This window comes from Juglans microcarpa x Juglans regia, chromosome 8S, assembly GCF_004785595.1.
Source record: "Juglans microcarpa x Juglans regia isolate MS1-56 chromosome 8S, Jm3101_v1.0, whole genome shotgun sequence".
Taxonomy (NCBI): domain Eukaryota; kingdom Viridiplantae; phylum Streptophyta; class Magnoliopsida; order Fagales; family Juglandaceae; genus Juglans; species Juglans microcarpa x Juglans regia.
Window position 1 is genome coordinate 8502891 of NC_054609.1, and position 72089 is coordinate 8574979.

The 72089-nt window shown below is 35.5% G+C and overlaps 4 protein-coding genes and 1 long non-coding RNA gene across 10 annotated transcripts; 4 read left to right on the plus strand and 1 right to left on the minus strand.

The window, feature by feature from the left end:
- Positions 1–1901: 1901 nt before the first annotated feature.
- Positions 1902–3055, plus strand: LOC121244622 (protein RADIALIS-like 6). The gene is made up of 2 exons (XM_041142780.1): positions 1902–2254; positions 2938–3055. Exon 1 carries the CDS (start codon positions 1982–1984, stop codon positions 2243–2245), a length of 264 nt encoding a protein of 87 aa, XP_040998714.1. The 5' UTR covers positions 1902–1981; the 3' UTR covers positions 2246–2254; positions 2938–3055.
- An 18949-nt stretch (positions 3056–22004) lies between these two features.
- On the plus strand, positions 22005–30242 carry LOC121244726 (7-methyl-GTP pyrophosphatase). 6 transcript variants are annotated; one of them, XM_041142918.1, is made up of 10 exons: positions 22005–22194; positions 22753–22824; positions 22898–22972; positions 23458–23541; positions 24288–24365; positions 25222–25291; positions 25409–25500; positions 28994–29035; positions 29134–29214; positions 29965–30242. In XM_041142918.1, the coding sequence occupies exons 1-10, from the start codon at positions 22168–22170 to the stop codon at positions 30034–30036; spliced, it is 693 nt and encodes a 230-aa protein (XP_040998852.1). In that variant the 5' UTR covers positions 22005–22167; the 3' UTR covers positions 30037–30242. The 6 variants fall into 6 exon arrangements, with proteins under 6 accessions (XP_040998852.1, XP_040998851.1, XP_040998854.1 ...); XM_041142917.1 differs by having other exon boundaries at positions 22008–22194; positions 22741–22824; XM_041142920.1 differs by lacking the exon at positions 24288–24365 and having other exon boundaries at positions 22008–22194; positions 22741–22824.
- A 10832-nt stretch (positions 30243–41074) lies between these two features.
- On the plus strand, positions 41075–46768 carry LOC121244374 (DNA-3-methyladenine glycosylase 1-like). The gene is made up of 2 exons (XM_041142429.1): positions 41075–42472; positions 46428–46768. The coding sequence occupies exons 1-2, from the start codon at positions 41358–41360 to the stop codon at positions 46447–46449; spliced, it is 1137 nt and encodes a 378-aa protein (XP_040998363.1). The 5' UTR covers positions 41075–41357; the 3' UTR covers positions 46450–46768.
- Positions 42479–44848, plus strand: LOC121244376. Its single transcript, XR_005936408.1, has 2 exons — positions 42479–43531; positions 44417–44848. It is a non-coding gene; the product is annotated as an uncharacterized LOC121244376 (long non-coding RNA).
- Positions 46769–59054: 12286 nt separating the features above from the next.
- On the minus strand, positions 59055–60647 carry LOC121244194. The gene has a single exon (XM_041142217.1). It carries the CDS (start codon positions 60645–60647, stop codon positions 59055–59057), a length of 1593 nt encoding a protein of 530 aa, XP_040998151.1.
- Between the last annotated feature and the right edge of the window lie 11442 nt (positions 60648–72089).

Below are 72089 nucleotides of genomic sequence, written 5' to 3' on the forward strand. Positions count from 1 at the left end.
TTCTCAAACATTACTCAAACACAAATATTTTCAAACTAATCATTACAACTTTTTTAAACTTTTAAATAAAAAATAAAAAGAAATTCAATATTTTCTAATTCCTAAAAAAAATAATATTAAAAAACTATATTATAACAATATTTTAATTTTATAATATTTTTTTATTCAACTTTTCTCTCTCTTTTTTCAAAACTCCATAAAACATTAATTCAAACTATCTCATTATTATTCATAAACTATATCACTACTATTTATAAAATTTTCATCTCATCTCACTCTCCAAGCTTGTAACCAGACCAAACCAATCACACTCCTAAGTCTTATTAATCCTCATTAAATTGGCTACTGATCAATGAGCAATAACTTTCCTGAGTTTAAGCAAGTCCTGTTAAATTAATTTCTTGAATTTAATATATATGGCTTCGTTTGAAAAGTAAACTCATCTCAACTCATCATTACAACTTTTTCAAATCCCAATACAAAATATAATAAACAATTTAACTTTTTTAAATCCCAAAATAATAATAATAGTAATAAATAATATTCTAACAATATTTTATTATCTCAACTCAGTTTAACATCCAAATGCACTCTAAATCTTATATTTGATTTTTATATCTCTTAATTTTTTATACTTTTGTTTTTTTTTTTTTTCTTGTCCACAATTCATAATTGACACTGGCCAATGCTCTTAAATAGCTCGTCTTAAGGAGTGCATTGCAAATTGTCAACGATTTTTTAATAGATTTTTCTTATATTTTCTCATTTAAATTTTATGGTAACTACATTAATTTTATTCATTTTATTTTCCTGTTTTATTTCAAGAAATTAAATTAGAATATAATATTCACATTAGATTATTTCACTTTTAAAGTTTGTAACTATCTGGGTGAAACATAATTTACAAAAAAGCCTCACATTTACTGGATAGCTGATTACACAATATGCAATTGTGCTATTTAAAGACTTTTAAATATATTACCCTACTTTTTATACATTATTAAGCAAAATACAAAACTAGTTTCTAGTTTACATATATATCAAACCTATTTTTTATAATTCATATATAGATAATTTTCATAGTTCAACCTCTTCTCATATTGCGACATATATATGAAAAGTTTAGATGTAAAATTACGGGTATTCATGGAAGAATGCAAGTTTAATTTATTCTTTATTTCTTATTTTTTACACATTTTTTTTTATCAACTTGTTAAATGTGTTCTTTATTCTAGACCTAAAAGTATCCGCCCCTCTCCAAACTTATAATCTTGTTTTCGTCCATGGTGGGAATCTATCCAAAAACCAATATTAGATTACCATGGAAAGCGAAAGGCAAAAAACCCACGTATATATTCAAGTTTAATTTAAGCCTGTCCCAAACCCATCAAATTACATGCAAGGAGAAAGGGAAACCCGGAATTAGCAGAAAGCTTGCAGCTGTAACAAAGGAAAAAAAGAAAAAGAAAAAAGACAAAGGAATGCTATGACCTTGCTTAATTTAGTAAGGTAATTTAAAAATCTGCCTCAAACCGGAAACCATGCATCATGCATGTATCATGTTAATTTTGATCTACATGTCCCCTAGTTTTGCTTGGAAAGTAACTGCTGAACAAGAACAAAGAAAAACAAAAAAAATTAAAAAATAATTTGCAAAAATGTTTATTAATATACCAAATTCAACATTATTTAATGCGAAAGCATGCAGCATGCATTAATAACTAACATAATAATAAAAAAAATAAAAAAAAAAATTGGTGTTTTAATTTTGTTATAATATTTATAGTGAGTCTCACAATAATGCATGATTACACGCTGATTAGCATAACCCTTAATTTCCTCTATGATCAGTCTCTCCCCTCCACTATAAAAGGGATAGCGAAGGCTTTCTCTTTGCTCATACACACCATCTTGATATCCCTTCCTGCCTACTCAGTTCTTTCTTTGTATTTAGAAGTACTACTGATCATCTAGCTCTGAAATGGCTGCAGGACAGACATGGACAGCAAAGCAAAACAAGCTGTTTGAGAATGCTTTGGCCATATATGACAAGGACACCCCAGACAGATGGCAAAATCTAGCCAGAGCTGTAGGTGGAAAATCCGTGGAGGAAGTGAAGAGACATTACCAGGATCTTGTTGAAGATCTCAGGCAGATTGAGACTGGCCATGTCCCACTGCCCAATTACAGATCCAGGACTGGAGGGAACAACATCAAAAGTCACAGTACTCATCCGCATGGATGAAGAAGAAAGGTATATACATACATACATATATATACATATATATATATATATATATATATATATATATATATAATCCCATACCACTTTGGTCACCCGTTTTGCTCTTTAGTTAAGTATATATATACATGTTGATAATTACTGTCTGAAAATGAAAGCATTTTTTTAAAAGTTTTTTTTTTGTTTATGATAATGGCTCCATATCTCTTAATTAGCCTACACGGATCTAGATTTCTTGAAGTTTTTGTATGCACTTGAGGAGCTAAAATGAGAGATATTAGACAAATGTAGTAGGTCCTACAACATTCATTGAGTTTTTAATGCTATTCGAGAAATTCACGTAGATAGCAATAATTATGGTAAGATTCACTTCATGATATGTCTATTGTATATCTTTTTTACTTAAGATCTTAAAGTTTGGGCGAAGACTTGAGAAGATATTTTCTCCTGTGATTATGTCTAATATATTCACTACTTTCACATTATCTTTCATACATCAGTTGCGGATCATTCATGTTAAGATATAATAGAAATATTAAAATCTATATTTTCTCATGATTAATTCAGACTTTTAGCATAAATGATAGTTTTATATGGTATTAGAGCAGAGGTTATGAGTTTGATTCTTGAATCTACACTCTGAATGATCTGTATTTATTAAATTTTATAGTTTCCTTTTTCTCACTTTATCGCAGGCTGAAGGGGCTCCAATGAAGCCCTGAATAAAAGAAGCTATCCCTCAATAGAAGAAGCTATCTACAATATGCAAAAAATGGGACTACGTTACGTTTCAACAACTTCCTATGCAGTTATAATAATAATAAAAAAAAAAAAACTCATATATTATATGGAGATGCATTATATATATACAGTAGCTTATTTGTAATGAAAATGACTATTTGTGATAAGAATAGACTCATTTTTACAAGAAATAGTATAACTAGTAACAAATAAACTGTTTTCTTGTAGCTATTAGTAATCTAAGAATAAGATGTGATTAGATATCTAGTTTGTCTGTTTCTACAATGTTACATATTAATTTGCTTCATTTGCATGTATAAAGTACGTACGTACGTACAATGTAAAGTGAATTACTATATATATGCTATGAATTACAATATATGCTATTATGTAAAGTGAATTGCATTCCCTAGATTTGCTTTGCTTATTTTTTAATTTAATAATCGAGTCTCTGTTTAGACAGAGAGTCTTGTCTCTTGAACGTTTATTTGTAGAGAATATCAGCTAGCAATAGTGAAGACCAGACCAGTCACAAAAAGAAATAATGCACTGATTGCGCTCCATATGCATTATTTTAGTATATGATGTCATATTTGATATGGGGACATTTCAGAATGTGGATGGTCATGGATGTAAGTTTCTCTAATAAATGAATGATGACAGTTTCACTTCAAAAAAAAAAAATTAAGAATCGTGATATATATAGAGATGATTTTATACGATGAAAAAAAACGTACGGAGGGTAATTAGTAATATGTATATTATTGTTCATTGCTACAGAGTCTCAAAATATATGTCAATGTTTCAAAAATGAATTGAAAGCTCTTTTCATTATAATTTGACCCGAAAAATCTGCATAATATCCTTTTCCAAAATTAACTAATAAAATTTCAGTTATCAAAACAAAAAATTATCTGATTAAATTGTGGTAATATCTTTTTAATCACCATTATAATTCTCTCGTGATCACAGCCTAATGTGACATTAAATAATTACTAGGTTAGTAATATAAATACGGAAAATGATATTTGGTCTTTTGAGTTTCCCTCTTCAAAGTTACCATTCTTTCATTTCATTTTATTTTTATTTTTTTAATGATTAAAAAAGTGACTATTAATAGTGAAATAGGGTTTTTTTTTTACTTTTAAAAAATATGTAAAGATGTTTAAAAATATTTAAAAGAAAAAAAATACAATTTTATTGAGACAAACTCATGAGACTGAATAGCAGCAGCCTACCTATAAAGATATGTGTACGCACTCATGCACCAACGAGAATCATTTTTTTTTTTTTATTTCCCTCTAAAGAAAAAAAGGGCAGCCCCACCATGCATGCATGCATGATGTATACTCTGCGTTAATCTTGCAATTTATTTTTTTTTATAAGACAATAAAACAAATAAAAAATAAGGATCCCTATTGCTTGGGGATCTGTTTTAGCAGCGTCTTCTGACCTCAATCCTTGTAAACGAAGAATCAATATACATATATAGATCAATAAAGTAAATCCATTTCGTGATTTTATTCATAAAACCAAAGAAATATAATTTCCAGATTATGAAAAATTACTCCAAAATTTTACGCTGAATATTACTTGGAAGTTGGAACTAATTAAATGATGTCTTATCTAGCTAGCTGTTATATATATATATATATATATATATATATATATATATATATATATATTATCAAAACAACGGAAATAAGGAATAGCTAAAACTGACTGAAGAAGAAGAGAAGAAAGGGAATGGAAGAATCAGAGTAAATTGTACAATAATTAAATTATGCAAGCACAAAATAAATAGGCGGTTAAACCAGCCATATGCATGAATGAGTATGCAAAATTAATTGTAATAAACATATAAGCTTTATTAAAATTAACAAGTTTAAAATATTACAGGCACAAGGTAGTGCAGATTTGCACTTACAGAAATCAGGGTATATAAGGAGACTCAAGATTAGAGAGAGATGATCAGAAGTGTTTCTTTTGAGTGTGAGTTCTAATTTTTGAGTTCTACCTTAGCTCAGGGTAAGGTTCTCCTTTTATAACATAAGGAGTTCCTGTTTACAATCATTAAAGTAAAATATTAAATCAATCCGTGGGTGAACAGTAGGAACTGTTTAAGCACGGGGCTCAGGGTGTCATTATTGTGTCTTTCCAGTTGTCTTTGTCGGTTGCTTTTGGCACAAAATGACAAAATATCATTCGGTCGTCTGGTTATCTTCCAGCTGTCTTTGGAGGTGGCTGCTTTGGATACTAGGCGACAATTATCTCAAAGTAGACTTTGGTTAGTCTTCTTTGAACTCAAGTAGTAGTCAATCATCTTCCAGCTTTGGAATGCCTTCTGAATCATGACCAAATATGTTACTGTATGAAGCCTCTGAGGATGCTTCTGAATCGTCTTCAGAATTATTACTCTCAGACTTAGACAGTTGTTGCTCAAGCAATTTTATTAAATCTTTTTTACCAAGTCTGTTGAGGATATTATCTTTGGCAGACTTAGAAGATTTCTTTGAGGATGAGCTGGTGGTTTTTCCTCTTGCTGAAGCAGTTGGTGAACTAGGAGCCTGAATCATTAAGGGATATTCAGGAACAGGTGTACCAGATTTGATTGCTGGAAATTCCTTCTTGTCTTGCAAATTAGGGGTGACTTGAGGGAAATCTTTAATCATCTGGTTGATTACTTTTTCAGTATATCCAAACTTATCCCACCACTTTGTGAAGTAGGCTCGATCAATTATATTAGTATTTTTCTCATAAGTCCATTTGAAGATCCACGGTAGTTTGTAGTTCTTGCAAAAATGGAGCTCATAAGGAAACATGACTGAATGCCGGTTTAATTTTGTACCAGTAACTTGTTGGTAGAATGTAAAAGCTCTGGCGAGCTGCTCAGGAAAATTGTCTAGAATTAAACCAAATTGGTCCCACTATTGGAGAAACCAGTAATGGAAAGTTCCTTTGAATCTTGTATCAAAATTGATGAACCAGGAATAACTCATATCAGGTACCTGAAAAAACATGAAGCGTCTCCAGGCAGTTATATAATCATAGTAATTATAACTCAGTGCAGATTCTGAGAGTCTTTTGAGAGTCCATGAGTTTGTTCCCCATTCAGCCTCTGTAATGACTCGGAGGATGTAAGCACTGTGATAAATTAATTTGGCGGAATCATTCTTATCATAAATGAGTTTTATGATAAGAGAGTTAGTGAGAATCAAGATACTGGAATAATACTGAAAATTTTTGGATAAATCTTTAGGTATCCAGTGGAAATTGGGGGGAAAATAAGAAGAGGCTATTTTGAACGGATCTGTTAGATTAGAACGGTTAGGTTCTATATGAAACAGATGGGTTCGGTTAGGTTCTATATGAAACAGATGGGTTATAAATGACTTCTTCAGATATTCAGATCTTCTAACGATCAATTTTCTGAAGAAAATGATCTTGATTTACTTGAAAGAATTTTCAAGATATTATTTTAAAACCTGAAATAGCCAGATTTTTTTCAAAAAGACCAAAACCAATGAGTTTCACGAATAATTGGTATTCCAGGCATACTCCTCCTGATTTACAGTTTGAAGAAAAAGTTTTTCAAAACTAATCTTCTTACTCTGCCGACAAGGTTTACGAATTGAATATTGATGGTTTCTCTGAATAAGAAATCATGAATACCATGAGTAAAATGTCTCTTGTAGTAAATGGTGAACAATATTAGACAACCTGATATTGTTAAGATTTTAACACAAGGTTTTTCTGGTGTTTTGAAAAACTGGTGAGATAAACACTTAACCAAAGATGCCAAGGAAACCATTCAGAACGCTATCAAGTGTAATGATGAAGGGTTACCTATTTTTGATGAATCCATTGGGACTGCCCAGTCTGATGGAGTTAATACTTTGATTTACATTATTTTAAAATATTTTATTGGAACACCATCTGATATAACTAGTCGCATTAGTGACCAGTTGAATAATTTTAAATGTCATTAGATATCTGATTATAGATGGTATCAAGATATTTTTATTTCCAAAATAATGCTTCGGGATGATAGCCAGAAGCCTTACTGGAAGAAAAAATTTATTGATGGGTTACCTCGCTTGTTCGCTTACAAAGTGAAGGATGAACTTACTATTGCTGGGTCTCTTAATTATGATGCATACACCTATAGTGATATCTGTGCAGTAATCAAGAAATTTGGTATTAGTATGTGTAATGATCAAAGAATACTTCGTGAGCATATGAGAAATAGCAAGAAAGCCAAATACGAAATAGGAACATTTTGTGAACAATTTGGACTTCCTGCTATAGCTCCCTCTAAAAGAAGGCATAAGTTTTCTAAACCTCATGGTGGTATTAGGAGAAAACCCCGTGATGAATTTTACAAAAAGACTTATAAAAAACTATTTTCTAAGCCATTTTCTAAGAAAAAGAAATCTAAGGATCTTTCTTAAGGAAAATGTTTTATTTGTGGCAATCCAGGACATTTTGCAGATAAATGCCCTCAGAAAGCAAAAAAAGATAAAAAAAAAATTAAAAAAGAAGCTTAATCAGTTGAATATTGATAATAATGATAAAGAAGAACTATTTCAACTCCTAGAAATAGCTTCGTCTTCATCATCTTATACCCTTGAGTTCAGTTCTAGTGATTCAGAAAATCACTCAGAAACTGAATCTCCAGATTCTACTGGTCCTAAGCTAAGTTGCAATTGTAATGATACTTATTGCCAGACAAAGGGTAAGACAATTCATGTCTTGTTTAAATCTGAAGAACAAGAAAACCTAATGCTAACCTTGATTTCTCAAATAACAAATCCTGAGTTTAAGGAAGAATATCTTCTTAAGTTAAGAAAGACTATGGCTCGCCAAGAACCAGAGTCTTCTAAACAAAGGATTAGTTTTCAAGAAACCCTGGAGAGATTTCAAAAGAAAAAACCCAATGAAATTTCTACAAATGATTTACAACACGAAATAAATCTTGTTGAAAAAGAAATCGTTGAACTTAGATCTGAGGTTAACAACCTTAAATCTGAAAATGAGATTTTAAAACAAGAATTTTTGGTGTTTAAAATTGATAAACAACTTGATCAGGATATTCCTTCTGACAATGAGCAAATAAACGATTTTGGTTCAAGCCAACATGAGTTAGCTGCTGATAATCAGATTTGTTTGATCCATCATACCATTCCCCCAAAATGGTTTTCCAGGGTCACCATTGTGGTTGCCCATGATTTTCAATTTTCTGTTGTTGCTATGATTGATTCCGGATCAGACCTGAATTGTATTCAGGAATGACTCATTCCTAGCAAATATTTTGAAAAATCCTCTGAGAAATTATTTTCTGCAAATGGATCTCAGATGAAAATCACATATGAGCTTGTTGGCTTATGTTTGTCAAAACAATGTTTGTTTTAAAATCCCTTCTGTTTTAGTCAAAAACATGTCTAACAATGTGATTTTAGGCATTCCATTTATTTCTGCTTTATATCTATTTTTTACTGAAAAAGATGGTATTACTACCGACCCTTTTGGTCAAAAAGTCAAATTTAAATTTGCATCTCGACAAGAGATTGATCAAGATAAAGGTTTGAAATCTTTACTCTTTGCAAAAGAAAAACATCTGAATTTTCTCCAACAAGAAATCAGATACAAAAATATTTCTGAACAATTATCTTCGCCAATTTTAATTTCAAAAATAGTTGATTTTAACAAGCGTCTTGTCTTTGATGTTTGTTCTGATTTACCAAATGTTTTTTGGCATAGGAAGAAACACATCGTTTCTCTTCCCTATATCAACAATTTTGATGAAAGCACTATTTCCACTAAAGCCAGACCCATTCAGATGAATAATCAGACTTTAGAATTTTGCAAAAAGGAAATTGCAGGTCTTAAGAAAAAATGCATAATTAGAGATAGCAAGTCCCTTTGGTCTTGTCCAGCTTTTTATGTCAGGAAAAATGCTGAACTAGAGAGAGGTACCCCTCGTCTAGTCATTAATTACAAACCCTTGAACAAAGTCTTGCAGTGGATTAGGTACCTTATTCCTAACAAAAATGACTTAATTCATAGGTTGAGTGATGTTGTAGTCTTTTCCAAATTTGATCTCAAATCTGGATTTTGGCAAATCCAGATAGCTGAGTCAGACCGGTATAAGACAGCCTTTGTTACCCCCTTCGGTCATTTAGAATGGAATGTGATGCCATTCGGTCTAAAAAATGCCTATAGTGAGTTCCAAAATATCATGAACGATATTTTCAACTTGTTCATTGCTTTTACCATCGTCTATATAGATGATGTCCTTATTTTTTTTAAATCTATTGATGAACACTGGAAACATTTGAACTCGTTTCTGGACATCATTAGAATCAATGGTCTTGTCGTTTCTGTGAAAAAGATCAAACTATTTCAAACCAAGATCAGATTTCTTGGTTATGATATTTCTGAAGGTAAAATCAGGCCCATCCAAAGAGCCATTGATTTTGCCGACAAATTTCCTGATGTCATCACTAACAAAAAACAATTGCAGAGATTTTTAGGATCTCTCAATTATGTTGCTGATTTTTACAAGATTATGAGGAAACACTGTCGTCCTTTGTTCAAACGACTTCTTTCCAATCCTCCTCATTGGACAAAAATTCATACTAATCTGGTAAGGAAAATCAAAGCACATGTCAAAACTCTTCCGTACCTTGGTATCCCTACTACTGATTCATTCAAAATTGTTGAAACAGATGCCTCAAACATCAGTTATGGTGGCATCCTGAAACAATCTATTTCACCAGATTCTCCTGAACAAATTGTTCGCTTCCATTCCGGAACCTGGAATCCTGCACAAGAAAAATATAGTACTATTAAAAAAGAAATTTTATCTATAGTACTATGCATTTCTAAATTTCAATCTGATTTGTTAAACAAGAAGTTTTTACTTCGAATTGATTGCATAAGTGCTAAATTTGTTTTAGAACAAGATGTTGAAAACATTGCATCAAAACATATTTTTGCACGATAGTAAGATATTTTAAGTGTTTTTTATTTTGATATTGAATTCATCAAAGGCACTAATAATTCTATCCCTGATTTTCTTACCAGAGAGTTCTTGCAGACACCCAACCATGAGCGTGAGCAAGAAGAAAGGAAAAGAAAAACAGAGAGCGAACCCCCACCTCCAATACCCAGTATAAAACGCATCAAGAATGAGTCTGGATCCACCCCTGTGACCAGTGCCTCATCAACAGCACTGGATATTGCCAATAGGTTCACACCTCTTGGTAAAATTGTGCAACCGACGACCTTCGCGTCTACGGTTTCTACATCTTTTGATCTATATGCGAAAGCAGTGGCATCAAAAATACCTGCTTTAATTACTCCTCAGTTTTTCCTCCCAAAAGGAAAATCTGAATATCTGAAAAAGCCATTTATAACTCATCTGTTTCATATAGAACCTAACCGAACCCATTTGTTTCATATAGAAACTAACCGTTCTAATCTAACAGATCCATTCAAAATAGCCTCTTCTTATGTTCCCCCCAATTTTCACTGGATACCTGAAGATTTATCCAAAAATCTCCAGTATTATTCCAGTATCTTGATTCTCACCAACTTTCTTATCATAAAACTCATTTATGATAAGAATGATTCTACCAAATTAATTTATCACAGTGCTTATATCCTCCGAGTCATTACAGAGGCAGAATGGGGAACAAACTCATGGACTCCCAAAAGACTCTCAGAATCTGCACTAAGTTATAATTACTGTGATTATATAACTGCCTGGAGACACTTCATGTTTTTTTAGGTACCTGATATGAGTTATTCCTGGTTCATCAATTTTGATACAAGATTCAAATGAACTTTCCCTTACTGGTTTCTCCAATGGTGGGACCAATTTGGTTTAATTCCAGACAATCTTCCTGAGCAGCTCGCCAAAGCATTTACATTCTACCAACAAGTTACTGGTACAAAATTAAACCGGCATTCAGTCATGTTTCCTTATGAGCTCCATTTTTGCAAGAACTACAAACTACCGTGGATATTCAAATGAACTTATGAGAAAAATGCTAATATAATTGATCGAGCCTACTTCACAAAGTGGTGGGATAGGTTTGAATATACTGAAAGAGTAATCAACCAGATGATTAAAGATTTCCCTCAAGTCGCCCCTAATTTGCAAGACAAGAAGAAATTTCCAGCAATCAAATCTGGTACACCTGTTCCTGAATACCCCTTAATGATTCAGGCTCCTAGTTCATCAACTGCTTCAGCAAGAGGAAAAGCCACCAGCTCATCCTCAAAGAAATCTTCTAAGTCTGCCAAAGATAATATCCTCAACAGACTTGGTAAAAAAGATTTAATAAAATTGCTTGAGCAACAACTGTCTAAGTCTGAGAGTAATAATTCTGAAGACGATTCAGAAGCATCCTCAGATGCTTCATACAGTAACATATTTGGTCATGATTCAGAAGGCATTCCAAAACTGGAAGATGATTGACTACTACTTGAGTTCAAAGAAGACTAACCAAAGTCTACTTTGAGATAATTGTTGCCTAGTATCCAAAGCAGCCGCCTCTGAAGACAGCTGGAAGATAACCAGACGACCGAATGATATTTTGTCATTTTGTGCCAAAAGTACTCGACAAAGACAACTGGAAAGACACAATAATGACACCCTGAGCCCCGTGCTTAAACAGTTCCTACTGTTCACCCACGGATTGATTTACTATTTTACTTTAATGATTGTAAACAGGAACTCCATATGTTATAAAAGGAGAACCTTACCCTGAACTAAGGTAGAACTCAAAAATTAGAACTCACACTCGAGAGAAACACTTATGATCATCTCTCTCTAATCTTGAGTCTCCTTATATATCTTGATTTCTGTAAGTGTAAATCTGTACTACCTTGTGCCTGTAATACTTTAAGCTTGTTAATTTTAATAAAGCTTATATGTTTATTACAATTAATTTTGCATACTCATTCATGCATATGGCTGGTTTAACTGCTTATTCATTTTGTGCTTGCATAATTTAATTATTGTGCAATTTACTCTGATTCTTCCATTCCTTTCATTCTCTTCTTCTTTAGTCAGTTTCGGCTATTCCTTCTTTCCGCTGTTTTGTGGCTATTCCTTATTTCCGTTGTTTTGGTAATATATATATATATATATATATATATATATATATATATATATAGGGGAGCTGGGATTTTCTTTTTCTCTGTATTGCTATTGAAAGTACCATTAGGAATGAGAATAGAGTAATGTTAGATTCAGTAAAGGTTTGTGCAAGTATCGCTCACTCCTTTTAAAAAAGAGTGAAGTCTACAATTAAAAAACTAATTTTTTTTAAGTGGATCTTATATTTACTCACTTTTTTCAAAAGGATCGAGTGTACGGCATTTGCACACTCTATGACTGCAAATATAATTTCTCACGAGAAAAATGTTATTCCATTAATAGTCATTTTAATGGAGACTAAAAGGAAGAAAAGTAAGCTGGAGTTCTTGAAGAGAAGATTAGGATATGATTGCTGTTTTACAGTGGAGCCAGTGGGTAGAAGTGGAGGCATGCTATTACTTTGGAATAGAGAGATGAATATGGAAATTTACAATTACTCTCAAAGGCATATAAATGCTTGAGTAGTAGATGATGCTGCAGGTTTGAAATGGCTTTTTACATGATTCTATGGTCATCAGAGGTAGGGAAAAGGAGAGAAGTATGGGATATGTTAGTATCATTTAGACCCCCAAATGATGTTGGTTGGTGTGTTGAGGGGATTTTAATGAAATAATGTCGCTTGATGAAAAACTTGGAGGTAGACCTAGGGGGAATCTCAGATGGAGGCATTTAGGGAAGCACTAGAGAAGGGTGATCTTCATGATATGGGATGTTGGGGGGACAAATTTACATGGTGTAACTTTCATGGGAATGACACATTGACTAGAGAAAGATTAGATAGGGTGGTAGCTAACCAAATATGGGCTGAAAAATCCTTTGAGATCGGTTAAGGATCTAGTTGCTATGACATCAGACCACAAGCCTTTGTTGATGACTACTACACATGACAGATATGGCATGACCAAGAGGAAGAACATGGTTAAATATGATAATGGATGGGGTATGTAGGAGGAGTGTCAAAATTTGATAAAAGACAGGGTGGCAAACAAACGGAAGAATGGATAATTCTATGGTAATAGTGCAATATGGGCTGGCGAAGTGCATAAATGTACTGTCTACCTGGAGGAGAACACAGTTTTAGAATAGACATAAGATACTAATTGAAAAAAAACATATGCTTAAACAGTTACAAAAGAGTGAGAGAAAGGTGGACTGGGAAGCAGTGAAAAGAGTTCAGAAGGAAGTTAATGTTATGCTTGAGCAAGAGGACATGAAGTGGAGACAAAGAGCAAAAAAGCGCTGGTATAGTATGGGAGATCGTAATACCAAATACTTTCATACTTGTGCAAACCAAAAGAGAATGAAGAATTTTATTCATAGAGTTAAAGATTTAAATGGACTAATGAAGACAAATCAGTAGGAGATAGCACAAGCTTTCCAACAATATTTCCAATTAATATATTCATCAACCTCCCCTTCACAGGATGGTCTTACAACTTGACTGAATTCAGTGTTATTGAAGAGATGAATGATGCTTTGTGTAAGGATATTACAAGGGAAGAAGTCCATAGTGCACTGCACCATATGTCATAATTGAAGTCGCTTGGACTTGATGGGTTTGGAGCTGGTTTCTTCCAAAACCATTGGGAAATAGTAGGGGAAGAGGTATGTAAAAATGTTGGTATTTTTTCAAGTATGAATATGTTCCTCATGATGTAAATCATACTCACATTGCCTTAATTCCTCAAGTGAGTAGTCCTAACTCTATTTATGATTATCAACCTATAAGTCTTTATAATATTTTCTACAAAAACATTTCAAAAGTACTTGTTAATAGGCTTAAAAAGGTCCTGCCAGAGATCATATCCAACAACCAGAGTGATTTTATACCAGGGAGGTTAATTTTAGACAATATCATGGCAGCTTATGAAATGTTGCATACAATAAAGAACAAACATAGAGCAGGATTAGGTTGCATGGTTTTGAAGTTAGATATGTCAAAGGCTTATGACAGATTAGAGTGGGACTATTTGAATGCAATTATGGAAAAGTTGAGATTTGATACTAAGTGGAGAAGATTAGTGATGAGTTGTGTCTCTTCAGTTACATATTCTGTCCTTGTTAATGGCCACCCGAGTGATTGCTTTTATCCAACTAGAGGAATCAGACAAGGAGATCCTCTTTCACCATATCTATTTATTATTTGTGCAGAATGGCTGAGTTCTTTACTAAAGCAAGCAAAGAGTAGAGGAGAGTTAAAAAGGGTGTCAGTGGCTAGGGATGGTCCATGTATAAATCACTTGTTATTTGCTGATGATAGTGTTATTTTTTGTAGAGCTCAGAAGGAGGAATGGCTAAGACTTCGGGCCATTTTGCAAATGTATGAAAGGGCCTCAGATCAATCTCTTAATAAACAAAAGATCACCATTTATTTTAGCTCTAATACAAAAGCTACCTTAAGGAAATTAATCACTGATGTAGTGGGTGTGGAGGAAAAGGGAGGATATGACAAGTACTTGGGACTGCCAGCTCTGGTTGGTAAATCCAAGTATCAAACTTTTTGAGGCATAAAAAACAGGATATGGAAAAAAATCCAAAGCTAGACCAATAATTTCTTCTAAAGTTGGAAAAGAGGTATTAATCAAGGCAGTATTACAAATAATACCTACATACACCATGAGTATATTCAAATTGCCAAGGAAGTTGTGTCAAGATATGGCAGCCATCATTGCTAAGTTCTAGTAGGGAAACAAAAATAGAGAAAGAGGAATTCATTGGAGAAAGTGGAGTCAGTTGGAGAAATCTAAATTTGGGGGAGGACTAGGCTTTTGAGATATTGAGTACTTCAATACAGCTTTATTGACAAAATAGTAATGGAAGTTACTGCAATATCCCAACTCATTGGTAGCTAGGGTGTTCAAAAGCAAGTATTTTAAGCACTCTAGCATATTGGAAGCAAAGAGAGGGCAGTCATCTTCATTTATATGGAAGAGTATGTGCTCTACAGTGGGTCTGCTAAGGGAGGGATTGATATGGAGAGTTAGGGATGTAAAGAACATTAAAATATGGCAACATAGGTGGATTCCAAAGGAGTCCTCTTTCAAAATTCAATCCCCTATTAAGGTTTTGGAGCCTACAGCTATTGTTAGCAAGCTAGGTTTTGTATAAAACAAAGGATTGGAATGTGACTCTTATGTCTGAGATTTTTGAGAAGAATGAGATGGATATGATTTGTAACATGCCTATTAGTAGAGTGGGGGAGAAGATAAGCAAGCCTGGATTTATAGCAAGCCTGTAACAATTAAGAGTGCCTATCATTTGACACAAACTCTTAAGAAGAATATTGAAGGAGAGTCTTCAAGAGCTAAAGTGGAAGATGGTGTACGGAAGCAGATCTGGGAGCTAGAGGTGCAGGGGTCAATAAGATGTTTCTTATGGAAATCTCACGACAATATTTTACCTACTAGACAAAATTTATTTAGAAGACAGGTGGTTGATACACCATCATGTCCCATATGTCTGGCAAAAGATGATTCAGTAATGCATGCTATTTGGAGCTGTTCTTCTACTCAAGATGTGTGGGCAAAAAAAGGAAGCCTTCTTCATAAAAGCTCAAGTGGAGAATATGAATTTAGGTAGTTATGGAGGTCTTTAAGCAGAAGATGTAATAAATAATAGCTAGTAGGGTCGATCATGAAAGGGATTTGGTTCAGAAGGAACAAATTTCTCTTTGAATCAGAATTTGCTAGTCCAAGATTGGTTGTAGAAACTACAATAACCAGTGTGGAAGTTTTCAAGGAGGCTCAGTTACAAGAGGGAAGTACAGGCATGATTCGATCTATTGTAGTAATGAAACAGTGGCTACCTCCAGATAGAGGGAAGGTTAAGGTGAATTTTGATGCAGTTGTCTAACAATGTAAGTCAAAAAAGTTGGATTGGGATGGTAATAAGAGAATGGAATGGGCAGGTAATGGCAACAACATGCTTCCAAAAATCAATTGTGGATTAACCAATTATTGCTAAGTGTATGGCTTTGTGGAAGGCAGTTGAGTTTTGTTCTAATATGGGTTCTGGACAAGCAATATTCGAAAGAGATGCTCTCATGGTAATCAAGGCAGCTCAAAGTAGTGATCTGTGTTTGGCTTGGTATGGGCAAATAATTGAAGATCTGAAGATAGTGTTCAGGAATTCATTTGGGTGGAGCTTGAGGTTCACATACAGGGAAGGGAATACTGTTGCACATCAGCTAGCCAAGTTAGCATTACAAAAGCAAAGGGATTGTAAGGGGAATTTTCCCCTTCGAAAATGCCCACAAAGTCTTGGCCCAGAAGTCCAGCCCAAGGGGTTTCTTATTCGAGCAAGGAACGAAATTTCAACCAGGGAAAGACGCAGTCTAGTCGACAGGATAGCTTGACCTGACACAATTGCGGCTGCCCTCAGGATCATAATGTGCACAGGTTACATGGCAAACACGAAGGACCCTCGATTGCATCAGACCATCAACGACTCATATAAATCGGATTGGGGGTCAGGGCACTACTACACATTAATGGCACTGCTAATTAAGTCACATGCCACAATTATGAAGCTGACACAAATCCACGCCACATTAAAGAGAGTTTGACAGCAAATTCAAAAAAGGGAAATATGGACCTTGCCCCTCCCAGGCATAGTATAAATAGCTGATCTCATGTACGAGAAAATCTCTCTGATCCCTAGACTTTCTTACTTATTTATTACACTCCAAGTGCAGTTACTAACTTTGGCATCGGAGGTTCCCTGGCCCCAATGCCGCCCTCTCAAAGCCGCGTTATACTCTTCTCTGTGCAGGTGTGACGCCCTCAACCTCCACTTGGGATGGAACAAAGACTTAGAGCATTGGGACATACAACACAAGGTTACATTCCCTCGTACATGACAGTTAATATGCAATGCAATCCTTGTATGAAACTAGCAGTATGTAATAATCGCAGTGAAAATCAAAAGGTGTAAGTATAAAATATGCCAGAATAACTAAAAAATCCTAATTTCATTAGAAATCATTAAGTTCAAAATACCAACGTAGTATATACTTAGTACAACTAAGAGTTAAAGTCAAATTATTTTCTTCATGCAATCTAAAGCATGAAGGACTTGGGATATAAACATCCGAATTAAATCCAGTCTCCTCTCAAGGTCCTGCTCCTCCTCAATTAGTTAGATTCAGCACTTCATCTAACTCGATCTCCTCAAGACCTAGCACAACTTCTATCGAATGATAGTGGTCCCATAAGGGGTGAGATTTATTCAAAATCTCAGTAAGTTAAACAACTAATGTGCAAAAAGATAAATTAAGCATGAAGAATGATAAATATTTAATGCATGAAATGCAGAAAGAAAAATCAGTATGCATGTTTCCCATCCAGATTCTTCAACATTTTAGAAAAATGGAGACACAAGTTTTCCTTCGATAAACATTTTGCCATCATTTTTGAAAACATAAATTCATCATAACTTTCATCATTAACCTCATCATTATTACCAATTCGTAATTATAATGTGCGATAACGTCACAATTCTCCATATGCACTGTGAGTACCTGCCAGTGACTATAGTACAACTCACATTGAAACTACGTTATCTATAAACTCATTCTCAATACATTGGTAATATACCTATTCGAAGCCTGTTGACTGTTTTTCGTCAACTCAGGAGTTACCACTCTATTACTAAACACTCCAAAGTGGACAGAGAAGTTCCACTAGGATAATCTCTCATCCTAGCCTTTGGGATCGTGACAAAAATTATTTTCATGCTATACTTAAAAAATATTTTTCATAATATGTGCATATGTGGCACGCTTTCATGTAAAAATTATGTTTATAGATGCAATATGCAAAAATTGTGCAAAATATCACATATCATATAAGTATGCACTCAATGTATCATATAACATGATATTTTATGCTCAAAATGATAATTGAAATATGAATGAAACATTTATCAATAATTCATAAATAATCTATTAATGTGTAAGCGAGAGGCCAATTTACAAACTTTCGGAGAAATTCAAAAATAACATCATAGTTGCGTAAATCATGTGTATACTAAGTTAATGTTAATATTCTATGGTTGAGGTTCAAAATCAAAGGTTTCAAAAACTAAGTATTTACAAAAATAGCCCTAGGCTTTCAAAAGTTGTAATTTAAGCCCTAAATTTTCGTTAATTGCAAACGAACTCCAAATTTAATTAAGTTTCATGGACTTCATATTTTTGGCATTATAAAACCATCTATTCCCTTGGATTTTCAAAACTCAAAGTGGAACATTTCCAAATAGTCCCAACTCGTGGCATGCATCCTAGTTGATTTCTAAATGTGTTTTTAACTATTGATCCCTATGAATGCTTGCATATGGGATTTTCTTTAATCACAAATGATCACTAACATCTTTAATGACATAATTAAGGCTAATTATTGGAAAATTAAGTTCATCACAATACTTAATCATGGCTAAAATATCTTTAATCTCTACTTTATTCAAAATCGATTTGTACTTGATGATCAAGACAAGATAGATTTAAAACCTATCATGGCATGATTTTAATCACAATTAAAACCTTCCATAATCATTATAAGACATTAATAAATTATATCAAATCATGTTTAAGACATGTCATAGCTAAATTTTCACTTAAAAATATTTAAACATCCAAACCATCCTTTAAATGACCCGATTTTGAACTAAGCATGATAACCTTCTCAAAACTCAATCAAATTCAGTACCAACACTTGCAAACAAAGCTTGATATGCTAACTAAGATTAAAAGTAAGAAAAATTAAAAAGTTCATGGCCTTCCAAGTACTCTAGGCATCCTTGCTCAGAAACACTCAAAAACCCACCAAAACTCACTCGGTTTCACTCTATTGCTCACTAAGAGAGAGAAATACTCTCAAGACTCAAGAGGAAGCTTGGAGCTGAGGTGTAGAGGAAATGAGGAAGTGAGGGAGGTATTTATAGGGTTCAAGAGGGGAGGGGGCATTGGCCTTGGTGATTGGTGGTTGGGTGAAGTGGGAGATGCACAAGTCTGAAATTTTTCCAGCTTGCTTCCAAGGCTTTGAGTCATCTTGTGCAGGAGGAATAATGGCCTGAAACTACCATGATTTCCTCCCTATTGTAGCCATCATGGTCCTGTGGAGGTTCCCAAGTCGTGGGGCATGGTTCAGGTGACAAGAACTCACTCAAACCACCCTTGCAAATCGAAGGTATAGGTGGTTTTAATTGACAAATTTTTGGACTTCGGTTTTGTATGATTTTGGGTGGGAAAAACTGAGTCAAACTTTTCATGATGGTTATGGGACCTCTTGGTGATTGAGTGGTGAAGGAGGTGGCGTGCAGTGGTGGCTCAACCATGGCAAATGGTTGGTTAAATTCTAATCCAATCGGTTCCTACACAAACTAGACCAAGGTGCACTTGGTTTGGTCATTTGAGTTCATTTGTGTAACCAATTTCGTCCAATGCTCAAATTGGGTTTAAAGGGGTCTCATGAGGTGTTTAAGAACCATATTACCATTGTGATCAATCCACAAAAATATTGGACCAAAGGGCAAAATAGTCCAAGTATACAAATGACAATACACAAAGTCGAATAATGCAAGGTTTGGGTTTGATATGTCATTTTCCTTGATGACATGTGGAGATATTTATCTAGGATATTAGTAAGGTCTAAGTATGATGTAATGAAGTAATAATTCAAGAAAATCCGAATTGATAGGTTTAAGAAAAGAATAAACAAAATTAAGCTTCAAAGTATGGCTTAAGGTTCACTAACCTCAAGTATAATAGTTAATGGTCTTAACCATTTTTCAAAACTTAATTTGGGTACTTAGGGTATGATTTGGATTTAAGAAAACCAATAATATGGTGTATTGGACTTTTGGTCTTGAATGGTGAAATAACCCAAACATGGTTTTGGGCCTTGTGGGCTTTAAAAAGGGCCAAGTGTGTGGGTTCATGTTTTATGGGCTCTTTGGCTTGAATGAGAGTGGCGTCATTTCCAGGTTTTTAGGGTTGAAAAGAAGGGTAGTGATAGGCTTACTATCTATCTACTACTTATTTACTACTTATAGTGTTTTTATTTTTTTATCATTTTATTTTAAGTATTTTTTTAACATCCTTAATCATTAAGAAAAATTAAAAAAAAATATATAAACTTACTACTAGTCACTTCTTTAACCACTAAGTAAAATTAAAAAATTAAAAAAAAAATCAAATACAAAAAAAATAGTAAATAAGTAGTAAGAGGGTAGTAACCCTATCATTTTCCTGAAAAGAAACCTCAAGATCTATTGAGATGAGTTTGAAAAAGTTTGACTTGATCTAATTGGGCCATGGGTCCATTCCACACTAGGTTTGGCCCAAGGATCTTATACCTTCCTTAAACTCGGGCCAATGCTAGCTACTAAGTCTTGAATTTGCTATGGGCTTGGTTCAAGGCTTTTTAGGCTAGGCCCATAAATGCTCTAAGGTTCAAAAAAGCTTTACCAAAATCACTAATAGGCTTGTTTCCCTAATCCTTAGCTTAATAGTATTGAGTGTCAAGATTAAGGCTAACCTCACTATCAACCTTAATGTAAGCAATAACCCAAAATAAAAATCTAATCTAAAATGTTTAAGGGGTTAATCCCTAGGGTTAATTAGGTGGGGTGTTACAGCAGGACTCGTTGTAGAAGATCTGAGTTGTTGGAGCTTGACTTAAGTGTGTGCGAAATACGACGTTAATAGTGATCAATGTTGGATTGAAGAGATCCTAATCTTATTGATAGTTTTGTTTTAAATGACAGATTATGTAACATTTATTGATTAATGGCAGATATACTTTTCTTTAAAAAAAAACAAATAGATATGATAATTTGATATTACGTGATTAACATTTGAAAAGCATGTACAAATAATAAGATCAGCATTTTGGTATTTATGCATGTGAAGAAATATTGCCATGTCAAGCTTTTTTTTTTTTTTTGTTGACTTAAATTATACATTTTAATTAACGTCAAGTTATGATTAAAGTTTGTCTTAAGTGAGTTATAAATAAAAAAGTTAATGTAAAAAAAAAGTTCGTCTTAAGAGAGAGTTTACAATATCCACTGCATATGCTCTTTACGAGTGGGTCCGCCAATAATGAGAAAAATTATGAGAAGTGTTATAATTATAAATAGATTTTATAAAAAGAATTTATAAATTAATAAGATTTTATATAATATGTTATATTTATTCTATAATAAAAATAATTTTATAATCTAATATATCAAATCAAATCAAGTTAACTTCTAAATTTACTTTTATTAAATTCTTTAGTAGCTAAAATATTTTTCAAAACTTTTAATACCTAATCTACAAACTATGCGTATCGCTAGCAAAAAATATATATATTTTTTATTTTGTTTTAAATATTTTTTTCACATTATTAATTATTAATAAATATATAATTTTATTAATAATCAGTTCTTTAATCATTTAATAAAAAAATTAAAAAATATAATAAAGTGTATGAATAGAAAGATTGAGAGGCAAAATCATGGGTTCATTTAATATTTTCTTTTTAAAAAATTATTAGTAATTTTATAATTTAACTTATTAAATTAAATTATATTAATTTATAAATTTATTTTTTATAAAAATCTTTGGTGGCTAAATCACTCCTAAAAATAGTATTAATATTGAATGTCAAATTTCAGGTTTGAATTATATCAAATTCACTTTGGTTATACAGTTTAGATGAGATAAAATGATATGTTTTGTTGAAAATTGAATAAAATATTATTTTTATTTTAAAATTTTAAAAAAATTAAATTATTTGTTATATTTTATTTAAAATTTTTAAAAAATTATAATAATATAAATGAAATGAAACGAAAAGAATCAATTTTCCTGCCAGACTTATTATCGAATCGGAGGATTGCATGCCCTAATTTATTGATCGCGAGGCAAACACGCCCATCTTACGCTTCAAAATTTTTAATATTCGCTGCATCCGTACTATCTGCGTCCCCCTCTTACATCTGTTCTTACATCTGTTCGATCTTCAGGACGGAGATGGAAGCGAATACTTCTCCGTTCAAGGTAAGCCTCCTCGACAAAACTCAAACAACTCGGTTCTTGGAAGTAGGAATGGCTTTTTATGCGTGTAGTATGTGTAAGGTAACTCGAGTAATGGAGAGGCAGAAGTGGGTAATTATCACTTTTCTTCTTCTCCATTTTTCTCGTTAGCCAAACGGGCTTGTATTAGACCATTAGATTTTCTGCTAGTGCAAGGGGACCCGCATTATGTGTGCAGAGGTCTTTACTTGTAACGGGTGCGACTTGGTTTGAATTTCAGATATGCTTTTATTTTGAATGGTAATAGATAATAATCAAGTGAAAACACCTGAAGTTTGGATTTTTAAGGACTAGTGAACTTCGAATTGAACGAAGGTTTCAACACTCCATCAAAATTCTCTTTAATTGCTCGGTAGAGCGGGAAACGAAATGAGAAACTCAATTCTGAAATCTTCTGTTCATTTCTTGTATACAATACATTGTGTGCCTGAAGTCATCTGAAATGTGAGGTGCAGATGAAATATGACCATTGAAATGAATAATTTTTCCAAATTGCTTGACTTGACATAGGCTGTTGTGCAGATAATTTTGGGATCATCTTCAATAGCACGTCGAACAATATTAGCTGAGATGGGATACGAGTTTACAATTATGGTATTTTTTACTCTCAGCTATCTACTATTTTTTTTGTTCTGATTTCCACAAAATTAACCTTTTAGTTACTTAGACTGCAGATATTGATGAAAAATGCATACGAAAGGATAAGCCAGAAGACTTGGTTATGGCTCTCGCTGAGGCAAAGGTTGTGTTCTCTTTTCCAAATATTGAACTGCAAAGGAAAATGTCATAAATTCTGCTTTTGGCTGCTGTGTACAATCTTAGTTATAAAGATATTCCTTATTAAAAAAAAAAGTTGTAAAGATACTCATTCTTTTGCTAAGTAGCCAAAGCGGTTGTAAGGCTAATGGATTCATGCAGAAACAATGTGGATATTAAAGCTCCACTTACCATGCTTAATTTATTTCTCAATCCCTCTGTCCACAAGTGATCTCATTCAGCAGGACAAGCTGGAGCATGCTAAACTAGCTGCTTAATTTACAGACCACTCTCATAATTCATGATTATTAAAGGGATTTAGATCTAGCTTATTTTATATTTCCCTTTTTTAGTCATTAATTCTCCCTCTTTGCACGTGTATTTATTGTCATAAGTTCCATTTGTGTCAAAAGTGAAGTGTGGGGTTTGGCTTAGGTATTTTTCATTAATCGAGTGTGAACTGCATCTCAGGCTGATGCTATCATATCAAAACTACAAACTATCAATCATCAAGAGAAGGATGTTGAACAAACAATCTTGATTGCGGCTGACACAGTATGTCTTGCTTTGGTTTTCTTTTTGACGCCGTCCCTGTTTCAGAAACACCCATATGGGATCTTGTATTACCTAGTGCCATTTATGGACCGAGGATACACTGACTTTGAAAATAGAAAGTATAGTAGTATATGTTTCAAAGTGGTTCGCTTGCACTTCTTTGCTGTGCACGTTTGTAATGCCATATACTCCATGTTATTGATCAAGGAAGATGGGACAGTTCTGGTTATTTTATTCCACTGACACTGAATTAAAATTTTCCTTGCTAGATGCAGATCAGAATATGACAAATGCAGACCTGGGTATTGGATTTTTAGTTATTCTGGTTTTTTGCATTGAATATTTGAGCACTTGGGTTTAATTAATCTTTTGTATGAATTCAAATTTACTAACTTATCGTGATTAAATTATTGGTTTGAATAAAAAATAATGCTGTTGGCCTTTATGCCTGTATTTTGTCTTATTTAGGAATATTTTATCACTCTCACTATACTTTGGGGTAAATATAAGATATTCACCACCTGATAGCAATTATAATGCTTTGATGTTCAACTGTTGCATCTGTGGAGTTCTTTTTTGTTCTGATAATGCACTTGCCTGTCTTCCCGCCCTCTTGGCTGCTGTAACATGAATAGTTTAATGTTAAAAAAAAGTTATGGTCATTGCATATATGAAGGTTACGAGTTTTGGGTCGAAGCTGACCTGTGACCAGGTATTTAACATAGCTGATGGTAACTTCTTCTCAGGCAGAAGCCATCTTACAAAGGCCCATTGGTGACTACATAAAGGATGCTGAGCCAACACTGTTAATTACTTGTGACCAAGTACAAACCTAGTCCTTTGACATTTTTTATTCCTAATTTACTTAATGCATATGTGTTGCCTTTTGAAACTTGGTAAGAAATCTCCACATCATGTAATATGGTATGTTGGGTTGCCTTATTACTTGCCCCTCTTCCCTCTCCCTGGAGAGCGATTATTATAAGCCTCTTAATGCCATGTTCAGAAGATGATTTGGAGTCAATTGTATCAATAAGTCAACTATCAGGAAAGAAGTGTGGGTGTCTACAAGTTGGAGTATTTAATTTATATAGGTTGTAAAAAATTTTTATGAAGATAATTGCAAAATGGTTTTGACTATCAAGCTAGGAATTCTATGGATTGGTAAAACTTGAGCTTTTCAGTGTGCCAAATTGTAAATCTGATTAGATACTTTGTTGTAATGCTAACTACTCGGGGAAGGATAAATTTATCAGGTTTGATTGCATTTTCCTCCCTAAACTGCTACCTCATTCTCAGTTGCACTCTTAAACTTTCACTCAGTACAATTCAGACCCTAGTTTGAAGTTTTAATGCCAACTACCCCTCCATCAAAAAGCCCATTATGCTTAAGATAACATTTTTCAGTTTGCATGAGCTGTGTACATTAGATGTTTGTAGAAAGAATTCTTCCATCTGTTGATATCTGTTCCATTATGATTTGTGCATGCCTTGCAATCCCATGAGAATTTCTGGACGCTGATGTTTCCTATGCCACATCTGTATATTGTATCCTCGAACATAAATGGCCTCCTAGTAACAAGATTCTTTGTAGATATGGACTTCCAATTTTTTTGACCTTGCTGTGAAGGGAACTTTGTTGTACATAGTTTCTCACTGTTAATATTAAATGATCTGGAGGTGGTGGTCTATGAAGGTGTGGTCAGGGAAAAACCATCGAGTAAGGAGGAAGCAAGACAGTATTTGAAAGGTTTGCTTAACTCTCTCTCTCTCTCTCTCTCTCTCTCTCTCCCCCTCCCCCCACCCCAAACAGTTCACTGTTGTTATCCTATCACATAACTCTGGCGATTTACCAACATGGTTTCAGACTATTCTGGGAGCCATGCAGCAACAGTGGGATCTGTGCTAGTTACAAACCTTAAGACAGGATTCAGAAAAGGAGAATGGGACCGAGTGGAGGTACCATATGCTTCTATTCCTTCATTTGTGAAACTTTTTTATAATTATTGTTGAGCTTTTTTCCCCTTTTGAATATCTTTCCATTCAAGACATTATATGGTTATCATACCATTTTTTTATAAGTTAAATAAAATTTTATTAAAAAAACTAATAAGGCGTATCCTAATAAACATAGAGCATACAAGAGAATACCTAATTACAAGTTAGGAGCTAGAAAAGGAAAGAAGAAAATCATGAAAATTAGCCCCATTAAGAAAAATAGTAGAGGCCCAAAGAAATAAGGTATGGAAGAAAAGGCATCTAAGCTCTTTTTTTTCTTTTTATTGGCACCGGGTGTCCGAGAACAAAGTCATGACAAATTATTATAATTTGGACAGTTCAAGGGGAAGTTCCCCTAGAAGCATCTAAGCTCTTTCAATGAGCGTTCCTGGTCTTCCAAACTTTGGCCATTCATTTCAAGCCAAATACACCACATGAGGCATAGAGGAATCATTTTCCATACGGCTGCGATTTTGGGGTTACTCTGGAAACCTCTCCAGCAAACTCTTGATTTAATGGGTCCACAAAAGAGCACTTGGAAGGTCATAGGATGCCTACTAGAATATCCTGTGACAATGAACTTAGGAAGATACTTTATTGAAATTTGAAACAGGATGCCTACTAGAATATCCTGTGACAATGAACTTAAGAAGATACTTTATTGAAATTTGAAACAATCTCTTCTGGCATGTTTGGGTAATTGTAATTTTGAACTCCATATGCTGAACAAAAAAAGGATAATAATAGAAATTGGTGTTCCTACCTAGGTGTTTCTCTTTTATAAATTCTGTGTACTTGGGCTAAGCCTTTGCGTTGTTAAATAAAAGATAATAATAGCGAATATTAAATTTAAAGTTAGTGTTGTACAATATTAGATAAGGAACACCTTTTCACCAAATCATTGCTGGTATTACATTACAGGTTCTATTTTGCTTGCTAAACTCTTCTTTGCTAACTTGCCATAATTAAATAGTTTTATGCTTAGAGTACTTTTTTTTTTTTTTTATAGGTAAAAATATTGTATATATCAAAAGGAGAAACCAAGTACACTGAATGTATACAAGAAAACACCTTGCCCAAAATGACCCAAAAAGCCCCTAATGACCCAAAAAGCCCATAAAAAACCAACCCAAAGTACATCAGACCCGACCCCAATCCTTGTTTCCCGTAGAACTAAAATTCTACCCGAACACCAATCCCAACACCTTGATTCCCGTCCTCACAATACCCTCCCTTTAGACTTCCTTCTAGTTGAACTACCACCCTTAGCGTCGTAGTTGATTGTCGAAAAGAGACGCTGTAGCTCCCTGCTTTTCTTAAAGCTTAATTTGGTTTCAAGTGTGAGGCTTGCCTCGATCCCAGTAATTAGTTCGTTAAATTGGTCTTCACATCCTCTATGTGAAATTCCCACGAACTGCTGAATCTTGTTAACTTTAGGCAAAATCCAATCTGCTATTGGAGGAAGAGAGACCAGGGGAGCCACAATATCCCCATCAACCTGCACTCCCGATTCTAGACATTCCTCTACACAAGGCACCAACGTCAAACCCATTAGTTCTCCAGTAACTCCATTGGTTCTCTCCAATGATATCGGGGTCCCCATTGGAGATTCTGGGGTGACAACAAGTCCCTTTACCTCTAGGGTGATAGCGAATCCTACATCTCCTTCAGAACTCGGCAGTACACTTTTTTTCCTTCAACTCTGACAAAGGAGCCATAGTTTCTTCAGGGACCAAGGGTGTAATACCGACTATCGATCTATCCTGTATTACACGAGGCGAATGACATTCCATTACTGATGTCTCTACACCAATACCCGATGTAGACCCCACTTCAAATAACCCAGATTTCCTTTTGACCCGCCATACTCTCCTGGATCTGGTTATAGGGACAGGGCCGAATCCGATCTTCCGTTTTCCTTTTTCTAAGTTTAAAGGATTCGGGCCTATCATGTTTCTTACCACCCTGTTGCCTCCAGCTGAAAGCTGATCTATTTTCATAGACAAGAAAGTTATCGCTGTCTTCAACTCGACAAGTTGGGTTTCCATCTCCTTTAGAGAATTGTGCATATCGACAAGCTGGTCTTGAGGCGTGATTGGCAGACCCCCCACACTCTGAACCCCCGAAGCATGTCCCGTCTTTAGAGCTGCCGCATAGGATTGCCTCGCCACCGAGGATGTACGTGGGTCTTTCTCCATGTTCTCCCTCACTGCCACACCACCTTGTCCTTCCAAGCCTTCACTCCCTCTCTTGCCGAAGGAAAAATGACGCATCACCTCCCCCATCCTTCTCCAACCACTGCCCCCCTCTTTAGGAATGAAAATAAAATTCCTCCTCCCCCCACCACCATACTCCACCACCATAAAATATCCGCGAGCATTCGAGTAGCGATGCGCTGTGAAACTGCGTCGACCTTCCCGGACAGTGGAGAAAAAAATCTTGTTTCTTATCCTTAGTACACGCTTTTATGGCCTTGGCCAGCCACTGCACTGCTGTCGAACCCAAAACCAACTTAGATATCACCCTTCGACTCCTTTCAGTAATGGCCGACATGCTCCCTTCCTTTACCAGTGTAAAGGATTTAGATTCTATGGCCAACTCCATAGAAGAACCCAAACTGACCCACTCCCCTTCTTCAACAACCATTCATCATCTCAGAGAAACCAGATTAGAAATCCGTTGGGAGCTGCAAGCACTGTGAAGTTGTGGACTCCAGGTCGTGTTCACTTTAAGCACTGTAGAGTTGTTTCCAGCTGCAAATCGTGCTCACAGAAGACGCCGGAGCACTCGCCGGAGCCTTCAGGGTCAACGACATGACTAACGGAGCCTTCGGGAGGATCGCTGGAGTACTCTGAGTGGCAATACAGCGATATCTAAGACGCCGGAGGTTGAACCGACGCCGGACGGCCTCAGCAAAGTCGCCGAGGTCCATCGGCTTTATCTGTGCTGACGGTGCGGTGTGTCTCGCCGACAATGGGTGGGTGGCGGCAGATCTGGTTCCTTAGGGTTTTCGCGCTTCGTATTGTTTTCTCTCTCCTCTGGACCGACGCCGGACGGCCCTCAGGGAAGTCGCCCTTAGAGTACTTTAAAGTTGCGTTAGAAGAGATCTCCTCAGTTGAACAGTAGAATTTTAAATATTTTGGTGTATACACTTGATTGCTGCATATGGCTACACAACGTTTAGGTTTCATTCTATGACATTGAAAGTCAAGGAATCCAGGTTTGACTAAAGGAGTTCTATGTTTGTAATTTTGTTTATATCGATAAAAAAATGTTTCTAGTTTTGTTTTATTTGTTCTTTTAATGATTCATTTGTTTACTTACATTTTCGTTTTAGTATTCCATTTGGAAATTTATCTCATTTTATTTTATTGCTTTTGTTTCCAATCCTTTGTTATTATCTTTAATTACCCATTTGCTGATAAATGATACATAATGTTGTGATTCGCTGCAGATCTATTTCCATGAAATACCAGATGAAATCATTGAGAAACTGGTATTCATATTTTTCTTTCATTGAAATTGGCGGTTGCTTCTGCATCATTTATGAGATACAAGATATTTTGCTCCACCATTCTTTTTTTCCTTTCTCAGATTGAGGAGGGGATTGTGCTTAATGTTGCCGGAGGACTGATCATAGAGCATCCTTTGATTCTGCCCTTCGTCAAACAAGTGGTTGGTTTGCTAATCTTAGTTTAACCATTAAAAGAGTCAAAAACTTAGGTGATTACATAGGACACATGGAGTAGGTGAGCTAGCCAAGCAAGTATCATGTCCCAATTTGTGGTTCCCTGCATGAATTCACAATTCAGTTGATGAGACATTGTCACCAAAACCTCTTATATATTGACCTCCCAAGTAATCTTGTGCATAAAGCTGTTATTTAAAGATGGCTTGCTTCTTGGGAATACAACTTGGAAGTTTGCGACATTTTGGCATGGCTGTTGATCCTTTAATCAATGTCATCACCCATTAACCTCAGGTGTCATATAAAATTAACACAACCCTAATGTAATAAATTATAAGAAGATATAAGTTGAGCTAGTTTTGGTTGGCAAGTTCTAAATTGCTGTTGCTTCAGGTTTCTTAACAAATTTATCAGGGGAGTAAATTTCTGTCTCAGTTAGGCAGAGTGTTGGTCTTGATCAGAACTTATCCATTCAATCATAATTCTGAGCAACTTTCTCATATGCCTGAATTCAAGCTGTTAAACTCCGGCCGAGGGGTTGCTGTGATAAGTTGCTTCAACAAGTCCAAATGGTCTGTCCTTAGCTTTTTGGGTTTATCAAGAATGAGTCATTTGCTGCCAATTCAACTCCATTACACTGTTTCTGAACAGCTTGTAATTCCTTTGCTTTGGTTCACTAATTGCGGACATTTCTTCTATGCTTGGGTAGACATAATAATTGGTGGTATTCTGTGCAGGTTGGAACAACAGATAGTGTGATGGGGCTCCCCAAAGCTCTGACTGAAAAACTTTTGAGGGAGGCCCTATAGCTGCCCAAGACACTGCTTCTTCATACTTGATAACCAGCTGAGTCACTTTAACTGCATCTGTTATGCCTGATCTTGGTTTCATTAAATCAATTGTTATCTAAATGTCTGACAGGAGCTTTTTTAGTATTATTTGTTACTTACTCCCTTCGAATTGTTTGTCTATTCAAGTTTCTTTGTTGATAGAAGATTACATACTTGATTTGTAAGGCCATTTATCTCTGAATCCAATTGTTTTTTTATTTATTTTTATTTTTATAGATAATAAGAGAATTTATTCCTATTAAATAGGCATAGTCAAAGCACACAGGAAGTATACAAGTGAGTACACCTAAATACAAGCTAAAGCAAAACTGAACTAAGGCAAAACATTACAAACATTCAATTGTTATAGGGAAAATCATTAATATAATTACTTAAAGATTGTTATGGGGTCTAATCATCATCAATCTCTGATTTACTTGAACCCTAAACTCTTAAAATCTTGGCATTATACCAAGCTTCCGAATTGGACATCTACGACAACTTAATCTATCGGCTTTGATCTAATGGTGGTCTTGTTCTCGGTTTGTCACTTTACTTGTCTATTAGTATTCAATAATTTTTAAAGTTATGCTAGTACCATATAAAGACATTTTAATTCCGTCTATAGGTTAATCGTTCCATCTGCTAAGACTATTGAATACTGATTTGTTAAACCATCTACCACTCACCCTTGTGACATAAGCTAGTCCGGGTAATATTAACCACCATAGACATACCACGTGACAACTATATAAGCATGTGATTAGCAGAACAGAAAAAAGAGAGAGAGACATCAAAGGAGATAATATCTATACAAAGCAGAGGGACGCATATACCATCATGAGTGTTGGATTAGTGGTAAGGGGCTTACTTCCACGTGTTCAATGAATGGAAGGTTATGAATTCCTACTCCATGGAAATACAAAACTAAAAAGATGAGACTTTTGCCTATAATCCATATCCATGGGCTTTCTACCATTGCTGTTCTTTACTTCGGGGATATGCTACTCTGTTTTAGGCACTCTAGTACTTCTGATAATCTAACAAGAACAATTAGTCATTCATCAGATTTAAACAAAGTTTGATTCGTGTGTTAGATAGAGGGTGCGTGGATTGTTTTCAAGTCCGGCGGATAGGTGCTCCTTTTAAGACCATTGATTGTCGCCCAACAGAGACAAACACACAATTCCAATGGCAGCAGGAGGAATAGAGACTTTTGAATCCGCGTTTGGGGTCTTTGAATATCTTATACTTATGTAAATAGTAGTGAAATAATTTAAGTTAATATATTTCTTTATATTTTAGAAAATAAAAGAGAAAAAATTGAATAAAAATATTATAAAGTTAAAAAAATTATTTAAATATAATTTTTATTTTGATATTTAAAAATATTGTATTGTTTTTTATATTTTGTTTGAAAGTTTGAGAAAATCGTATTGGTTTTGTGTTTAGATAATGACTAGATGAAAAAATTAAATATTTGAAATCAAAAAATGTTTTTGTATTTAAGTGATGTTTGAGAAAGAAATTATGAGAAGTTTTGAGAATATGTAAAATACCTTATTACCCTAACAAGGCCTAAGAATACTATTTTGATCACATTCAATACGAAGAACATCAATTTCTTATTTTTTTCCCTTTTACTATAAATAGAAGCTTTGTAGATTTTAGCCAATTGACGTACAGTCAGGAGAGCTTGATTGACGTGCAAAGGACTTGAAAATAAATAAGTCTTTCGAGACTAGATTTCGTTTGGAAGCTGAACTCATCTCAACTCATTATTATAATTTTTTTAAATTTTAATATAAAATATAATAAATAATTAAAAAAATGACTTGGAAATAAATAACACTGCTCAACAAGCAGCTCGAAATCAGTTTGGTAAAATTCGAGTTTGGTTTGGAATAATACTATATACCTATTCATATCCTATTTTGATCATATTGAGTAGTATGTGGCGCATTTATCACCATTAGATGATAAAAAAATATGAAATAAATGATCATTTAATGATGATAAATGTACCACATTTTACTTAATATGAAAAAAGTAAGATAATAATATGATATATAGAATTTTCTAATTTTAAAATATCAATATAAAATTTCATCTTAATGAAGTGCCTGGTTAACAAGCTCAAACTCGTTTGAATATTAATCGAGCTAATCGTGAATATAAAATCCAACTCGATGAAAAATTAGAGCTCGACTCTTATTCGAATAAAAATTAAACAAATGAGGCTTGACCACCCACTACTTGCTCGATCTCGAATAGTTTACAACCCTAGAGGTGCAGCATGCCCAGAGCGTGAAACACACGTTGTCAATAGAAAGAACCGAAGAAGCTTATTTAGAACAAATCTTTCAAAATTTCTAGGAATCCTTAAAAATTAGACTAGGGCTTGTTTGGACATAGAAACGATCTTATCTCATCATTTTAAATTTATTAAATTCTCACATAAAATATAATAAATAATTCAAATTTTTTAAATTTTAAAATAATAATAATATTAAAAAATAATATTCTAATAATATTTTATTCAATTTATCTAAAATCATATATCTCATCTTATCTCACTATCTAAACGAGTTTTAAATAGGAAGAATTCATATGTCCATAGAAATATAGATTCATCTGGAATGCTCATTTTTTTAAAATGGACAAAACTATCATTTTTTAATTTATTTATTGCATATATAATTTAACTCGCATATTAACTGAGGTTTATTACCAGTTCAGTTCGATTTTTGAAAGAATATTTGGTTTGGGTTATTATATTGGACTAGTTAGTTTTGTGACCCAAATGTATATAGTTTTTTCTAGCCCAAATGTCAATATTAGAACCCAAAATAACATACCCAAAGGCTAAAGAAAATACATTAAAACAAGTGCAAATCTAACCATCAAAGGTACAGAGTAGGTAAAAGAAGAAAAAATTTATTCATTACTCTTACACCACATATTACACATGATTTTTTTATTTTTTATATTTTTTTTCTTTAGAAAATATGTAGTGTAGAGATGATGAGTAGAAGAACTCAATTAGTTTAACATGAATAAAACCAAAAATAATAATAATAAATGTGGTACAAATTATCTCATCTTATCTCATATAATCATTACAACTTTTCAAAACTTCCACACAAAATATAATATTAAAAAATTATATTATAACAATATTTTATTCAACTTTTAACAAAATATTTCATCTCATCTCATTTGAACTGCGTAATCAAATAAGATCAATTCAAATACCAAATAAGCCAAGCACACATGATTTAACCCAACCATAACTATTTAGTAACCTGCAACAAAATTACAAATAAAGTCCAAAGACCCAATATCCAATCTCCAAAATAAATTCTGCAACGTCACTCTAAGACAACCTAATCTCCAATCTACATGGTAGACGAAATAGAAGTAGCAACAAAAAAATTGTATTCAAATTAAAACCAAATGAATTACATGAAATTAAAAACAAAAAACCTCAACAATTAAAAGAAGTGTAAAAAGCCGACTTACCTTAATCATTTTCAACAACTAAAATGGGTTCAAAGGAATTTCCGAATTCATCCATGATTTCTATACATAAACATGAAAGTTCCTACACATACAAGTAAATAACTAAAACAAGTAAAATATTAGGTACAGAGATAGATATAAGCTTAAAAGAAATCAAAGAATTAGAACATATACCAATTTCAAAGCTTTTCAAAATCCTTGACATCATCCATTAAATTGCAAATACTTTACAATAAAAGTAGATTTACAATTTAATGTACCACATCAAGCCACATCAGTTTGTGAATTTACTTTTGTAGAATCTTTTTGTAGCTAAAATATTTCTCATAGGGCTATGCAATTCCTCCATAACTCCAACTCCGGCTAACTATTGTGACACCCCACTTAAAAGCACCTTATGACTTAACCATAATAACCATAACCCTAGCTAAGTGGAAGTTGAAATTCTTGAGAAAATGAAAATTTTAAAGTTTGAGTTGGCAAAGAAGCTTACAAATGACAAGTGACAAATTGGAGAGTTACCACCTTGTGCTAAGTGACTTGGTTAAAATACTAGATGGATTTAGAGAAGGCCTAAGAGTTGGTTTAATAAGGGCTCTAACTTACTAAGATAAGATGACTAAGGATAGATACAAAATATTAGGCCTAACTTAGTAGACATAAGACTATCGGGCTCAACTTAGTAAAATCCAAGGCCAAGACCCAATTTGGTGAACTATTGAGACCAAGGAAAGGCCCAATAAAAATATGAACATGGTGACCTAAGGATAGGACCATTCTAAGGCCCACAAAAAAAGATTTAATATTTGGCTCAATGAGAATTCAACACTTGAAGCTCAAACTTAATATTCATATCACTATTCCAGGCCCCACATACACCATACCATTGGTTTTCTTTCTTCCAAAACCCATCCCACACGCCCTTGGAGTTAAAAATCTAACTATGGTTAGACCTCCCATAACCTCAAGTTCACTTGCATTAGATCACTACTTTATGACTCTTGAATATTAGATGAATCACAGACCTTGTCATGAAGCAAAAAGGCATATCAAATGCCAAACAAACCCACCAATCAACACACAAGTGGAAAACTGTAGGATCCAAAACAAGCCATTGAAACCATGGCTCTTCAACAAGTTTTCAAAGGGGTTTTCTGCACCATTCAACCCTCATCATGTCACCTAAATTCAAACCTAAAATAAGGCCAAGAACAGTTCCAAAAGTCAAGCCAAAGACTCAACTATTCACTTAGGAAGTGCTTTAAAGCACTCCATTACATGCTTGGAAAATCCTCTTCCATGAGCAACAAACCGATTGGCAAATTGGATGGTAAAGTTAGATCACTCGGCTGAAACATATGCTCAATCAAACATTTCTTTCATTTTCTGCTCAAATCAAATCACATGGCAACCAATCACATCTCATTACAAACCTTGGAAAGCCACTCAATAGTGGTTATTATGCCAACAAAACTAGATAGTTTTTGGTGGAACCAAAAACGTCGGCTTCCCGTTTGATTTCTCATAGAAATCATTTTTATTTTGTTTCTAATTTTTGAAGTCATCCAGCCCCTGCATCTATGGCCTTAGCTCTTTTCCATGAGGTAATCAAGTGGTTTAGGTAGCTATTCAACTGAGCATAGTGATGACACATCAGAAAATGCACTCAACACCTCCACCGTCCACACACACCAATCACCTTCTACACCCTTCAGCCAAGTTATGCACTCCCTCACCCCTCACCCCTCCATTGAGTCTTATAAATATCTCCCTTCACCCTTCACTTCCTCACACAACTTACTCAAGCTTTTCTCTTAGTGATCTTGGTGAGAAAAGGGTGAGACTGAGTGGTGTGAGAGAGAGTTCTTGGAGTGAGTTGTTTTTAGAGCATCATAAGCCACAATTTGGTGAGTACCTCTACCCTATCTCTTGTTGGGTGACTTGTTTACATGTTAGGCCTTAAATTATGGCATGAGAAAGAGGATTTGAATTAGCTTTATGAAGTTGAATTTGGGGTTTGCACATACGGGTTAGATTTGGAGTTTTGCATGTATAAATTATTTTGGCATGAAATTTTAGTCATGACATGTCTTGATATGTTATCCTAAGCTTAGCTAACATCTTGAATAATTGATTGTAAGGTTTAGATTTAAGTAGGAAAATAACATGTCATAATAGGTTTATAAGTCAATATCTTGTGTTGATCATCTAAGCACGTTCAATTTCCACTTGCATGAAGGTGATCTTGTGATATCATGATTTATTTTCCCGAATTTTGTGTTATAAATCTTTAGAAACCTATTATCATCATGTTTAGAGTTGCAATGCATAATTTATTGAGGCCTTATTTGCATTCAAAACTTACCTCAACTCATCTCATCTCATCATTACAACTTTCCTAAATTTCTACACAAAATATAATAAATAATTCAACTTTTTCAAATCTCAAAATAACTTTCCTAAAGTCCCGCATAAAATATAATAAATAATTTAACTTTTATTCTACTATTCACAAATAATTCCAACATATCTCAACTCATCTCTGAATCTAAACCACTCCTTAAGCTTCAAGAGGTCTCATGTCAAAAGGAAGCTAGAAGCATCATGCTTATACCTGGTTTGAAGGTTTCTGGGCAATTTTGATGCAAATTAATGCATAAATGATAATAAGAACTCATGTAACCTAAATCTAAGTCGTTAGCATGACCATTAAGACTAGGGGTGGGTTTCGACTCTGACGGAATCGGAATGCCCAGCTTCGACTAGAGCTCCGATCAGAGTAGAAGTGGGCTTTCCAGCAACTAGGCCCCAGTTGCCCTACTTAGATTGGGCTTGGGCCCACGGCCCAATCTGAAATTCAGATTTGCTCACCCCTGTTTAAAAATACTTAAAAAAAAGATAATGTAAAAAAATAATTAAAAAAATCTAAAATACTATAAAAAATAAGTTAAAAAGTTAAAATTTAAATACAATGACTAAATCAAACTACAAATTGCAATAAATTTAAATTTACAGCACCAAAATATTAATAATGTCATAGATTTCATTTAAATATGAGATAGCCACAATCCCTCGCATTAGTTGTGATAGTCCATGGATTTGAGTCGATGACTCGGTGGTGATTTTCAATTTTCCTGTATGAAGTTTTATTGATCAGATGCACTAACTTTTCTTTAGTCATTTAACTATAAACTTCTAAGTCATCAACCAAGTGATATATGATATAAAAAATGACATATTATGAACTTACCTCCACCTCTAACTTTGACGAGTTTTGCATGATGGTAATTTTCATAATTGAGTTTCACACCAATAAAGGGGTCATCCCACGATGTGTCCGTTTCAGTCATTTATAATGAGTTTGGGGTTCACAGCTAGATCTACAAAATCATATAAATTATAAATTGAATAATGAAAACATTAAAATGATGTAAAAAATCATTTAAAATCATAAAGTTACATGATTCAAGCCTATAGCTCTCGGCATCAACGGTATCTACTCTAATGGGCGTTGAACTTAGTCAGTCTTGTGTGCAAACGAAGGCCTCAACGGTGGTTGGAGATAATGAACTCTGATAAGCATCCAAGACACGACATCTGATGCTAAATGCCAACTCAGAGGTAACCATAGTGATATGAATGACTAGTACATCCCTAGCTATTCGAGAAAGGATTAGAAATTTGCCAGAATTCACATTCCACCAATTTAATACCTAGAATGTATCACTAGATTTCTCAACATATTTCATAAAGTAACGCTCAACCTTAGACTTATACGACATGATATTACTCGATGCACGGTTTTGATGAACCGTCTTAGTCGCAATAAATTTGAACTTTGTGCATGTGTGTCATCCCAGGAAGATGTCAAACTGATCGGGCATGAGGAGTTATCACATTCGGTTGATGCTATCACATTCGATTGAAGACTGACCCCTGCTGTTGTAATGGCCATATAAATCAACAATATCACATTTAAGCGATTTAATAAATTGATCAATGTCCTCATCACCGAGGACGTCTTTAATCCAATCTTCTATAATCACCAACTTATATCAGGGGTCAAGGATCGTAGCCACAAATGATAATCTATTTATCTTCTCCATATTCTCCCAATATTTATTATATTTGTATATCATCCTTATAACCATTGCATTCAACAAACCCACATTATCAGCACAACTCTGTTGCAAGTGGTCATAAAGCCTTGAGAGCTCCTCGAAGTACATGCTTGTAGTAGGTTATTTTGTCCCAGATATCCGCATAGTTATGTCATAAAATAATTTCAAAATTGAATAAAAATACCTGATATTGGTCCAATCAACTGTGTTCGGCGCACTGAGCCTCCTTCTCCCTCTAACTGACTATAGCAAAGCATACCTTATGCCCCCATCCTTGACCTCCATCTACTCGAATGCTATTTGGTACTTCTGCGCTACATCCAACATCATGTATGTAGAGTTCCATTGAGTTGAAACGTCTAGTTGCAACATACTAGAAGATAGGATCTCAAGTTGTTTGACTATTGTCTTAAACTGGCGGAGCTGTTGGAAGGAAGCCCTCACATATCTCACAAGGTTTCAAACTTTAATAATGGAATCATTAATCTCCTTAAACCCTCAGAAACTATGAGGTTGGTAATATGACCACAACATCGAACATGGATAAACTAGTTCTCACGAATAATATTCTCATTACCGTCGTATTCTGCCTGAACTAATAAATGACAATGTCATTCGCATTAGCATTGTCAACCGTGATACAAAACATTTTTCTGATCCCCCAATCTTTTATATAATCATCCATCTCCTTGTCAATGGATGACTCCTTGTAATTAATAATTTCTTTGAAGTCGATAATCTGCTTTTGCAACATCTACTCACTGTCAATAAAGTGAGATGTGATACACATATAGCCCACATTCTGTATGGAGGTCCATATATTAGTTATAAATGACACTCTCTGGTCAATGGAGACAAATATTTCCTTCATCGTTGCCATCTCCTTGGCATATCTCTTCAAACAATCGAGCATCACAGTATACTGTGAAGGCATGAGAAATCGTGGTTCTAAAGTGTGCACAAATTTGTGAAAGCCTGCCTTGTCAACCATGATAAAATGCATCTTATTAGTGATGATCATCTCTGTAAGAACATCTCTCAACATTTTCTCACTTTATCGAGAGATTGATAGCTTTTTAATCTGCATGCCATCAATGGTCGTAGAAGTCTAGTAACTTAACTTTGTCTGATTAATTGCTACTAGATCTTTGTGTATCTTATACCGCTAGCAGCCCGTAAGATGTGTTATTATACCGCTGACACCCATGTGGGCTCCGACTCTGAACTCTGACTACTGGAATCGGAGTGACTCCAACTCTGACTCTGAATTTTACCAACTCTGACTCCGTCGGAGTCGGAGCCTCATCGAAATTCGGCCGAAGTTGGAATCTCAAAAATTTTACCCACCCCATAATTAAGAACAGATTTATTGGTTACTACTTAATAACATTTAGTCCCACATACATACATAGAAGCTATAGTCTTGAAATCCCTAAATGGTCACAAAGCATGTCACGGGTTGGATGGAATTCTCATAGTAGCTATTTGATTCTTGCAATTCTAAGGTTATATATGGATTTAAAACATAAAAAATATGAAACTTGGAAAATTTAGTGAAATTTGAGATCAAAATACAAATAGTGAAAGTTTAGGGCCTAAGTGGTAATTTTGGAAAAATATAGGAAAATTTTGTAAATATTATTTTGAATCCTTTTGATTATAAGCATCTTCCTTAGTTTTACAATTCCTAACTTAAAATAACTCTTATTATAGGCGCACCAAATTTCTAAATACCTGAGAAGTTTGTAAGTTAGTTTTTAACTTATTTTTAGATAATTTATTTATGATTATTGTATAAACGATACATTTATATCACAAATGTCATTTTGAACATATAATATCATATGATACATCATTGAGCATTTGATTACTCGCTTTCTTGACATGTGAGGTTTTCACCATTTTAGCATCTTGTATAAAAATGTCATTTTTTATATGAAGCATGCTACTAAGTACATGTCATAAAATACATTTTGAGCATGACATGAAAATAAATTTTGTCACAAGCCCAAATGCTAGGATAATGAATTATCTTAGTAGAACTTCTCTATCCACTCTAAAGTGAGTAAAAATGTAGTAGTAACCTCTGGATTGACAAATAACTGTCAACGGATTTTGAATGTATTCTTTGTAAAGGATCCTGGAGTGAAGTCGTATATGACACTTAATATTGGTGGGTACATATGTTATGATATCAATGAATTGAGTTATGAGTCTGCAGACAACGTAGTTTCAACATGAGTTGTACTACGGTCACCGGTAGGTACTTGCAGTACAAATGGGGGCTGTGATGATACCTTATATTATGTTCTGATAATGATGGCTCTAATAAAGGAAAAATATTATGTTTTTTAAGAGATGGAGTATCAAATGTTCTCTGTAAGAAAATGCGTATTAAAGTTTTAATGAAAGATGTTGAGAAATCTGGATGAGAGAAAAATACGATATTTTCTTGCATGCATTTCATGTTTATTATTAATCATGCACATCTTCGCTTTGCGCAAGTTCATTGTTTAACTTACTGAGAATGTAAGGAATCTCACTGTGGTAATTCCACTACCATTCCCCTGGAATGGTAGAAGTTGTATCAGGACCGACCTATGAAGAACAAGATGGTAATGAACTCCAATCTTTGGCTTCAAATGGTTGAGAATGAGCCCGGCCCTGATTGGAAGCTAGATTTGATATTGATGTATATAACAATGGCTCTATACACCATAGCGCGGATAAGAGAAATAATTTGACTTGTTTTATTTAAGAAATTTTGATGCAATGTCTATAATAAGGAGAACACATCTCCCACTTTATGCCTGAACTTATGCCTTACTATGTGGACCTCTTTAAGTAAGACAATATCTATCTATGGTTAACATAATTTATTGTGATGTTTAGTTCATTCTGCCATGAAATTTTTATAAGTCACCCTTATTTCGTTGCGATTATTGCATATTTGGATGCATTGTATATTAACTGTCATGAACGAGAGTATGTAACCATGTGTTGGATGTCCTGACACTCCAAGTCCTGTTCCATCCAAACGGAGGTTGGAGGCATCACAACTACCCACTCCGAATTTGACTTTGACGGAGTTGAATAGTTCGACTGCCCACTTTGAATCAAACTACCCACAGATAATCACCCCAGATGGAAGAAAAGCAACAAGAGTCTTTCCTTGTAGAGTTGTTAGATCCTCACGTTTATAGTGGTTTTCATCATTATTTAGAGTAACTGAGTCCTACTTATTTTATGTTATTTTTACATTTTTATATCCGAGTAAGCCTCTTTTGCTAATTTATCCGGTTACTGTATCATTCTTATATTTAAATAAAATTATTTTATTTATATAAAAGAATTAACTGATGATGTGCAAAATTTTCTACCCTCGACAAAACTGATACACAGCCAACTAGTGTTACTGAAGAAACTCAAGTGCACGAGACAAGAGATGAGGAGGGCGCAGGAGTTATAAAAAGAAAGTGAGACTGCAGACTACACTTGTCTTTTATTTTCAGCTTCAAAACTCCTTTTCAGTTTACACAAGTTCCTCCGCTCCATATCTACCCACGATGCCTTCCATTCCGCCTTTTTGTTGACCCACACCGCCGGCGACAGTGTAACCCTACTCAAGCCGCCGCCGACTGAATCTGTCTCTTACATATGGGCGAGCAAACCCAAACCCAAACCCAAACCCAAACCCAAGATCAGACCCAAGCCCTCATACAGCCGCCCCACCATGACTCGTCGGCCGCCAGCAATATTCCCGGAGCCACGCCATCGGCGGCGGAACTGAGCAATGCTCCTCCACAGACCTCCTCTCCCCCTTCCAAAATTCCCTTCCGGCCTCGGAAGATCCGGAAGCTCTCGCCCGAAAACGAGTCCGACTCGAAATCCTCCCAAATCATCGTCGCCGCTGCCGAAACCCCCAAGCCCTTGGCGACTAAATCCGTGAAATCGAAATCCGGCCAGCAGCAGCGCTCCACTGCCATAACCTTGCCAAGAATCGTCGCTAGATCGCTCTCGTGCGAGGGCGAGGTCGAAATCGCGCTCCGACACCTAAGAAGCGCAGATCCGGTCCTCGGCCCCTTGATCGACCTTCACCAACCCCCCACCTTCGACACTTTTCAAGCCCCATTCCTTGCCCTGACCCGCAGCATTCTCTACCAGCAACTCGCTTACAAGGCCGGTACCTCCATCTACACACGCTTCATTGCGCTCTGCGGCGGAGAGGCTGGGGTTCTTCCTGAGACTGTGCTTGCCCTAACCCCTCAGCAGCTCCGCCAAATTGGGGTTTCGGGCCGTAAAGCTAGCTACCTCCACGACCTCGCGAGGAAATACCAGAATGGGATTCTATCCGACGCCGCTATTGTAAATATGGACGACAAATCGCTCTTCACGATGCTCACGATGGTCAATGGGATTGGGTCCTGGTCTGTGCACATGTTCATGATTTTCTCGCTGCATAGACCGGATGTGCTCCCGATTAACGACCTCAATGTTCGTAAGGGTGTTCAGCTTCTTTACAATCTCGAGGATTTGCCTCGGCCGTCGCAGATGGACCAGTTGTGCGATAAGTGGAGACCTTACAGGTCGGTAGCGTCATGGTATATGTGGAGGCTTGCTGAAGCCAAGGGGGCTCCTTCGACCGCCGCAGCAGTGGCGGCCGGTGCAAGTTTGCAGCAGCAACAGCAACAGCAGGAGCAGTCGCAGCATCAGCACCAGCACACTCAGCAACCGCAGCTTCTGGATCCAATTAATAGCATTCTCAACCTTGGGTATGATTACGTGTACTACAATTCTTAATTTCTTACTTAATCGTAGAAAATGGAGTTGTGTAATTTGTGAGTTCTGTGTTTCTAGATTATGCAACTTGGGTTCATAGAGCTAATTGTCGGGGCGTTTTAATTTGATATCGTTATGGGGTCAAGTATGGTGTTCTTTCGTTTTATGTTGATAGGTTAGACAGAACAGTTGTTTGGTAGATCATGCCTAGGAAGAAATGTGCTTTTGAAGGAGCCAATTGATTCTTAGATTTGTATACTGCTGAAAAATTGCATTTCAGATGTTCTCCATTGTGCTTGTTGCACATTTGGAAGCAGGCTTCTGTTTGTTAGAAATGCTGTTGTTTTATCCAAATCGATGTTTCCATTGTTTGGAAATCAGGTGTCCTATTCTCAATGGCAGCGTGCATTTACCATGTCATTTTATTTCTTGGGATGTACTCACAGTATTTATTAATATATTATCTTATTATTTTGGTTATTGGACAATCTCACACATTTTGCAGCATTTCTTCCTCCTCGTCAGCTTCTTGTAATTTTCTTTTTTATGATGCCGTTAAGTGGTCATGCATGTCAAATGTGATGTGATATGTAATGGTTGCCTTTGTTTCTAATCTTGAAAATATGAAGGTGCATGAATCGTGCTACCTATCATAAAATGAAATATAAAAGGTAAATGAGAGGAAGTAAAATGAAACAAATGTAACATCCTCATCCTATTAAAGATAGAATGCTACATATATTATAGCACCAAGATTTAAAATTTTAAAAACTGAATACTTAAGCAATCTTCTGTTGTGGACCTTTTAGAGATGTATAGTGATCTCCCTCAGTGGAATGCAAGTTTAATTAGAGCAATTCATGACTGGAAGGTTGATTTCTTTAATACATTCTTTAATGTGTTGTAATCCACTATTTTGAGAGTAAGGGTGAAGACAAGCTCTTTTGGGGACCCTTCCAAGAAAGGGATGTTAAATTTTCGTTCTTTCTATAATGTCTTTATTCCTCAATTTTAACATCACCTTTCCGTGGAAGAGAATATGGTGGACTAAGGTGCCTCCAAGAGTTATGGCCGTGGATGGTTTTATATGGTTTTTTTTTTTTATAATTTTTTTGTAAAAGCTTCAAGTGGTCATGCATGTCGAATGTGATGTGATATGTAATGGTACCTTTGTTTCTCTTTTGATAAGTAAGAAGAATTTTACTAATCCACATAATTAGGCAAGGCCCTAGTACATAGGAAGTATACAAGAGATGAACCTAAGTACAAGCTAAGCGCTGTGAAAAACAGCATAAAATTCATTAAAACTAGTCCCATTCAATACAATAGCCAAAGCCCAAAGTAATAATGTATGAAAGAAAAAGTCCCTGAACTCTCCCATTGAACGTTCCCTATTATCAAAACAGCGACCATTCCTCTCGTTCCAAGTCCACCATATTAAACATATAGGCACCATCTTCCAAACAGCCGCTATTTGACGATTGCCCTGAATACCTCTCCAACATGACAGTAAATCTACCACCCTCGTCGGCATTCCCCATGCGATACCAAGCCTAGTAAATGGTGCCTTTGTTTCTAATCTGGAAAATATGAAGGTGCATGAATCGTGCTACCTATCATAAAACGAAATATAAGAGATAAATGAAACTGAATACTTAAGCAATCTTCTGTTGTGGACCTTTTAGAGATGTATAGTGATCTCCCTCAGTGGAATGTAAGTTTAATTAGAGCAATTCCTTGTTTGTTTTCGCAGATGAGATGAGATGAGTTGAGATTAAAGTTAAAAAGTTGAATAAAATATTGTTAGAATATATTTTTTAATATTATTTTTGTTTTGAGATTTGAAAAAGTTGAATTGTTTATTTTATTTTGTATTGGAAGTTGAGAAAATTGTAATGATTAGATGAGATGTTTTCTGAAAACAAACGAGCCCTAAGGTGCCTCCAAGAGTTGTGGCCATGGTTTCATATGTTTTTATTTTTTTTTTCTTTTGAAATTTTTCTAATTTTTTGTAAAACCTTTTCAACTCCAGCCCAAACACCTTTTGAATCCCTAACAAATTTCTATTTCTGCAAAAAAAAAATAAAAATTGTCCAATGATTTGCTTAGGTTTCCATGAAAAACACCCCAAAAACCAAAATAACTTTCAAATCTACCTATCCACTTTAACAAACCCCAATATAAAACACATCTCAACAAATTTTATCCAAACAATTTCTCATTTTTTTTCTATCCATTTCCACAAAATCCATTAAAGAACACATCTCAATTCTTTTTTTCAAAACCTTTAAAAACACATATTAACCAGACATGGCCATTTCTTTTGCTTGGACAGTCTTTGTAGGAAAGATTTTTACCATGGATAATCTGAGGAAAAGACACCTTGTTGTGATTAAGTGGTGTTGCATGTGTAAGAGGATTGAAGAGTTTGTGGATCACTTTTTACTCCGTTGCAAGATGGCTACTGCTCTGTCTAGACTATCTTTTTCAATACTCTCCTCTTTTGGACAGCTTCTACACGCTTTAATGGACTTATTTTACAGATTTTCTTCTGTAGTTTTCTATTTTCAGATAGGCTTCTCTCTTGAATACCTCGTGTACTTGGATTATGCCTTTCGCACAATTTTTTTTTTTTATTATTTATAAAGGAAAAAAGAACAATGTGCTATCCTTTTTGTTCAAATTGTGAACTCTGCTTAAAGTTGTTTTACAACATCTCAAGTGAGGAGTGGACCACTGAATGAGGAAAATCACATTTAATGGGAGAATATGAATAGTTACCACCCACTTAATGAAAACCTCACATGAAAGTGGAAGATCCAGTATTGGGCTAGAACATATAAGCCGGTGGAATATAGGCTAATAAGTAATGGAAGAGTTTAGATTAGGTAACTACTGGTAATTGAAAAGTTCATTTGGGTTGGGCTAGAACTAATAACTAGGTGGACTTTAAGCTAACCTCAGTTTCTCATTTGATTGCACAATGGAATTTCCATTGAGTTAGATTCTTCCTATGCTGGTTACTTTTCTGGTTTCATCTTGTTTTCTTTGTGCAATTCTGAATTACTTTAACTACATCTTTATGCTCTTATTCTTTCCTTTGAAATTAGATGCTTTAAGGATCTCTTATCTCTCCTTTAATTTTTTCTGAGGCATTTTCATTCCTTAGGATTAGTCATTGGCTGTCTTCACTCCATGTCTAGTCTTCATTTTTTTTGTTCATTCAGCTTTATGTTGTTGTACGTTTTGAGCATTATTTGCTTAGGCAACCATTCTATTCTGCATGTACCCTTATAGGTTTCTATATTTGTGCAAGAAACGGTTGCTGCACATATCATGATTTTTTTTATAAGTAAGATGTAAATTTTATTGATACGAATGAAGTAGGCGAAGCCCTTGTACACATGCACATATCATGATTTAGTGCTTGAAGAGGCCAACTTCAATTTTATATCAATAGAATTCTTTTTATACCATCTGGTGTTGGTGATCTTTTTTTCGTTAATTAGTAATAAACCTTCATGTAAAAGTGCAAAAGTGGAAGATCCAGATTGTAACATTTTTTCCCCAACAAATGTTACAATCTGAAACCTGCAGTGAGTTTTGTTTTGTAACTAGATAAGTGAAGTTCAATTCCAGTAGCTAGACTCCCTGCTTACATTGATGCTGTGAGTTGAATTGAAGGACCAGGAATCTTTTATTATTCACCTTGAAGGCTATATAACATGCATTTTTCATGTGATTTAGTAACATAATCGTGTCCTGTAAACATCTAGGGCCAGCAATGGATTTTTACTTTGTAGGGTTGAGTTTCCATCCAATTAGTTTACACTGTAAACTTGTATACTAGTTAAGGATCCGAACAGTGCTTGAAACGTTCAACTTCTCTGATAGTTATTCTGCACATATTTATGTTGCTTATTATCTTCTTCGTGCTATGTGATATAGGGCCTGTGCTTGGGGACAATGATTTACATTGGAAATGAGAAGTTGGTCTGCTGTTCATATCTGTCCATCAATATGGGCAGTACTTCAAAGCAATGCAAGAATGGTACTATAAAAGAGATATTTTAGTGATGAGCGCTGAGACACTCAAAACTTTGGAGATCAATGTGTCATTGTATTCAGTAAATGTGCTTGGAGTTAAATAAAAGACCATCTATGCTAGAGTTCTGTTATCTTATTAAATGACCCTAATTTCAACAGATCTCTTGTAGAACATAATCGAATGCCGAAACCTTTGAAGGCAGTTTGGCACTAGATCTTGATGAATATGGTTGGGATTTCTAGACTGAATTATCTCATTTACTGCATTACTTGTGAACTAGATTCTGAAAATTCCAGCTTAGGGTTGTTTGTACAGCAGTTTCCAAGTTTTTATGAGATGAAATTTATTAACAAGCTTTAGTGACAGAGACTATCTACTGTCAAAGTACAACGTCTATACAGCTGAATAGCAAAGTTACAACTCAACCTGGCCTCTCTCAGATGCATGTTTTCAGGCTTTTCTGCTGTAGATCAGCTAGCTTCCTTCATGAGAGAGTCTTCGGCTAGCCCAGTAAACCATGGTATTTTGGTAAATATCCCATCATTATTTATTATTGTAAGCTGGGAGGAATGTTTTTCTCATTTCTATGTTATATTGACTACTCTTTTCGTCACTTAAAACATTGGTTGGTTAATTGAATTGGTGTACAGCACTCGAATGAAATCGCTTGATGAGAGGTTTGCAATTCCATCCATAAGCCTTTATACCAGTCTCAAATTCAATGGCTGACTTACATAAATCGTTTATGGGTGGGTGTTTGGGGAAAGGTTTATTATTTTTGGGCACTTACAGCAAACTATTTGTTCAGGCTTGTGCACTTTCCAGATTAATCTGAACTTTATTAAGGGGACACCCAGTGTCAATAAGAAAAGTTCTATTGAAAAATATTTAAGGTCCCGTTTGGATAGTTAGATGAAAGTTAAAAGTTGAATAAAATATTATTATAATATTATTTTTTAATATTATTATTATTTTGAGATTTGAAAAAAAGTCTAAATGCATTTTCTTCTTCTTCTTCCCACTCTCTCTCCTCTGTCTAGATGAATACAAACCCTAGGGGTCAAGCTGAACAGACACTAACGCGGCCAAAGGTCAATGTGGAAATGAACGTTCTAAACTCGTTCAGGTGGCGTGAGAAGCTATACGATTCACGGAGAAGAAGAACGTGAATTAAGCTCAAAGTAGATGCCAAAATCAATAAATTGAGAGCTGGGAAAGTAACACCCAAGACAGGTTTCGAAGTAGTTGGACTTGGGTTCATTGAAAGGCCGATGAATTAGCCAACAAAGTGGATCCCCTACTGGGGACTTGGCCGGAAACTCGGTGGACTGGGTTGAATGAATGAATGGACTAATTGGTCCAAAATAAAAGGAATAAGTATTAGGCATTTCTAAAGTATGATCACTAGGTATTCTCATGGGATGTTTACACAGCGTAATTACTTTGCAAATATTTTTTTTCTTAAATATTAGTATCTATGCAAGTAATTTTAATTAGAGTAATTTTACATACAACCATAAAATGTAAACGCCGCGTAACAACTTTAAAAAAAGTAGGAACTACTATTAAAAAATTAAATTTTTTTTTTCATATATGTCTTATATTTTATTCATTTTTTTTCAAAATGGTTACCCGATAGTTACATAATTTACGATTACAAATATTTTTTTTTCTTTTAATTAAGAAAGATTATTTTTCAAACTCTAGGGTTTGAACTTTTTCAAAACTAGTACATGTTTAAAAAGTTTAGAACTAGTACCTATAGTTATGGTCAAGTTTGCATTGTTAGGTCTACGTCAATCAAATCATCATCAATTAGAAAATGATAGGTGTCATATTATGTACACCATGCATGATCATCATCTCAACTCTTTTGTTCTCATCTACGTTGATGACATCATCTTGATCACAAGGAATTATTAATATATTTATTTTGGTATCCTTTAACTTATGGGATTCTCATGACACAATTGTGTATAAATCTGCCTTGGCTATCCAATGTAAATAGAGTCAATAATATATTAATCACTTTATCCCTTTTCTCCAACATTTCTTTATGAAAAATCAAGATAAAATTCGGGGTGTAAAGTTTAAACACAGGATTGGATGAAAAGGATTTCAGAGCATGTATTCATCTGTGCATCGTACACTATAAATAGTACAAGCTGTATAACAATCCGCACATGTTGCGGGATTTCAAAAACTGAAGTTTAAATAAATGATTTCAAAACAATACAGTTCAAATATTTGAATGTTTCAAAGTTGCCCAGATCACGTTGCTCCTCTGTTTTTGCAAGATATTCGGCTAACAACACTCCTGCTTCTTACACTACAACAAATGACAGTTTTTGCAATGGAGTACAATGGTGGGAATAAGTTATGGACCAGTAAAAAAAAAACTTTTCCCACCAATTCTTCTGGTGGCTGGGTCGTGGAATATAATTCATGGAGAAAAATATATTACCCACCAAATAGGTTTATCGTGGCAAAAGGTAGGTTTTTTCCCACGACCAAATCTTGCGGCAAATCAGTGTTCTGCCCGTGGGAAAAAATGTTGCCAACCAAACGCTTGTGGTGACAAATAGGTCATCTCTCCATGGAAGTTACTGGCGGGAAAAACTCTTTATCCATGATGGTTTTTGTGGAAACTTTAGTGGCATGAAGTTTCTTCCCATCCACTAGTTCATCACTACAGTTGTTTTTTGGACGATAATTTTGGGACACAATTGTATAATAGTAACGCACATATCTGGAAACGACTACTTACTACCCACCACAACATATTTTGGGAAATAGGTATTTCCCGTTACACAAGCTCCTTGCAAAATTCTGTTATCCATGTTAATTGTCTTTGACAATATATATGCGTAAATGCAAATAGCCTTTATTCTGATGACATTAGTGGTGAAAATTAGTCAGTCCCATGATGTTTATTGGTGGGAAACAATGATTCTCAGTGAACTTAGATCATTGCAACCATTTCATTTAATACCATACCTGTCCGTGGGAAAAAAAAAAGGCAACACAAGGAATACATTATTTATCCATGACAACCTTTTGCAACAACACACCAATAAACATTACCAATTCTCATCGTCTATAGTCTTTTCGGAGTCCATGCAGCTCATTCCGTCCAATTTAAAGATTTTCCCCACTAATCGATTAAATGGACAATTGCTGATTTCCCAAGAAACCACTGGACAGTAATTTATAAATTACTGTCCAAATCTGTTACCTCAACCATCTGAACACGTTATAAAAGTGTCCTTATTACCAATGACAACTAGTACAAATTCAACCTTTTAGACTACAAGAAGTTTTCAGCCAAACAATCCAACAAAATTATCAACTTAAGGAAGATACCACACCAACATGCAGCAAACAAACGAAATGGTTTGTTTAATAATAACCTGTCAATATACATATATAATCACCATCATAGCTATATACAAACCTGCCAACATTTTGTGATTACACCATCATATAGACAAATATGCTAATATTCATTGAAACCAAATAGTTCAAAGTCATGTACAAACATAAGAGTTGCAACTGTGTATGGCAGTACATGAGGGAATTATAACATTCTTGCTCCAACAGCATCTATGATAAGTGCTTTGGATATATAGACAGATTACTAAGGGCAATAGATGTCCCCCTATCTTGTTCTCCAACATTCAGATTTACCAATCTTGCTCCACAAATTACACTCGGTGCTAACATGTTTCCTGAAATTTTCAACAAGCACTTTGTCAAACTAAGTTACTTAATTGGAGCATAACATGACAGTAGGGGTAGAGTAAGCTGCTATAGTAATTGTGCATCCATACCTTGTACATTAATTTTAATTAATTAACTCTTGCCCATACAACCATATTAGGATTTGCTTGAGTAATAATCCTAACTCTAAACATGAATTTCGAAAATGACATTATATCAATGAGAGTGATATTCCCGTGGAATATAAATGAAATACCTACTACCATTATTTTTATGCTATCTTAAGTACAATAGTTGCATATTCCTCATAATAGAGTTTGCAATAGCCTCATCCATGCGTGTGCAGAATATCAGTTCTATATATCTCTAAAAAGTTTGTAGGAATCTGAATTCATAAAACATACAAGAGCAGGGAAAATTAATTGTTGATACTCTACTTGTGACTCCCCATCTATCATAGCAATGGATCAATGTTGTCAAGGAATAAATTGGATTCATTATTTGCAACCAAGTCTAAGTTTATGTATATAAGTATTAATAATATCACAATTGGTACTAACTAGGCACCATGAGGAGTTTTCTGATTTGCACATAATTAAACTATTTCAGTCCAGTTTAACATATTTGTGCTACTTAGTTAGGAGGTTATCTCACCATATAAACTAACCAAAATATTTATACTAGAATTTAAAACCTGAAGCTTATGGAGCTCCAATTGGGGGTGTGTGTGATATATAGTTAGAACTGGAATTGTGCATACATGACTTGGAAAAAAGGGAAAGCAAGTATTAATTCTTACATTGCAGCAGAATAAATACAGCCCCAGCGAATAGTACATTTATCTGAACCTGCTCTTCATCTCCACCAACTCCTGCTTTGCATTCCATGATCCATATGGCTAATCAAAAGACTTGCTCCAACTTGTAAGAGGAGAATACTGGTGAAATGGAATTACTTGTTCAGTTTTCAGACTTTTGCAAATCTAAATATCAAATTCTAAACCAGTATATGTAATTGTAAGAGAACTTACCCTTTCATAAGAACCTAATCTGTCCCTATCAAGCTACTCAACCAAAGATTGCAACTCTTTTCCCCCAACCTTTCAAGAGAGACTACCAACAACTCAAAAGTCAACTCACTATCTGATTTTTCCACTACCGGTTTAAACTTATCCACCTTAACTATAATATGCAACTACCAAATATATACTATCGAGGGACAAAACAGTTTGGCCATTGGATTGTTACATATCCAATAAACAATCCACAAAAAATAAAAAAACCCCACAAAAAAGCCCTCCACAAAATAGTAAGAAAGTGAGATGCCTAAGCATCTTGATGAGTCTCTCTATGAGACTCAGTACCTCCCTCAATCTCAGTCATTCGATAGTTGAATAAGACTTTCTCATGCTCAGAAAAATTCTTCTTCAACGCTTCAATATCTCGCATCAGAGTGTCTAGTTTGCTCTTGTACATTTCCGCATCGTTCTTGTTGCGTTCATTCTCCTCCGAGAGACGAATAAATACTCTACTTTTCTTCATTGAAGGAGAGGGGTCGGGAATAACCATGTGTCCCATCCCTACTGCGTACCCAGATTTTTGTCCCAATACTTCTTTGAATATAGTGTCAGCTGCTGCTTCAACATCCTCTTCAGATTCTTTTTCACCTAACCTCTCCACCATTAGATTCTGAAAAATGTAGATGAAAGGAAAATCAGCATTGTTGTTAAATACCTATCATTACTATAGTCTAACTTAAAGTAAATTAAACACAATCTTACATAATTGTGTTCACTTGCTGCATTAATGAATTTACCCTTTCGAGTTGACCAATGTGTTTCCTTATAAAATGCAACCATGTTTGGCGCCGTCTCCCTCTGAAACACACAAGCAATAGTAAATATACTTTCTTATTTGAACATATTGGTGAGGACTTATATATACCCATAGTTATCACAAACCTTCTCCTCTAATATCCGTATAAAGGATTTTCGTCCACCGGTATGTTTGACTTTTAGTTTTTGTCTATTTGAACTGTTTCTTCTGGACTTCTCCTGCACTTGTTTCTAAAAAATTAAATCTCATTTCCCAATAGTGTGTTTCTCGAGCTTAACATAATTGGAAAAAACCCTTACTGTATCATATACTCCTATTTGAGGCAATAGAAAAATCAACCTACTCTATTTTATTCACTTAATACTAATCTGAATAAAATTACAATATACCTTAAATGTCGAACTTGCCCACCGTTCACATAGCTTTTCCCATACAGGTTTCTCCACCATGTCCGTCCCACCACGTAGGGCCTCTTCATGTGATGCATATTTTAAATACACTTTGTGTAGTGCATAATGATATGCATTATACTTATCGCCCAAATGTCTTTCAACCATCTCACGATGGTTGTCCTTTGTCCAATCCAGAACAAAATCTGCCTGCAATATGAAATATGTACTTCATTACAAGGATTTTTCATCAAACATGCCTGATTACAACAAATGAGTAAGTCACCAGCTTCATCACTTTCTTAGGACAAAGTAAGGTCCTACCCGCACACGGTCAACGAGCTCTTGCTTTTCCTCTTCGGGTACATAACTCCAACTAGCATGCCTCATGTCGGCATGTACTTTAATAATCCCCGTCAACCGACCAGTGAATATGGAGGCATTCTCGCACGAAGGCCCTCGATGACCATCTTGTATAACCAAAGGGATCTTACCCATCTTCCTAAGTCGTTCAAATAGCGTGCCTTTCGCCTGCCCTCGACCTCGTTTCTTAGTAAGTGGATCTACATTAAGACATTAATATCGTGTAACCCAATCACCTTTTTGCATTCATGAACCAGGAAAAATTATATACTTGTAAAGAAAGATATAATTTTACCACACCACATAGTATAAACTGACTCCTCAGGAACCAGATTGGAACCCATACCTGTATTACTGTGACTCTCTCCAACAAGTGCTCCACCCATTGCCTCTTTTGCGCACGCAGCTCCTACATCCTGCGTCGATTCATTTGACTCTGGCTCGTCCCGCAATGTGGTTCTCCGCGGCAACGCATCTGCTTCTTGATTGCTACCAATGAGAGCGCTACCGTGTCGAGCTCGGCCCCCCGAAACTTTATAGATTTCACCATCCTTGGCTTTGCTGGAATTTCAAACCTAAGTCAGTTCTAACACGCAACCAATTTGTGAGAGAATAGAGTAAGATGCTATTTAACCTACTAAATATAATGTAAAATGATATTTCAACCTCTAACTATTATGTTGGTACCATTCATATATACTCTACTTGTAAGCAAACTAAATCCACATCTAGAAACAATCAAAGCAATATTAAGAGTTTATGGGCTCTTGCTATTAAGCACATGTACCCTTTCTTGGAGGATTTCCAACTGAAAAATATAAACACCAAGCTGTATGCCCAATCTGGGATAATGCAATGTATTCTCTTTCTATGAGAATACAAAGGTGTCAGGCTAACTAGTGGGAACCCAACTTGGTTTATGGCCAAGTATAGTACATTTGTAATGTGAATTTAACATTTTGCATGAAAACTGGAAACCACCTCAAACAACATGTGCTGGGTTGAGTCACCCACGTGTAATAAAAATGATAAATTTTTTTTAAAATAAGATATCATTAAATCCAAGATTTATCATGGACACCTCCTGCTATTGTTAAAAACAGTTTTATAAGTGTACTGAAATCCTGAATAAATCAGGGAAACATCTACCCTTATGACATCCAATACATTTTCTAGCTTTTATAGTATGTATTTGAATCTACTTGCCTGTTTTCTAGCATGTAGATGTTTACAGGGCAAATCAGTGTTTTCTACATGCATTGACATGCAAAACATTTGCCCAATATAGTAACTCAAAATCAAGTGGGGTAGATAACAAAAATAATATCCAGTATTCTAAAAATATAAACAACTTGTGAAGAGAAAACAAAATCCAAAAGTATGATGAAATGGTTGTAGGTGGCCTGTGTAAACCTAATCTAACATCTCAGTACAAAACACGCAGTCACAGAATAAGGCAAGAGAGACAAAAGGGTTGTTAGTACCTGGTTGTTGGTCTGGCTTTCGTGGCAGTAGGTGAATGAGAGGAACCATTATGTGTAGTTTATGTAATAGGTTTTAAACTTTTGAAAATGCTCAAATGGAAGAAAAGCAGTAGCTCCATGCATAGGAAGACAATTGTAAATAAGATAATATTGTTACAGTAAAAACAAATGTGAAGAAGATAGTTTTAAAGATCCAAAGTGGAAGAAAAGAATCTGGAAAATGCAAATCAAACTACTACCAAACCTGATGGCCCTGCTGGAAGCATAGTACAGATGCTGGAAGAACAACAGCAGCTCAAGAGTACCTTGGATATTTCTGGACTTCAAAGTGTGTCGTGCTTTTTCTGAACCAGATGTGGAGGTTTCCAGAAGAAAATAAAGATTTCTCTAACACACAGGATTGAGGGACACCTGTCCATGGGAAATACCAACCAGCCACTAGGAGTTGACATCATGGCGCCATTTCCCATCTCAAAAAAATTACCCTCCCGCCCTTTACAACATCTCCCTCCCCTTACATAGGCCAATCTTGTTGTATATTATCATAAGAAAAATTACCATTTTGCTCTTCAACAGTATTCCAGAAATTTTATGGACCATTTTTTTAAATACCATTATCCAAAATTAAACAACACACTTAGGCTGTTAGTTGTGAGAATACCATCAATAATAAACATGGTTAGTTGAATGCTTCACTTATTTATTCCATTTTAAATAACAAACCAAATATCTTGGAGTTGTGGACGTCTATTTCTGAATCCCATAATCAGAAATTATGGCAACACACCTGGACAGGAGTTGGAACATATCAACAATATGAAACATGTTTTGTTGGCAGGGCTAATATGTTTTTAACTCCATTTTAAAATACTCAACTATTTTACTGCTCACGGTATGCTATGTAATTAAATCCCATGTTTCCAGCAACAACTCAAAATTGAGTGTTATTGGAAACAAACTTGAGTTCAAATTTATGACCACCTAAATGGGTGTGTGCATATAGATTGTAATTTTAGATATGGGTTTATTTGCATTTCCTGATTTTGCATTATATGGTGTTGTATATATATTCTTTAGATTATTGCATGGACTGGACAATACTCCCACTTGAACTTGTGCCACAACCATCATTCTCCAACTGGGTTGCAATCCGAGATGTAAGGCCAGTTCATGATCCCTTTGCAACCCTGTTAAGAGTTTGTGATCCTCCTCATGCATATACCTCCATTTGTGGGATAATAGTTTTGGATGCGGCTGTTTATCTAGATGCTTATGCTGTGGCAATTTAATTCACATTGGCATCATCCCCCTGCCACAACCTTCCAGCCACTTGACATCATAGAAATGATTATAGGGGTTTGTAGCACGTTGCCTTTAAAGACCAGCCTAAAATCTGCATACAACGCAAAAACCACCTGTGAGTAACCTTTTGTCCTATTTTAGTAGCTATCAACATCTACTTAAGTTTTCCTTATTAGAAGCACTCCAACTAAAAAATACCAGTCCTTAATTGCAAAACATGTATCTTTTGCATTTAGTCCAGTCCTTTCAAAGCAACAAGGTCGAAATCATACATAACATGATGATCATATAAATAGGTATTTTATGCAATGTTCTTCTACTTTTATATAAACTACTTGATTATTTGTTGTGTATTGTGCAGTAGATAGGATCTCTATAAGTACTTGAACTTATAGTTATTTTGCCAAGGGGTATTACTTAGAAAAAAACACAAAGAGATCCGGCTCAAACTATACTCACCAATCAGCACTAGCTAGGCTGCTGCCTTAATAAGAAATACATTCAACTACATGCTAGACCATGAGCTCTTTATATAATATATATATATATATATATATATATTATATTAGCATGTCTAACATCATGGGGCTGATATATTTTTTCAATTCTAATAACTTTATCCAACTTCTGACTAAGCTAGTTTTGTACATATATATTAGGAAAGGGAGATCACCTAAATATTAAGAGTGTATATTAAAAAATGTTATAAGCATTGTTCATGCAACAATATAAGCCACACTCTCTCCATTTCTACTCTATCTCCTGCTTCTTTCCCAATGTCTAATGACTAAAACCCTAATTAAACAAATAGAACAATAATAATAATAATAATAATAATAATAATAATAATAATAATAATATCCTTTTTTAAACCAATAGTCAGTCTTAGAATTGAATATTTGAGAACATTTATTCCAAGGGCATGATAAGACCATGCACCTCAAACACAGTGGATAAAGTTCTTGATCATAATAGTAAATATACATATCAGAATGGACAATGCATGACGAAGCTTCATTTCTTACATAATATTCTATCTTGATTTATTTATCATGCAATAAACATAAGGATTTTGGATTACAGGTCTCAATATAAATCAATCATACTTTCTCGAGCTTAACATTATGAAGATCTTATATTGGTTTTTGATCGGAAAAAGGCAAGCCCAAAAGCAAAAGTAAGAAATATGCACGAATTTAATTCTTAGAAAGAAGAAGCCAACCGAACTTCACATCTAAAACATTAAACTTATACAAGGATGTGATTTTGCATTAAGATACACCCACGTGAATTCAAATACTACACCGTACAAGTTCATTATCAACCAAGTCCCAAATACAAAGCTAGACATTTACTAATCAGAATCAGCTTCCTCATTCAGCTGATTCTCAGCCTCGCTACCAGAGTTATCATCGGCACATACATCCTCCAGCCCCAAGTCATCGTCAGATAGTTCATCATCAATATCAAACTCTTGGTCAGATGATTGTATCGGGTCTTGACCCGATATGGAAGCTGGATCAACAGGCAAATTTTCTGAATCATCTCGATTCAATGGCTCGGACATGGCTGGTCCACTCTCGAGAATAGGGGGATAATTGTTAGTGTTATTGTCAACCTCATCATCTGAGTCACCATCTGATGTTTCGTCATTATCCATCCCATCCTCAACAGTATTACTTGCATGAATGTTGTAAACATTCCTACTTGTAATTTTATGGACAACCTGCCAACTTCCCCCAATATTGGATCATTGAGATAAAAGACTTGACTTGCTTGGAAGGCAAGAATGAAAGGCTCATCTTTATACCATTGCCTAGCAGTATTGACTATCGTCAATTTGTCCCTAACACGTATCCCTCTTCTCGGGTCACCAATGTCATACCATGCGCATTGAAAGAGATATACCTTACGCCAACCCATGTAGCGTAACTCTATAATATCATGCAACACACCGTAGAAGTCAACATGGGATCCCTGATGCTCGCCATGCACAACCACCCCGCTATTTTGACTTCGGCGATGCCTTTCACGCTCATTCGTATGAAAGCGAATACCATTCATTATGCATCCAGCATAGGACGCAACCCACGGATCTGGACCACATGCTAAGGCATATATCTCATCAGTTACTGCAGTAGGCCTAACTGAACGCACCTCTCGAATCTACCAAACAGAGAAGATTTAAGGTGAATTAGTTTTACAAACTAATTAGAGAAGAATGTAGTTATAATGACAGACAGTGTTCGTATCTTACGCGTGATCTGAACCACGATGGAAATTGACTCTGGTGCCTACGGTCAATGTTTTGAGGGTCCTCTTCTTGGATCTTGTTATAGTGCTCCCTGTCAATATATGTGACCAAATCGATTACTAGGAGGGAAAGGTAGTTTTAGCAATAACAATTCATAAAGTGCATAAGAACTCATATATTGGTCCACTTACTGAATGTATTGCTCAATCTCCATGCAATTATTAAGTATATACCATCGAGCCTTGACCAATAGTGTGTCGGCTAATTTGTGAGAACTTGCTGTACCCAATGGTCTAACCTTTTGTGAGAAAACAGATAAACTTGTCTCATTTCCCAAATCAGTTGTCCCAATACGAACATCATTGTTGCGTTCCTCGCGATTATATCTAGTTTCAATATCATGGAGGTACATAGAGCAAAATGTAAGACACTCGAGATGCACATATGCCTCAGCAATTGAGCCCTCTGGCCGCGCTTTGTTGCGGACGTACCGCTTGAACTTCCCTAGATACCTTTCGAATGGGTACATCCACCTGTATTGCACGGGTCCTGCCAGGAATGCCTCCTCTGGCAAGTGAATGGCAAGGTGCACCATGATATCAAAAAAAGCTGGAGGGAATATCATTTCTAGTTTGCAGAGAATGATGGGAATATTAGCTTGAAGACATGTTAACACTGATAATTTCAAAGTTCGAGAACATAATTCTTTAAAGAACAAGCTTAAATCTATTAAGGCTTGACGCACATCAGACCGTAAGAACCCACCAATCACAACCGGCAACAGTGCTTGCACGAAGACATGACAGTCATGGCTTTTCATTCCACTGATCTTCCCTTCACTAGCATTCACACAACGGGCAATGTTCGATGCAAAACCATCAGGAAATTTCACTTTTGATAACCAATCACAGAAAATCTTTCGCTCATTTAAGTTTAACATGTAACAACCAAGACTCATAGTCATATGGTCCCCATTATGTTGTAAATGCAATTCTTTCCTTATTCCAAGGTTTGCCAAATCACGACGGGCATTGGCGGAGTCCTTAGTTTTTCCTTCAATATTCAGCAATGTTCCCAACACGCTATCGCATATGTTTTTCTCAATATGCATGACATCAAGGTTATGTCTCAAGCCCAAATCTAACCAGTAGGGTAGCTCAAAGAAGATAGATTTTTTGGTCTAATTTAGTTGATTCGGCGTTCGTTTCCTCTTCGAAGTAGATTTGCCAAATTGAACATGTGCAACTTCACGTAATTGTGCCACCAAATCCTCTCCCTCGACCCTTGATGGTTGGAGTCCATGCTCTTCGCACCCGTTAAAAGAGTTCTTTTTCCGTCTCCAACTGTGATTTGGTGGCAACCACCGTTGATGCCCCATATAGCAGTGCTTTCGCCCATATACCAACCACTGTGAATTTGTGTCAGATCTACATGAAGGACAAGCCAACTTGCCCTTCGTGCTCCACCCAGAAAGATTGGCGTATGCGGGAAAGTCATTGATAGTCCAAAGTAGTGCTGCATGCAAGCTAAACATTTGTCTACTGTACGCATCAAACGTCCGAATACCATCTTCCCATAATTCCTTCAACTCATCAACAAGAGGACGCAAGAACACATCAATATCATTCCCTGGTGACTTAGGGCCAGGGATTAGCAACGACAACATGGTGTATGGATCTTTCATGCATAACCAAGGGGGCAAGTTGTAGGGCACAAGTAGTACCGGCCAAATACTGTACGGCCTACTCATATTATTGAAGGGGTTAAACCCATCACTCGCCAACCCAAGTCTAACATTGCGAGGATCATGGGAAAAGGCAACATGTTTGTTGTTGAAGTCTTTCCATACCCTTGAATCTGCTGGATGTCGCATGCATGTTGGATCGTCAACACGTGCATCTTTATGCCATCTCATGGCTTGGGCTGTGTTCGTTGACATGAACAGCCTCTGCAAGCGTGGCTTCAAGGGGAAGTATCGAAGAACCTTTTGTGGTATCATCCGCTGCTCACTTGTGCTTGCAATCCACCTAGATGCTTTACATTTAGGGCATTCATTATACGATGCATTTTCCTTCCAAAACAACACACAGTCATTTGGGCACACGTGTATCTTTTCATAATTAAAGCCCAAGCCACGCTCTAAGCGACGAGCATCGTTATATGAATCTGGAAATAGAGCGTCGGGAAATGCATCATGCAAAAGCTTGATCACCATGTCAAAGGACTTCACTGTCCAACCACCTATGCTCTTGATGTGAAGTAGCTTGACGATGAATGATAGCTTCGAGAACTTAGCACATCCAGGATAAAGTGGTTGTCGTGCGTCAGCAACCAACTCGTCGAAATTATAGTTGGTTGGAGCATTTGAGGTGGAGGGTTGATAATTATCATTTGCATTTCCTTCATTGCTACCTTCCTCATCCATAAACGACCCATGACGAATGTCATCTAACATCTCGTCGACATCATCAATGTAGTGATTATAAGAAGATGCATCATCAAATTCTTCATCAGAGAATGTAGAATTTAGGATCGGATCCTCTTCTCCATGGAAAATCCATTCCGTATAGGTTGGATCAATCCCTTTTAAAAACAAATGATCTTCCACAATACGAATAGAGTGAAAAGCTCTATTCCGGCATCTCCTACATGGACACCTAATTTGATCAGTTGTCACTGCATGAACTTGTGCCATGGCTAAGAATCTCCTAACACCTTCATCATACTCAGTGGAATGCAATCTGTCTTCAATAAGCATCCAAGACTTATCCATCATATGCAACTGCCCAGCTACTGTTCAATGCTAATTAGGATAGGTTTTGCACACTATGCAATGACCTTCGAAGAGAAAATTAATAATATTAGTCTTTCCATACCCCAGAGACCAGCTTTGTATCTCAATAACTCGGAAGGAAATATGCATAGTTTTGTGTATTATTATCATGCTTATAGCTATGATAGAATTGGTGGGTAACATGGTATTTGAAGGAATTAAGCAGTATTTGTTATAGTGGAGTTATTGTGATTACATAACCCACATATATGTAGATAAGTCAAAGAGTTCAAAAATATTCAACTCTAAAATAGGTGTAAAAATCAAATTGTGGGGTGTGGTTAGATAGAGGTGAACAAGGAAGTTTAGAAATTGGCACGTATGCCAATTTGGACCGTGAATTCTTGTGTGATGCACTGTTAAATTGGTGAGTGATTTCCGTGTTTTGGCCTTCCCCATTTTTCAGTCCATGTGCGCCAAGTAGATTTTGAGGCAGCTATCCAAATTAATAGCTGCTTAAGCAAGTATTTTATTTGACAAGTAATACTAAATAGACATGTCCATGTAAATGAAACTTCCATGTTTGAATAGAGGTATTTGATATGTAATTCCGTGCTCCAAAAGTAGTGTTATTAGTACTGGTGGGAAAAAAAAAAATTTAAGAACATATTATAATCAAGCTCTGGACATTCGATAGTTTAATGCGATTAAACACACTTCATTCTATTTACAACATCATATTAGCTAGCAAGATTGTAGTAGTGTGATGGGACTAGCATAAACCAAACAAACAACTTATTGCGACAAAAACAATCCTAAATGCATGTATGATGATCCAAACTTCTACGAAATCATAAATAGGTTTTGTGTTCCATACCCCAAAAGAGACTATCTCAACACCAAAGGACACCATCTCAACTCTTCGTTCAAAAAACAGCATGGTTGGAGTATATCCTAGATCTCTTAAACCCAAATGCAAGGTGCCAAATAGACCATAAAAATATGCAAAGAAAATCTTTATAATGTTTGACTTCAGTAATAATAATATTAAAACCAGTTCGAGAAAACTATATACAATGTCTTATTTCAAAAGAATAGAGCTTTGCTCCTAATGGAAAATATCCACTCCATATAACTTCAAAGAATGAAATTTTGTTCACATGGAATCATATCATCAACTATCCCACTATATTATTATTAAATGACAACTACTGTTATAAAACCACATTATCCATTCATTTATGTTATCATGAAAGAAAAATTAAATAATATATCATTAAGTTAAAATAATAAATAGAATATTAATATATCCTATTTAATGCCTAAATAAAATAAATTATACAACAAAAGTTACCACACTTAACTTGATTACTAATTATTATTCAAATTTAGTTTTCCTAATAGAGCAATAAAGGATATATAGGCCATTTAAAGATTTAATTGTTAAAGTATTAATTTTTGAACACTTCTTCTTTCTATGCATGGGACATGAACACCATATATAACCATAAGATAAAGAAAGAAACAAATAAATTATTGGAGGAAATTCAGATTGTGCTCTCTCTTTTGAACATATTAGCAAGTACTTGAATTAATTAACAAAGACATGGAAAAGAAGTTCACAAAAAAGGGTAAGAAAGCTTAAAAAAGGAATCTTGTGACCCATGTATTAGCCAAAATAAACACAATCTTATATAAGAGAATCCCTGGGTTCAATATTTTGCATTTTGTGGACATATCACTTAATTTCTTTACCGTGAACAAAAAAAACTACTCATGATTTATAACAATCCCAAATGGCAGGTTCAATCCCACTTGACTGCCTTCATAACCTCTCTTTATTAGAGAGGCTAGAGTACAAAATTTGTAAATCTGAAGTAGCAACTTAATAAGCTCCTTTCCAAATAGGCAACAAAACAAACCAGTGAATTCAACTGAATTAAGTAAATAAAGGGCAGGCCTCTCTTGGAACCTTAAAGCATAAGAGTTTTATAAATATAAGTCTCACCATCCTCGTACACATTATCTTACTATGTAAGCATCTTCTTCACATCATAAAATTCTCACATAACACAACTTAATAAAAGCAGTCCAAACCACCTTGCAAGGACCAGAACTGGCAAATTACACTCCCAAGGGAATATACCATCTGGTACCTAAAATATAGTCTACTCGACACGAACGTAGAAATAAAGACCTCAAAGATTTGGGCTTCACATAGGCTAATTAATTCAAATGCAACATAAAAGAAAAATTCTGGCACAAGAACATTCAGAAGATACCATACAAAATAATGTTGAATTCTTCAATTGCGGCAAATTTATATATATATAGGATTGTAGGGGTCTAAGGCAAGGGAGGTGATTTAACATGTTGTGTGGCTTAGGGCAGAATGTTGAACTAAGTTGGTGAAGACTTGCAAGAGGACAATGAAGTAAATAGATTAGAATTCAATGAGTAGTTCAGTAGATACAGATATGTTGGAGCAGATGTCAAAAGCTACTGAAATAAAGGAAGTAATAATGATGCAAAATGGTTTAAGGATCTGTCTTTAGTGGAAACGTGTAGAAACAGAGCAGACCACCAACAGAAAATAATATGAGATTGGGTGAGGTCCCTCATATATAAGCTTTCAATCAGAACAAAGGCATCATAAATTTCTTCGAAATTTATGTGAATATGTTTTACACAACCACATATCATCCTCTTCATAGACAGATTTTACACAACCATATAATCGCAAATTACACAATATGTTACACAATCATATACACAGATTCACAAATTTCACATATTACACATTACCGGGTAGAATCAACACAAAGTTCACATATTCACATTACACATATTAACAAATTACACAATCAGGAAAATCTACAAATTACACAGAGAGAAGGGGAAGGGAGAAGAGAGAGAGGCTCACCGTGTCGACCTAGTGCGTCCACTGGACTGCGACAGGAGGAGGTGGTTGGGGAAGGGCAGCAAACTGGGTCAGGTCGCGATGGGTGGGGGGATTAGCTCTAGATGACTGCGTGTGGTCTCGCTGCAGGGGGTAGAGGGTCGTAGTAGTTGCGAGAGACAGGCCGTGATGTTACGGGTCGAAATCGTAGGGAGAAAGAGAGACGAGAGCGACGGGGGGTGGGGTGGGGGAATTGGGGGAAGAAAGGGAAAGAGGGAAAACGCGGCCGTATTAACTAATATGCCCGCGTGTTCATCTTTCGTTTAATTGAGGCGACAAATGGTCGCCGCAAAAAGTCAATAACTTCGTCGTAACAAAATTATTACCCACGAACGGATCAAGTATTTTCCCAGACAATTTGTGGCGAACAAAATTCGCCACAATAAACCCTGTTTCGCCGTAAAAAATTTTTTTCCCCACATAATTTTACTTGCAGACTAAATTTTGTGGGAAAACGCTTGTTTCATTTTCCATGAACGGCCTTCGTGTGATTCGGCAATTATTTGCCACCACCGTCTGTATTGGGAAAAGAATTCATGGCAAAAGCCCAGCATTCTTGTAGTGACAACAAATTCAACAATAGATCTTCTTCCTTTCATTTGGTCGATTTCTTGCCAATTAGCGCCCAAGTCTTTGGTAAGGTTTTTCACTCCAGACTTCGATGCCATGGAAGTGGAACCAGCATGCATGGTTGAAAAAAATGTTCTAGTCCTCTCACATAATCAAACTTGGTTTCCAGCTAGCTAGGCGTCATGAACACTTTAAGACGCGCGTACATTTGGGAAGTTAGAAGAGGTACGTAATGCAAAAACCTTTATAAGAAATGAATTAGACGAGTAAAAGAAGACTCGCGAACTTTTCTCGAGTACTGAATATCAAGTACTAATTGCTTTTTTTCAAGATACTTCAAAACATTTAAATTATATTATTAATTCATAACGTCTATTTAACTTTATTATTTTTTCCATGCAGCACTTGAGTTCCCCATCAATACTGCACAAAATAGATCAAATTTGACAATCCACTATCGAACTAATTCAAGGTCTTTCTAACGTCTTGCATTAAGAAAAGTAATTAATGATCGTATTTTTATGGGAAAATATGTGAATTAAGCCATACGTAAGTCTTACTAATTTGGCCTTTTTAAAAACGCGAGTTTCTCCTCATTCAAGTGTATGATGTGACCATGATTGAGAAATTTAGAAAAAAACTATTTCATTATCAATCGTTTTGTTTTGTTTTATTTATTTATTTATTTTACTAGTCACTTTCTTCTTTGCAAGACAATGATTGAGTTGTAGTCTAGTTCTACGAAATCATCTTCTAGTGACATCGAGCCGATATTTATGCAAGGATGTCACCTACGTACTCCTGTGATGCCGAAATAATGAAGACATCAACTCATTCACAATATGAACATCCTTCTTATGTCCAAAATTGAGTTCAAATTCATTTTAAAAATTTGAAAATTCCATATTTAAAACGATACCATGAAGTTGCAATACATAAAGCAATAAAACTCTAAGTAAGAACTTTAAACTTTGAAAACTCACAAAAATATGACTCTATGGTTGCATTTGGTTCTCAAACTCAGCTGAGTTTAGTCTAACCTTAAACTGAGTCTGACATCCAAACACTAAATTCTAAATTACTAAATTAGCTCATTCCAACTCAAAACCTTCTTACACTTGAGATCCATGCACGTACAACCTTTTTCAACTTAAAACATCTTTATACGTGAGACCCACAACCTTTTTCAATTTCCTATAAAAAAATATTAAACTTATCTTAACATCCAAACACACTTTAAACTCAGTTTAGATGAGCCTCACATAACTCCCTCCACTACTCAACTGACTACTATTCATAAAGAACTCAATTTAACTCAACTCAACATCCAAATAAAACCTAAATATAGTCCTTAACTTCGAATTAAGCCTCTCGTTAAGATTTCACGTTTAAAAGGGCACAAGTAGTCCTAATTATTGTCCATATGCTATTGGAGATATATGACAGACTAGGCGCATCGAGAGGGTGTGCCTCCGGTGGACTTGCACCACCAACCTACTAATGAGGGTGATCTAGGCAATGCTACAAGGGAGATACGACCTGCTTGGGTTGATGTACACATTGATGCATGCATTAATCATGTAGGGACTCTCTTGATATCTTTAGAGGACTGGCTGTACGTCCTCATGACTTCACCTCACTATAATAGAATTCATCTTTTGTGATAGAGGAAGCTGTCACAAAAAATTGTCAAAACACCACTAAAGATATTTGATGACGGTTTGAAACCGTCACCACGACCGTCACCTCATGTGCATCACAGAAATCAATTGGTGACGGTTTACTGTTGGAGGTGTTCAGTTTGATTGAGCGTTTGAGCGTTTAAACGTTTCCTTTTTTTGTGACGGTTGAGAACTGTCACAGAAAGTAACGTTCGAACGTCCAATTGAATGTTTGAACGGCAACCTGACCGATTGGCGTTCGAATGAGAGAAGTTGACGTTCGTTGATTATAGTTCGAACGTATCATATTTACGTTCGAACATTTATGCGTCTGGACGTTAATTATAATAAACGTTTGAATTTCCATTTGAACGTTAATGGACCAATGTTCAAATGTAACGGGTTTAACGTTCGGACGTTATTTCGAATGTAACGAAGGAGCGTTCGAATGCAAGTGGTACGTTCGGAGGTTTGTTTGAACGTTAATTGTTTAATCATTCGAATGTTTTGTTCGTTTAAGGGTCAATACGTTCGAACAGTAGAGGCCTACGTTCGAATGTTACAATACAATTTTATGTAGTCACGTTCAAACATTGGTTCGAATGTGAACTAACATTCGAATGTTTTTACTTTACATTCGAACGTACAGATCAGAAATACTAATTTCATAAAATTTAAAAACATACCAATTGTATCATATTACATGCCATCAATTAACAAATAACAATGTCTTATAAAATTTTAAAATTAGATATTAAAATTAGCCACCACTACTGATAAAATTTATTTCTATTTTTTTCCTCGCCCACTGCGATTCTGTTGTAACGACATAACACGCTCCATTTGCACCATCATCTCCCGTTGCACTTGCTCTTAGATTTCACTACGTATTCTTTCCTCCTGGTCTCTCTGTTGGTCTTGCAAACGCATCTCTAAATGAGACTGTTGTTTTAAGAGAGACTCTAACTCTTGCTGTTTTGACCTCATATACTCATTCTTACGTCGTGCAGCTTCTAAATCTTTGGTAAGATTATTAATTTATAAAGCCGATGAGGTTGAGGAGGATGAGCATCTATACTTGATAGATCGTCTCAAACCTCTTGCCATACTAAACTGCGGCCCGAGCACTTGGGTGAATATGTCTATGTCACTAGAAGAGGATTCATCAGAAGCTGATTGCATCTCCATCATTTTTTCCTGCAATTTGAAAGGTAATGATCGTTAATAAGTAACGTATTAAAAGAAATAGAAGTAAAAAATAAATTATTCACATCTTACATAATTTATTTAACAAAATTAACACTGCTTACGTAATTATCTGCAGCGACAAGATCCATCCACTCACCATGCTCATTAGTATGAGCAGCAGCATAGATATGAATGAGAAAAACGTTTTCAGGGTCATCATGTTTCTAACAAAGCGACATTAGCATTTTTAAAAAGATAATGTTAGTACTTAGATAAAAGAATATTAGAAAAATAAATGAATTCTATAATTTTTTAATTACCATTTTTTCAGCAAGACGGTGGAATGACCTTGAACTAGCACGACGGTGGACAGTTAGAGCGGATCTATTCTATGCATTTGTTTGTGAATTTTGTGAATAGTTTGTGAATTTATGGTGTTCATTGATAAATTAATATGTTTAGAAATATTGTTGTAAGAATATTGTTGTTGTTGTGATTATTGTTTTTGAATTTTTATTGAATATGTTTAACAAGAAAATTATAAGTTTAGGATCTTAATTTAAGTAAAGATTAAAGACGGGGCTGGCCATTGGATCAGTAAATAGAAATGCAGTTTTAGTGAGAGGATCGATCCCTTTTGTTTTCAAAGTAATGTTCAAACATCCTCCATGATTGTGTTACAAGTAATAAATATATAGAGGACTGACTAGCTAGCTAGCTTGGTGATCACGTTGTAGTTGCGTACCTTCATTTGTTGCGTTTGTGGCTATGAAGTGGGCCGTACGTATGTTCAGACATTGATATAGGTGTCCATTAAGTGAGTCCCAGCTGTACGGGCCTCTGCTGATAGTTATGGTTACATTAAGTGCTCATGTCGAGGATGTAAAAATTTGTGTGCGATAGTGTTGAATGAAGTTGAAAGTCATATATTTATGAATAGTATGCATCTAGATTGGATGAAGTTGAAAGTCATATATTTGGATGAAGTTGAAAGTCATCCTCCAAAGATCAGATGAACCCCCTCGACATGACCATGCATCGACGTGGCATTAGACAGGCGAGGGGACGTCAGCCACCCCCTGTAGAGGATCTAGTTCCTCCGACGCAACCTGAGCCAGATCATGTGGGGAGTAGTAGTCAGCAGTAGCCGAGTACATCTAAGGGAGATGTGGGCCTGCTTGGGTTGATGCGGTGATCTCACAGCTGACTGTGCATATCGATCGTAAAATCGATCAATCGCTTGCGGCTATAGAGGCGTCTATCCCCGAGATCACCAATCATGTAGGTATCCTCAATGACAAGGTTGATACCTTGATTGAAGAGGTACGAAGTTCGAATTTTGCGAGCAATGCTATCATTTGAGTGTTGTTTACCAAATTTGATTATATTTTGTATTTTACTTTTAATATATGTAAAGAAAAATATTATTTAATAATTCTATAGTTTTTTAATTTCAATTCTCAATCTTCTTTAATGTTATATTTTCCAACTTTAATACTAAATCACTGCACTTCAAATATATATAAACATAAATATATATTTATATATTACAAATTGTGTATATATAAATATATACAAGTCAATTTTTTAGACTTGTTCACAAATTATGCACTATAAAAAGCACATAAATTTTAAATTAGAGTCATATTTAATTTAAATTTACAATTAACGGTCAAATGTTAGTAATTAACGTTCGAACATTGGCGCAAAACATTTCACGTTCGAACGTTAATTACTAACATTCGAACGTTGGCGTCAAAACATTTCACGTTCGCACGTAAGTAGCCACAATGTTCGAACGTATATGTGACTTTCGAACGTAAATTTCCCATATGTTGGAACGTTAAAAAAATCTCATGTCTTTAGTGACGGTTTCTAGAAATCGTTACAGAAAAGGCTTTTTAGTGACGGTTTAGAGACTGTCACAATTTCTCAACCATCACTAAAAGCAATTGTGTTGTAGGGTCTTACGTTATTTAGAAATGCTAAATGAGAAAGTTGATAGGTCCAATTAATGCAACATTTCAGGACAATATATACGAGCAATTCGTCCGATTATTTTGTGTATGTTATAGGTACTAGCTAGTAGCTAAATGCATGTGGACGTCAAGCATGTAGAACGAGAATCACGCAATATTAGAGTAATAGAGTCCTAGTAGTAAATGGGTTGTCATAAATAATTAAGATTTAAGAGGACTTATCCTTAAGGCTGATGCCAAAGTACGTAGTGGAGTCCAGTTTTCTTGTATATTTTCGCTATATGTTCATTACGTAGCGTAGGGAACTATATATATGAGATGAAAAATACTTTAGCCACAAAGAGGTTATACAGAAGTAAATCTACAAACTGATGTGGCTTGTTGAGGTACATCAGATTGTAAAGTTCCTTTTATTATAAAGTAGATCTAACAGATTTCATGAAACTATGTTAGTTTATGAGTTTATTTTGTATAATCTCTTTGTATTTGTAGCAGTTCTCGAAAAAATCATCATTGTTTGTTTACGATCTCTTTTCTTTTGAACTCTCTTTGCAAGTGTTTATTTCACTTTTAAAATTATTTATGTTTATATTTTTATTACATCACATGATTTGAATAATGTAAAAAGGAAAATAAAATATAGTAAATGAATCCATTCGAATGTAACAATAAGGCATTCGAATGTATTTGTGCCACGTTCGAATGTAAACATACCTTCTTTGAACATTAACCTAATTTAAAACCTAGTATATGAACAATATCATTCATTCCACATTCAAATGTTAAATTACCTGCATATTCCTATGTTTACAATGTTTGAGTACTATTCTTTTTTATTAGACCTTTTTGCCCTTTTTCTCTCTACGTGAGCGATTAGGGCTTTTTTCTTGCATGGCTGTCGCCGAAGGCCAACAGGCCATTTCAGTGGCTGCTCCTCGCCTCAGATCCTTTGCAGACATGGTCCTGGAGACCCCTCAGCCAATCCCTGAAGTCGTGGTACCCTTCCGCTCTCACAAAACCGTTGATGGAGAGGTATGTGTTGTCTTCTCCAAGGATGAATTGGACTGTTCGGCTATACCTTTTCTGTACTCTCTTGTGTTGAAATTCCTTCGGGAAAGACCCTCTCTTGATTCCATTAGAGCATTCATTAGAGCCAGATGGGGTCTGTCGAACCAACCGATTGTCTCATCCATGAGTAGGCCGCGGAGCGTTTTCATGCGTCTGTCTTTGGAGGAAGATTTTGTTAAGGCCTTCGCTTGTGAGAACTGTGAGATCAATGGCGTACCATATAGAGTTTTTCACTGGACTACTGAATTCCAAGAAAATCAAGAACTTGTCTGTTTGCCGGTGTGGATCATGTTGCCAGGTTTACCTCCAAACTTTTATCACGAGTCATTCCTTCGCAGCATTACAGCTCCAATTGGTAGATTTCTTAAGCGGGACAATCCTACTCGATGCGCTACTCGTACAGATGGCGTAAGACTCTGTTTAGAGATGGATATTACTAAAGAACCGATTCAAGCTTTGTGGATTGGTACCCCCCGACATCCTCAAAGTTTTTACCAAACTATTGAGTTTGAGACGTTGCCGGCATATTGTCTAAAATGCCACGTTCAAGGCCATAATGCTAAGACTTGTAAATGGGAAGGCAAGAAACGGACTGTGAATCCGAAGGAACCAAAAGACAAGGTAAAGTCGGACTAGGCCTGGGTTATCAAGGAATCTAAGGGTGCAAGTTTTGTTCAAAAGGGTGAATCTAGCAAGGTGGGAGAGAGTCTGTTGATTGCTACATAAATTATTCCAGATGATCAGTTATTGTAGAATCCGGAAATGGACCAAACGGTTGTTGTTTACGGTAGAGAGGTTGAAGCTGACCCAGCAGAACAGGAAGAGGCTGTTAATGAGGGAGGGCTTGGCATCCCATTTCAGTTGCTATCTAGGGGCAATCCAGCTTCAGATCAGTTTGAGCATGGTATATCAAATAGTGCATAAATGGCAGTTAACGAGGTGGTAGTTCTTAAGGAGGGGCAGACGGTTGCTTCTATGCCTTTAGAAGGAAATGATGGTTTGCGTCTGGCTACAGTCCAAGAAGAGTTGGCAACGGGTCTTATTTCTAATATGGCAGTCTCGAAAAGTGTCGGGCTTACACCCATAATGGAGGATAGGCACACAGAAGATCACGCTCAAAGGACGCTATCTGAAGTCCCTGCCCAGGAAGGATGCGACCCTATATGTGAGGAGGTTGAACGTATGAATTATTGCTCAGATGGTCACACTTGCTCAGATTTTGATTCGGAAGAGGCCTTAGAACATTTAGCTAAAGATAATCTTGTGGCCTTGGATTCAGATATTCAGTTGGACAAGAAAAAGAAGGGGAAATGTGTTAAGTTAAGAGGTTCTTCTAGGGTGGTAAATAAGCCCTCCTGTCTTAATTTATGAAGACATCTTTCTTGTATTGGAATGCTCGAAGTGTTGGAACGTCGAGAAAGCGTCTCAAAAAATTGGTTTCGAAGCTTCATCCTAAACTCCTTGTTATTGCTGAGCCAATGGTAAGTACTTCTCGATTAGATATGTGGCGTGATCGTTTTCGGTTTGACTGTTGTTGCTCTAATGTTGATGACAGAGGTAAGCTTTGGCTGTTGTGGGCTCAAGATTTAAATCTTGTTGTTGAGTGTATGGGGGATCAATTTTTGACAATTCGTATTAATAATATGAATGCTGTTCGAGTTACCTTTGTATATGCAAAATGCTCCTATTTGGAGCGTAGAAGATTGTGGGGTTCGTTGATGGTTGATAATATTCACCATTTACCATGAATAGTGATTGGGGATTTTAATATTATCAGGAATGATTTAGAGCGCAGAGGGGTCGGCCAAGATCGGCTTTGGCTATGGAGGAGTTTAATGGTTGGGTGGGTTCTTGTGGTCTCCTTGATATGCCTTTCTGTGGGAATTCTATGTCCTGGTGTAATGGTCACTCTGGTAGATCTAGGCATTGGGTGAGACTTGATCGTTGTTTTCTTAATACAACGGCTCTTGATATTTTTTTGGATGCTAAGTCTGAATACTTGGCTCGTACTTCTTCT

Excerpts from the sequence above, each read along its gene's own strand:
- LOC121244374 (XM_041142429.1), top strand. The coding sequence starts at position 41,358 with ATGGGCGAGCAAACCCAAACCCAAACCCAAACCCAAACCCAAGATCAG. Across the intron at positions 42,473-46,427 it reads AATAGCATTCTCAACCTTGG|GGCCTGTGCTTGGGGACAAT; the intron begins GTATGATTACGT and ends TATGTGATATAG.
- LOC121244726 (XM_041142917.1), top strand. The coding sequence starts at position 22,168 with ATGGAAGCGAATACTTCTCCGTTCAAG. Across the intron at positions 23,542-24,287 it reads TCTTGATTGCGGCTGACACA|GCAGAAGCCATCTTACAAAG; the intron begins GTATGTCTTGCT and ends ACTTCTTCTCAG. Across the intron at positions 29,215-29,964 it reads TGCCCTTCGTCAAACAAGTG|GTTGGAACAACAGATAGTGT; the intron begins GTTGGTTTGCTA and ends TATTCTGTGCAG.
- LOC121244622 (XM_041142780.1), top strand. The coding sequence starts at position 1,982 with ATGGCTGCAGGACAGACATGGACAGCAAAGCAAAACAAGCTGTTTGAG.
- LOC121244194 (XM_041142217.1), bottom strand. The coding sequence starts at position 60,647 with ATGGATAAGTCTTGGATGCTTATTGAAGACAGATTGCATTCCACTGAG.